The sequence below is a fragment of the Scyliorhinus canicula genome, chromosome 17, assembly GCF_902713615.1.
Source record: "Scyliorhinus canicula chromosome 17, sScyCan1.1, whole genome shotgun sequence".
NCBI classification, from domain to species: domain Eukaryota; kingdom Metazoa; phylum Chordata; class Chondrichthyes; order Carcharhiniformes; family Scyliorhinidae; genus Scyliorhinus; species Scyliorhinus canicula.
This window is the reverse complement of record NC_052162.1, coordinates 123,929,821-124,001,308: the sequence shown is the minus strand read 5'-3', so window position 1 is coordinate 124,001,308 and position 71,488 is coordinate 123,929,821. Positions and strand designations below refer to the sequence as shown.

General features: G+C 45.8%; 4 protein-coding genes and 1 long non-coding RNA gene across 8 annotated transcripts; 4 read left to right on the top strand and 1 right to left on the bottom strand.

The window, feature by feature from the left end:
* The first annotated feature begins 9,169 nt into the window (after positions 1-9,169).
* Positions 9,170-15,101, top strand: LOC119952441 (gastrula zinc finger protein XlCGF7.1-like). Its single transcript, XM_038776197.1, has 2 exons — positions 9,170-9,281; positions 12,793-15,101. The coding sequence occupies exon 2, from the start codon at positions 13,148-13,150 to the stop codon at positions 13,820-13,822; it is 675 nt and encodes a 224-aa protein (XP_038632125.1). The 5' UTR covers positions 9,170-9,281; positions 12,793-13,147; the 3' UTR covers positions 13,823-15,101.
* An 11,168-nt stretch (positions 15,102-26,269) lies between these two features.
* LOC119951591 (U6 snRNA-associated Sm-like protein LSm4) lies at positions 26,270-26,905 on the top strand. Its single transcript, XM_038774776.1, has 2 exons — positions 26,270-26,519; positions 26,711-26,905. The coding sequence occupies exons 1-2, from the start codon at positions 26,286-26,288 to the stop codon at positions 26,903-26,905; spliced, it is 429 nt and encodes a 142-aa protein (XP_038630704.1). The 5' UTR covers positions 26,270-26,285.
* Positions 26,906-32,003: 5,098 nt separating this feature from the next.
* On the bottom strand, positions 32,004-50,165 carry LOC119952032 (zinc finger protein 436-like). Of its 4 annotated transcripts, XM_038775506.1 has the most exons (3): positions 49,236-49,245; positions 35,586-35,614; positions 32,004-34,619 (listed from the first exon to the last, which is right to left on the bottom strand). In XM_038775506.1, exon 3 carries the CDS (start codon positions 34,332-34,334, stop codon positions 33,465-33,467), a length of 870 nt encoding a protein of 289 aa, XP_038631434.1. In that variant the 5' UTR covers positions 34,335-34,619; positions 35,586-35,614; positions 49,236-49,245; the 3' UTR covers positions 32,004-33,464. The 4 variants fall into 4 exon arrangements, with proteins under 4 accessions (XP_038631434.1, XP_038631436.1, XP_038631433.1 ...); XM_038775508.1 differs by lacking the exons at positions 35,586-35,614; positions 49,236-49,245 and adding an exon at positions 50,130-50,165; XM_038775505.1 differs by lacking the exon at positions 49,236-49,245 and having other exon boundaries at positions 35,586-35,793.
* On the top strand, positions 35,801-39,584 carry LOC119952031 (gastrula zinc finger protein XlCGF26.1-like). The gene is made up of 2 exons (XM_038775504.1): positions 35,801-35,929; positions 36,833-39,584. The coding sequence occupies exon 2, from the start codon at positions 37,168-37,170 to the stop codon at positions 38,572-38,574; it is 1,407 nt and encodes a 468-aa protein (XP_038631432.1). The 5' UTR covers positions 35,801-35,929; positions 36,833-37,167; the 3' UTR covers positions 38,575-39,584.
* A 352-nt stretch (positions 50,166-50,517) lies between the features above and the next one.
* LOC119952397 lies at positions 50,518-60,684 on the top strand. Its single transcript, XR_005457846.1, has 3 exons — positions 50,518-51,299; positions 52,916-53,050; positions 60,050-60,684. It is a non-coding gene; the product is annotated as an uncharacterized LOC119952397 (long non-coding RNA).
* The last annotated feature ends 10,804 nt before the right edge of the window (positions 60,685-71,488 follow it).

The following is a 71,488-nucleotide window of genomic DNA, read 5'->3' as shown; positions in this document are numbered from 1 at the left end:
AAATAAACTTGCAGGGCTATGGGAATAGAACAGGTACATTGGGACTTATTGGATTGTTCTACAAAGACCCAGCAAGTATTTGATGGGCTGAAGAACTTCTTGCTGTGCGATTATGACTCTATAACTTGGTGAAAGTTAACCAATCTGTTCTCGAAGGTGAGTTACTCATTTTAATTTATTAATGAGGCTGCAGACTCATATTCTGGCTCCATTTAAAATTTAAACTTGGCCAAATAAGTTTCTCGGGCCTTGAAAAGCCACCAGCTAAAAGTAGGCGAGGACTGCTTTGCCCTTCCAGTACTCCTCATGGGCCTTGAGGAGCCGGAGTGCTTTCTCCCAAACCCCCAGATAACCTGTTTCTCTCACCTTGTGACTGGGCTCCTGCCGCAACAGAACCTCCTTAGCAGGAAGCTCCCATGGTATGACCACCCCTACCTACATGATCACTGACCCTCCTTTCTCAATCACTGACCCCTTTTTGATGATCACCGCCACACATCCCCACCACCTTCCCATCTCTGTCTCCAATCTGTCTTTAACCCTCTGCAATCACCCCAACTCCCAACGTTATGCCCCAGACACCCCCATCAAACCCTCACAATCTCTACCCCAGCAGTACAAACCCTACCTGCTCCTGGAACACAATGTCTGCTGAAAGCATCCCTGTCCAACAGGGTTCGATTCCCGCTTGGGTCACTGTCTGTGCAGAGTCTGCATGTTCTCCCCGAGTCTGTGTCGGTTTCCTACGGACGCTCCCGTTTCCTCCCACAAGTCCCGGAAGGTAGGGAAGTTAAAGTGGTGGTTGCGATGGACGCGGAAAAAGCCTTCGACCGGGTCGAGTGGGATTACTTATGGGAGGTGCTGGAGCGGTTCGGGTTTGGAAGGGGCTTTGTTGTCTGGGTTAGGTTGCTGTACCAGAATATTTCAGGCTACACCGGGGGACGAGACCAGGATGTCCCCTCTCCCCACTACTGTTTGCGCTGGCGATAGAGCCGCTGGCAATTTCTCTGAGGGCCTCAAGGGGCTGGAAGGGGTTGGTCCCGGGGGGGGGGGGGGGGGGGGGGGGGGGGGTGTGGAGCACTGAGTCTCGCTGTATTCGGATGATCTCCTGATCTATGTCTCAGACCCAATGGAGGGGATGTGGGAAATTATGCGAATCTTAGGGGAACGTGGTCGGTTTTCGGGGTACAAGCTTAATACGGGGAAGAGCGAGTTGTTTGTAGTTCAAGCGAGAGGTCAGGAGAGGCGACTGCGGGAACTGCCGTTTAGAGTGGTAGGGGACATATTTAGGTACTTGGGTATTCAGGTGGCGAGGGATTGGGACAGGCTACACAAATTGAACCTGGCCCAGTTGGTGGACCAGATGAAGGAGGATTTCCGGAGATGGGAAACGCTCCCGTTGTCTCTGGTGGGTAGGGTGGTCGGTAAAAATGATGGTCCTCCCGAGGTTCCTTTTCGTTTTCCAGTGCCTCCCCATCTTCATCCCGCGATCCTTTTCTAAGCGGATCAATAAGATTATCGTGGGCATTGTGTGGGAGGGCAAGCCCCCGCGGGTGAAGAGGGCAATGCTCGAGCGGAGTCGGGAGGATGGTGGGCTGGCGCTGCCGAATTTCAGCAATTACTACTGGACGGTTAATACAGCCATGGTTAGGAGGTGGCTGGTGTGGGATGAGCCGGCGTGGGTGCGCATGGAGGCAGCTTCATGTAATGGCACAAGTTTAGGGGCATTGGTGACGTCGCCCCTGCCGTCCCCCCCGGCGCGGTACTCCACCAGTCCAGTGGTGGTGGCGGTCCTGAGAGTCTGGGGGAAGTGGAGGATACATGTGGAAGCAGAGGAGGCATCGATGTGGTCCCCAATCTGCAACAACCATCGGTTTGCCCCGGGGAGGATGGACGGGGGTTCCGAATTTGGCGGAGAGCGGGGATTGACAGGATGGGGGACTTGTTCTTGGAAGGCAGCTTCCCGAGTAAGAGGGCGCTGGAGGAGAAGTTAGCATTGGCTGGGGGAAATGAATTCTGATATTTACAGGTACGGGACGTTTTGCGGAAGCAGATACCAACCTTCCCACTCTGCTGAGGGGAATTCAGGATAGGGTGGTCTCTAGAGGATGGATAGGGGAGGGAAGCGTCTTGGACATATATAGAGAGCTTATGGGTTCAGAGAAGATGCAAACCGAGGAGCTGAAGCAAAAGTGGGAGGAGGAGCTGGAGGGAGAGACAGAGGAGGGCCTCTGGATAGACGTGTTAGGAAGGGTCAATACTACTGCAACATGTGCCAGGCTCAGCCTTATCCAATTGAAGGTTGTTCACTGGGCTCACATGACAGTGGCCCGGATGGGTGGTGGACAGGTGAAATGCGTGGGTGGGGGCGGGCAGCGAATCATGTCCATATGTTCTAGGCATGTCTAAACTGAGGGGATTTTGGCAGGAGTTTGCCGACGCCATGTCCACAGTATTAAATATGAGGGTGGCAATGAGTACGGAGGTGGCGATTTTTGGGTTGTCGCAGGATCCGGGAATCCAGGAGGAGAGAGAGGCGGATGTTCTGGCCTTTTCTTCCCTGGTAGCCCAGAGGCGGATATTGTTGGCGTAGAGGGACTCAAAGCCCCCGAAATCGGAGACCTGGCTTTCGGACATGGCTGGCTTCCTCTGCCTGGAGAAAATTAAGTTCGCCATGAGAGGGTCTCTGCTGGGGTTCGCCCGGAGGTGGCAACCATTCATCGACTTCCTCGCAGAGAACTAATCGTCAGCAGAAAGGGAAGGAGGGAGGGGGTTAGGTTCGCGTACGTTAGGGGGGTAAGTAATAGCAAGACCTGTGGGAGAGGAAGGTGGAATTTGCACTATGTTTATATTTTTCTTGTTATGTATATTGTTGATTTTGTTGTTGAAATGCCAAAGAAATATCTCAATAAAACGTTTATTTAAAAAAAAGTTTTTTTTAAACTTTGTTTTGGATGTGAGTTGTCAAGTCTTTGACATCTTCTGGATTATGCACAAAAGCTTGCTGAAAGGGTTAATGTTCCTGCAGAAACAAAAATGGGTGCATAGTGGATGGATAACTTGTAATGATGCCATTTGCATCTCTAATCATTTTTTATATATGTCACTCAAATGGACTGGGAATAAAAGTTGGATTGCTGCCAAATTCCCATTATCAAGTGTCTTAGAACAATGTGTTCACTCCATGGATTTGCTTTTAATCAGAGTTACTTTCCTCAAAAACAGCTTCCACATTGTCTGAAGTTTTAATTTTCAAGCTAATTTTAAACATTTATTTTAAAATATCAAACACAACAACCCATTGAATATATGACTGAACCAATCTTGTGCTGAATGAACTTGGTTTTCTAAAGATAAATTTGTTGATTCTGCTAAAGGAAGCACAGCTAACAATATTTGTTAATTTCTTAAAATTAATAAAGCAACATTCAAAATAATGACAGTTTTCTCAAGTTAACAGTTCTTGGCAACTTTTAGCGATACGTGACTTGAGGCGTATCCCTGTAGCCAGGAGGCAGGCCTTCATCGTTGGAGACCGGTTTGTAATCGTGAAATCTGAAACTTGCAAAATGGCCGTCTTCAACACGAGAAAGGAATTTCATATCTCTTCTGGACAGATTTGTCAGTAACGGAGGAGGAGAGGCCATTTCGGACTGAGGTCTGGGTAGGATCAAGTTTAAAGCTGCAGACAGTTCTGATTTTAAACCAGTGACAAAATGGGTTTTTGATAGATCTTTTAAATGGTTTAAAACCCAGCCTGTTGTCTTTATCACTTCAACTTCAAGCTGTTTGGTGCTTATTGGGTTAAGTTGTATTACACTTTGTTTGCCATGAGACTCATTGCTAAACCGAACAGGCTTTTCTTATTTAAAAATCTCACAGTCTATTAAAGCTGCCATGAGCGGCTTTTGGATCGGATCCAGCAGCGTTTCATGGTCGGTCTCAGAGTAAGAAAACGGTTTGTTCTGGGGTAAAAGTGTCCTTGACAGATAGTTCATTTTGCCAGACTCCCCCTGTGGAACTTCGATCAGTGTATTAATTGTTTTCATGTCAGTAGCAGCTTGCAATAATGTAGGATTTGGTTTAGATATCACTGGTATATCTTGTGCCTCAGTTAAAATCATTTCAGCTCTCCCCGTTGGTGGCGCTGTTTGCTTTGGAGAGTTCAGCTGATTTATTAAAGACAGATTTGATATCTCATGAGCTGTTAATTTGTCTGATAGTAATTTGTTATGACATTTCATGGTGTCTATGTCACTTTCCAAAATACATTTTTCCTCAAGTAACTGGCAATTTTGACTTTTCAGACCATCATTTTCTGATATTAACTGTTGAAGTTTAGATTCTGAGTCAGTATCTTTCTTTTGGAGTTCATCAATTTGAAATGGTTGTTGTTGAACTTTAAAGGTTTCATTTTCCAATAATGTTTTAATCTGATCACATTGTTCAAGTTTAGATTTTGCATCTCGTAATTCTTCAACAACTGTTGCTAGTTGATCTTTAGTGATTTTAAGGTCATGATCGAATTTAGTTTTTGCAATTGTCTCTTGATGTTTTTGGAGCTGTGCCATTGCTGCAAAAGACCATTTCATACGTTTCCCTCTATTTAAGCGTGTAGTTCCCCCCCCCCCCCCCCCCCCCCCCCCGCCTTCTTGATATTATCAAGGGACCACTGTCCTTTGGGGATATCATATTTTGATTCAATCTTTCTTGCAACTTCAGACAATCAAAATGATCTACAAATCAAAGATCTAAGATCCCCCAATATATCGTCAATAGAGACATCCGGTACAGCACAACCTCCCTTGGACGTTGTGGGAAGTAGTTCTGTACCATTTGAAGGTCCTGAATCTATTTTAGGAGTCATGTCCACCATATACTCAGCCTTACACCCAATGTTTTGGTCGCCAACTATGTTTGTGTATCTGTGTACACGAGCGTGACTATTCTTTCAGTCCCGTTTTATTTTAGTTTCAACGACCAGCACCCGATTGAATTAACACAGTCTGTAAAAAGGTCCTTTCTAGGGGTCAACGCACTGCTTGATGCGGCTTTCAGTCTTTTAATGGGTGAAAAAGATATTTCTTACCACAGTCTAGCCGTTTTTCTTTGGGTCTTCCTTCCTTCTCGTCTTTCTTCAGCCTTCTGATTTCTTCCTGGCTGGCTCCTCCCCTTTTGCCGAACTACGCCAGTTGTAGAGATCTACCATGCGGATTTAGTGGCACTTGCGACACTAAAACCCAGTAGAAATTTGAGTTAAAACTTCTCGTGTGCAAACAAGAATCGTTTATTGCCTCTTTGTTTACAATTGAGAATCACTTAAATCTTATTCTCTAATAAGTCCGGCAAGCAAAAAGGACTTAAAGAGAAGCAACTGATACAAAATTTAACTTTCAAATAATACAGAAATGGCTTCTTGCTTACGGCAAAACAGCTTGCATTTACTTCAAGAGTTAGAGTGGAAAATTGAAAGTATAGAGACAGCGAATAGTTTAGATCAAAGTATAGATGATTCATGAATAAAGATGGCCGTATGGACCCTCACAGTTATACAAAATCATATCAGTCTTTAGCCATCTATCTACACCCTTATGTAATCCCAATTGGTTTAGGTTAGAATCAAATGAGTTTGATTTGACGGTTAGCTGTCAATCTTCAATGTGCAACATTAGCTTTAAATGTTTCATATCTGAATACTTGTGTATGTTATGGAATGCGATTCTGTGCTATTATCACAACCAGTATAAACTAGACTTCTGCTGACTTCGCTATTTTCCACATTGTGGACATTAGTGCCTTAATGTTGCTATGGTGCCTGCCCTGTCCTTGGCATGATATCTGGTATGGCTTGTGTTTTAATGTCACACTGTCTTGCAAATGTATTTGTTAGAACAATGGAGCTCAGTAAAAGTGCTGTTTTAATCTATAATGGAATTACGCTGTGTCATGCTCTTTTGTTTCTGTTCTGTTGAAGCTATATGTTCTGAGATGACCTGAGGTTGCAAGTGTTGAAATCCTTAATTTAAAATGGGTATTTAAAACTGGGGTTTAATATTTACACTAAATAGCTATCTTTTATCTATGAGGTGTATTAGAATATAGTTGGTTTCTAGAGAAGCCACGTTAAACTCTCACATGTGACGAGATCTTTATTTCAGAAATTAATACTGTATAAACGTGAATGCTTCGACGCTGCTGAGTGAGCATTGTAAAATGTACTAGATGCTGTGGTACGAAGAGGCACGAGTTCAGCTCCTTTTCCACCAACACACGTTTAATGGTTCAAACTCACTCTGCACAGAACTCTACAGATCATCACAAGCTCCAGAGTCCACCTGAAGCCCCTTTACATATCAGTGTCAATCATTGAACACTTAACATAAATGAGACAATCATTGAACACTTAACATAAATGAGACAACTAATTGCAATGTCTATTAACCCATTACTTAACAAGCATTAATTGTTGAAACAAATAAATTCTTCAATAATTTTGACAAGAAAGAGAACATTAAATTGTGTTAATGTCTGGCTCAACAAGGCTGTTTTTTGAATCCAATCAAGATGAGTAAGAAATAAAGCTATTGTCTTTCACAAACTGTCTTTTTGAACCAGTTTACCGTGGATAAAACAGATTACTGTTTTATTTAGCCACCAATCAGTAACAGATGATTGATCCTTAATTCAGTTACAATGAATGAATCAATAATGAATCAGTAGTTCTTGTAAAAGACTGATTTTTATTTGCTGTAAAAATGTAAAAGCAGGGCAGCAGAATGGCACAGTGGTTAGCACTGCTGCCTCATGGTGCCGAGGTCCCAGGTTCGATCCCAGCTCTGGGTCACTGTCCGTGTGCAGTTTGCAAATTCTCCCCGTGTTCGCGTAGGTTTCGCTCCCACAACCCAAAGATGTGCAGGGTAGGTGGATTGGCCACGCTAAATTGCCCCTTTATTGGAAAAAAATGAATTGGGTACTCTAAATTACTTAAAAAGCTTAATTGCTGTATATGTAAACAATGTTTTGTGCTGCATGGTGGTGTAGTGGTTAGCGCTGCTGCCTCACGGCGTCGAGAACCCGGGTTAAATCCCGGCCCAGGGTCACTGTCCATGTGGAATTTACACATTCTACCCGTGCCTGCGTGGGTCACACCCCCATAGTCCAAAAATATTGTGCAGGATAGGTGGATTGGCCACGCAAAATTGCCCTTAATTGGAGAAAACTAGTTGGGTAGTCTAAATTTATACATTTTTTAAAAAGGGCTGTGTAATGAAGATAAATGTACTGGCAAGAGAGACCTTCAAGGTCAGATTAAACTCATCATTTGATGTTGTAAAATAAGGGATTCTTTTGAAGCAGATGAAAGGATAGTATGAAACAGTTCTATTGTATTCCTGCCTAAGTTAATGAGAGAAGGTGGTGTCAGTAATTGGGGATCTAATTCAATTAATCTGGTGACCAAATTGATCAATTGTCATGTTATGAGGTAATGGTCACTTTGGGGATAAAAGTAGAGGTTCTGAAGGTCTTCCTTGCTGGCCAAGTACTGAAGACTCCTGAGGCCGAGTTCCAAGGAAATTATTGTCAAGGAAGGAGCCAGACTCCCGAGGCTGAATTCCACAAGAATTACTGTCAAAGTTGGAGCCAGAGAGGGTTACGCTTCCACAGACTGATCACCCGCATGAAGTTGGAAAAGTCAATGCCTTAAAGTTCAGTAAACCTTTTTCTTTTCATAAACCTATTTTTGAATTTACTATCCAGAGAATTCTGCCTTTGTCTTAATTGATTCAAGTGCTGTCCAACCTAAAATGAATTTATTAAATGGTAAGTTGGGGGTAGCTGAAATCAATTACATTCTCAATTACAAGATCAGTATCTTCAATTGAAAACCTTGCATTTCTGTCACACCTTTCACGACCACAAGGCGTCCCACGGTGCTTCACAGCCAATTAAGTACTTTTGAAGTGTCATCACTTTTGTAATGTAGGAAATGCGGCAATCAGTTTACACACAGCAATGTGATAATGATCAGATGATCTGTTTTTAGTGATGTTGACTGAGGGATAAATATAGACCAGGACACTGGGGTAACTCCCCGGCTCTTCTTCAGAATAATGGCTGTGGGATCTTTAACATCCACTTGATAGGGACAGACAGGGCCTCAGTTTAACATCTTATTTGAAAGAAGGCTGTTCTGACAGTGCAGCACTCCCTCAGTGCTGCGAGGAGGACTGGGACTTGAACCCATAATCTTCTGATCCATAGGTGCGAGAACTGCCCACTGAGCCACGGCTGACACTATAAACAATACAAAGTTGGAAAGTGAAAGTTACCCTTTAAAACCCCCACCCTTTGCCTCCAGTGCCTAAATTTAATAATAAAAGCCCCAGTATAAATAACATGGATTTGACTGACAAATGTTGAGGTGTTGGTTTCGAATCACAAGTTTTGACTTCCCATTTGAGCCTCGGGCACCTTTCTGTGTCTCTATTGCTCATGTCAATGACAGTCAGCGACGGAGCTGAGGGCTGAATTTAATGAGAATAACCCTCCAGTTAGCAAACTTCCATGAATATGACACAATTTATGTAAAGGGCTAAATCCAGATTTCGAGAAGACAGATTTTTAATTGGTAATGGGTTGAAGGACAATGGAGAACTGGCAGTACGGTGGAATTAAATCCAGGATAAGTACAGCCATGACAGAATGGCAGAGCACACTCGATGGGTCAAATGGCCTAATTCTGCTCCTATATCTTATGACCTTCTGAAAGGGGGAGACATTGATTTGCTCCCAGATGTTGCCCAGAGGAGGAAGTTTTAGTCTGAAACTCATTGTCCAACCTCCACATTGTGACATCACAAAGGAGCTCGTCCTCTAAATCAGCCAATAGGAATAAATCCGTTCCGCGGTGACGTCACTACATTTGAGCGCGAGTTCACGGGAGACCCGCCCCCACCCTTTGATCCCTCTCCCCCAGCAACCGTCATGACGGTTTCCAGGCAACCGGCTGACATCTCCGGCCAGAGCGAGAAGCCCCACCCCCCAACCCAGGACTGCGAATGTCTCAGGGAAAGCGGAATCTGCGCATGTGCAGGGTGAGCTCAATCCCGCGGTGCCCAATGGGAAGATTGGAGGACCGGAAGGACTCTGCTCCTCCGCCAATCAGAGCTCCCCCATTGTCTCAATGCGGAAGTTGGACATGGAGGTTTGTGCTGAGCAAAGCTGTTGCTCCCCCAACCGTGAATGAGCTTGAGCTGCACAGACTCCTGTCTTCAACATCTGTGAGTAAAACACTTTCTTTTCTCCCCCTTTCCATTTATTTTCTCATTCTGACCTTCAATTGGTGACGCAGCTACTGAAGGGAAAGGAAGTGATCCAGAGAGGATGCAGACTCTGGAAAGCTCGGCTCAGGTGTCTCTCTAAAGACATTGAAAGCCTTTGCTCCCTCAGCTTGACACATTTATTTGTCTGGCTAAAAGGATGGTCTCTTTCCTAATGTTCACAATTAAAGGGCTGGTTTCCCCAGGAGATGACTGACATTTAAGGGGACAGTAAACAGGGCAAATCCAACTCAGGCAATTACTTCTCTGTTGGTCTACTGTCCATCATCAGCAAAGTGATGGAAGCAGTCATCAAAGTTGCTATTAAGTGGCACTTATTCTGCAATAACCTGTTCCTGGAACCTCATTTGGGTTCCGCCAGGGTCACTCAGCCCCTGACCTCATTACAGCCTTAGTTCAAACTTGGACGAAAGAGCTGAATGCCAGCAGTGAGGTGAGAGTGACTGCCCTTGACATCAAGGCAGCATTTGACCGAGTATGGCATTAAGGAGCCCCAGCTAAACTGGAGTCAATGGGAATTGGGGGATAACTCTCCACTGGTTGGAGTCATACCTGGCACGAAGGAAGATGGTTGTGCTGATTGGAGGTCAATCATCTCAGCTCCAGGACATCACTGCAGGAGTTTCTCAGGGCAGTATCCTAGTCCCAACCATCTTCAACTGTTTCATCAATGATCTCCCTTCCATCATAAGGTGAGAAGTGGTGATGTTTGCGGATGACTGCACAATGTTCAGCACCATTCTCGACTCCTCAGATAATGAAGCAGTCCATGTCCAAATTCGGTAAGACCTTGACAATGTCCAGGCTTGGCCTAATAAGTGGCAAGTTACATTTGTGGTACACTATTGCCAGGCAATGACCATCTCCTACAAGAGAGGATCTAACCAGCACCCCTTGACATTCAGTGGCACTGCCATCGCTGAATCCCCCACAACCAACATCCTGGGGGTTACCATTGATCAGAAACTGAACTGGACTAGCCATGTTAATACTGTAGCTACCAGGGCAGGTCAAATTCTGGGAATCCTACAGCGAGTAACACACCACCTGATGCCCCAAAGCTTGTCCACCAGACATCGACAAGCACAAGTCAGGAATGTATGGAATACGCTCCACTTTGCTGGATAAGTGCAGCTCCAACAACACTTAAGAAGCTTGACACTATCCAGGGCAAAGCAGCCTGATTGATTGCACCGCCTTCCACAAACATTCAAACCTTCCACCACTGACAAATAGTAGCAGTTGTGTATACCATCTACCAGATACACTGCAGTAACTCATAAAGGTTCCTCAGACAGCACCTTCCATACCCACAACCACTGCCATCTAGAAGGACAAGAGCAGCAGATACCTGGGAACCTCACCACCTGGAGGTTCGCTTCCAAGTTACACACCACCCTGACTTGGAAATATATTGCTGTTCCTTCACTGTCCCTGGGGCAACATCCTGGAATACCCTCCCTAACAGCACAGGGGATGTAGGGCAGCATGGTGGGGCAGTGGTTAGCGCTGCTGCCTCACGGCACCGAGGTCCCAGGCTCAATCCCGGCTCTGGGTCACTGTCCGTGTGTAGTTTGCACATTCTCCCTGAGTTTGCATGGGTTTCGCCTCCACACCCCAAAGAGGGCAGCATGGTGGTTAGCATAAATGCTTCACAGCTCCAGGGTCCCAGGTTCGATTCCCGGCTGGGTCACTGTCTGTGCGGAGTCTGCACATCCTCCCCGTGTGTGCGTGGGTTTCCTCCGGGTGCTCCGGTTTCCTCCCACAGTCCAAAGATGTGCGGGTTAGGTGGATTGCCCATGCTAAATTGCCCATAGTGTCCTAAAATGTAAGGTTGGGGGGGGGGGGGGGGTTGTTGGGTTACGGGTATAGGGTGGATACGTGGGTTTGAGTAGGGTGATCATGGCTCGGCACAACATCGAGGGCTGAAGGGCCTGTTCTGTGCTGTACTGTTCTATGTTCTATGTTCTATATGCAGGGTAGGTGGATTTGCCACATTAAATTGCCCCTTAATTAGAAACAATTAATTGGGTACTTTAAATTTATAAAAAACAAATAAAAAAACAGCACAGGGGATGTATCTACACCTCAAGGACTGCAGTGTTTCAAGAAGGCAACTCACCACTACTTCGGAAGGGTAACTGGGGATGGGCAATAAATGCTGGCCTAACCAGTATTGTCCACATCCTGTAAATTAATTTTTAAAAATTTAATATCGGACAGAGATATGTTTAGTGTTGTTATATGGTATGTATTATATATATTATTGATGGTTCTGTAATAAAATACCTGTATTATTAGTTCTAGTTCTGTAATATAGTACTGTACCTACATTATATATTTCCAGTCATACAGTCATTGCAGCACTGACAGATTCAATTTGGGAACTCAAGTCAATGATTTTTCGTTGGAAAGACGGAGGTTGAGAGGGGACCTGATTGAGGTCTACAAAATTATGAGAGGTATGGACAGGGTGGACAGCAACAAGCTTTTCCCAAGAGTGGGGGTGTCAGTTACAAGGGGTCATGATTTCAAGGTGAGAGGGGGAAAGTTTAAGGGAGATGTGCGTGGAAAGTTTTTTACGCAGAGGGTGGTGGGTGCCTGGAACGCTTTACCAGCGGAGGTGGTAGAGGCGGGCACGATAGCATCATTTAAGAAGCATCTAGACAGGTATATGAATGGGTGTGAACAGAGGGAAGTAGACCTTGGAAAATAGGAGACAGGTTTAGATAAAGGATCTGGATCGGCGCAGGCTGGGAGGGCCGAAGGGCCTGTTCCTATGCTGTAATTTTCTTTGTTCTTTGTAATGCTGACTCTCTGAACAGCAATCCAGTCAGTCCCATTCCCCCTCGATATACCTGTTCCCCTGCAAGTTTATTTTCTTCAAGTGACCATCCTATTTTATTTTAAATTATTGATCATCTTGACTTCCACAACCCTTGTGGGCAGTGAGTTCCCTGTCATGTCCACTCTATGACTAAATAAAATTCTTCCTCAGATTTCCCCATCTCTAATCAGTAAATGTCCTTATATGGAGATTCTCTCCTCTTGTTCAGGTTTTAGTGAGTTTAGACTTGTTGATCAGCACCTTCAAGAAAATTGGGAGGGAAAGTAAATAAATACAGTCTGTATATTATACACATTTTTCATCCAGTAATATCAACATATATCTTTCTGGCAGCTTGCATGAAGGTTTTCAGGTCTCTGTATCCAGGACAGGAAGCAGTGAGCTTGGATCTGTCAATCAGCCTGAATTAGCACCTTCAGGAGAATTGGGAGGGTGAATATTAGATACAGCAGAGTGAGAATGGAGGGAGAGTGTGTGGGATTGAGATTTAGAGCATTTCAGGGAAAGAGAGAGAGGAAAGAATGTTCGATAGAAACTAGAGTTCTCTGTTCTGTGTTTCTATCCTGTACTAACTATGATTACTATTGTAAAATCTGTTTGCAGGAAGTGCGAACGAGAGGAGTTCGAGGCCGATATCTCAAACTAAATATCACGTCAAGAACTGACTGAGTCACTCAATTCTTGGGATCATCGGCCTTTGAATCTAGAAGAAGAAAGTTTGTCTATTCTGTCTGCTTCAAGAGATTTTTAACATCAGTGTGTCTGGAAAAAGCACCGAGACACACACACCCGTGTGAGACTGTTACAGAGCACTGACTGTGGAAAGAGCTTTAACCAGTGACACAGCCTGAAAAAAATACTACACCATTCACAGCAGAGAGAGACCGTACACGGTTCTGTGTGTGGACGAAGCTTCAATTGATCATCCAACGTGGTGAGACGCAGGATCTCCTGGACCATGGAGAAACCATGGAAATGTGAGGACTGTGGGATGGGATTCACAGCCCCATGCCAGCTGGAAAGTCATCAACGTAGTCACACTGGAGAGAGGCCTTTCACCTGCTCTCAGTGTGAAAAGGGATTCACTGACATTGGCAGCCTGCGGAGACACGAACGAGTTCACACTGGGGAGAGGCCGTTCACCTGCACTGTGTGTGGGAAGGGATTCACTCGGTTACCCAACCTGCAGAGACACCAGACAGTTCACACCAGGGAGAAGCCGTTCACCTGCACTGTGTGTGATAAAGGATTCACTCAGTTATCCACCCTAAAGAGACACCAGAGCGCTCACGCTGGGGAGAGGCCATTCATCTGCTCTGTGTGTGATAAGGGATTCACTCAGTTATCCAATCTGCAGACGCACCAGCGACTTCACACCGGGGAGAGGCCTTTCATCTGCTTTGTGTGTGATAAGAGATTCACTCAGTTATCCAGCCTGCTGAGTCACAATGTCACTCACACCAATGAGAGACCCTTTAAATGCTCTGACTGTGGGAATGGGTTTAAAAGCTCTCAGGTACTGATGATCCATCAGCGCATTCACACTGAGGAGAGACCGTTCAGCTGCTCTCACTGCACAAAGAGGTTTCGATCCTCAGCCAAACTGATGAAACACGAGCGAGGTCACACCTAACAATGAAGCAGAATACCCGGCGGCCTTGTTCATCGTGGCCGGGGACTTTAACCAGGCCAGCCTCGAGTGTCCAGTCAAAATTCCACCACCACATCTCCTGTCCCAACACGGGCCCCAACACCCTTGACCACTGCTACACAAACATCAAAGGCACCTCTCAATCCATCCCCCAACCGCACTTCGGAAAATCAGACCACAAGATGGAGCTCCTTCTCCTGGCATACAAGCAGAAACTTAAGCGGAGAATCCGGTTAAGAAGGTTGTGCAACGCTGGTCCGAGGCAACAGAAGAGCTCCTAAGCGACTGCTTGGAGTCAGTGGACTGGTCCATATTCAAGAACTCAGCAGCCAACCTAAACGGGTTTGCCAGCACCATCACAGACTTAATCAGCAAGTGTGTAGAAGATTGTGTGTCAAAGAAAGTAATATCTATGTTACCCAACCAGAAACCATGGTTTAATCGTGAGATTCACTCCGTACTGAAGGCCACGTCTGAGGCATTCAAGACAGGCGACCCTGACCTATGCAGGAAATCTAGGTACGACCTCCACAAAGCCAACAGGGACGTCAATAAACAATACCAGACTAAGCTAGAGTCACAGACTAATGACATGGACTCTCGTCGGTTGTGGCAAGGCTTCAACAACATAATGAGCTGCAAAGCCTAGAAGAATCTTTGGCAACAGGGCACCCCTCCCCGACAAATTCAATGCATTCTATGTTCACTTCAACAGGAAACCAACAAACCTTTGTCAACTGCCCCAGCAACCTTGGACACACTCATACCAACCGGAACAGCCTCCAAAGTCAGATCGGCCTTCTTGAAAGTGAACCCTCGGTAAGCGGCAGGTCCTGACGGGATCCCTGGTTGTGCACCCAGATACTGTGTGGACCAACTGACGGATGTGTTTCCGGACATCCTCAACCTCTCCCTACTCCATTCCGAGATTCCCACCTGCTTCAAGAAGACCACCATTCATACCGGTGCCAAAGGAAAACCAGGCAACGTGCCTCAATGACTACCATCCGGTGGCCTTGGCATCGATCATTATGATGTGCTCGAGAGGTTGGCCATGAGACACTTCAACTCCCATAATCCCAGCCAAGCTCATATCAAAACTCCAAAACTGAGAACTTGGCTTCTCCCCCTGCAACTGGATCATCAACTTCCTGACCCACAGACAGCAATCAGTAAGGATGAACAACAATGCCTCCTCCTCTGTGATAGTCCTCAATACCAGGGCCCCACAAGGCTGTGTACTTAGCTCCCTATACTCCCTGTACACACACGACTGTGTGGCAAAATGTGGCTCCACCTCCATGTTTGCCGATGACACGACTGCAGTGGGTCAGATCTCAAACAACGATGAGTCAGAGTACAGGAAGGAGATAAAGAACCTAGTGGCATGGTGTAATGGCAACAATCTCTCCCTCAATGTCAGCAAAACTAAGGAGCTGGTCATTTACTTCAGGAAGCAAAATATCTTACACACCCCTGTCTGCATCAATGGTGCCGAGGGGGAGATGGTTGACAGCTTCAAATTGCTAGCTGTGCAAATCACCAACAATCAGTCCCAATCCGCCAACGTCAACACTACGACCAAGAAAGCACAACAGTGCTTATACTTCCTCAGGAAACATTAGCATGTCTACATTGAATCTTACCAATTATTACAGATGCACCATAGAAAGCATCCTATCTGGCTGCAGCACAGCTTGGTATGGCAACTGCTTGGCACAAGACTTTAAGAAACTACAGAGAGTCGTGAACACAACCCAGTCCATCACCCAAACCTGCCTCCCATCCATTGACTCTGTCATGGCTGATATGTTCCCAGTGCCCCATTCTATCCCTGCAGCCCTGCAATTTAGTTCCCTCAAATGCCGATCCAATTTCCATTTGAAATCCTCCATTGTCTTCTTTTCCATACAACACCTCCCCCTCACAGATGGCGAGTTCCAGGTCATTATCATTCGCCGCATCAAAATATTCCCCCACCCCATCGCCCCTTCAATTCGATTTTCAAATTTGCTGATGACACCACCGTAGTGGGTCGTATCTCAAACAATGACGAGACAGAGTACAGAAATGAGATAGAGAATCTGGTGAACTGGTGCGACGACAATAATCTCTCCCTCAATGTCAACAAAATGAAGGAGATTGTCATCGAATTCAGGAAGCGTAGTGGAGAACATGCCCCTGTCTACATCAATGGGAATGAAGTAGAACGGGTCGGGAACTTCAAGTTTTTAGGTGTGCAGATCACCAACAACCTGTCCTGGTCCCCCCCATGCCGACACTATAGTTAAGAAAGCCGACCAACGACTCTACTTTCTCAGAAGACTAAGGAAATCTGGCATGTCAGCTACGACCCTCACCAACTTCTATAGATGCGCCAATGAAAGCATTCTTTCTGGTTGTATCAGCTTGGGATGGAGCCTGCTCTGCCCAAGACAGCAAGAAACTACAAAAGGTCGTGAATGTAGCCCAGTCCATCACGCAAACCAGCCTCCCATCCATTGACCCTGCCTACAATTTCTGCTGTCTCGGAAAGGCAGCCAGCATAATTAAGGACCCCACGCACCCAGGACATACTCCCTTCCACCTCCTTCCGTCAGGAAAAATATACAAAAGTTTGAGGTTACATACCAACAGACTCACGAACAGCTTCTTCCCGACTGCCGTCAGACATTTGAATGGACCTACCTCGTATATTAAGTTGATCTTTTCTCTACACCCTAGCTAATACTGTAACATTATATTCTGCAGTCTCTCCTTCCCTATGAACGGTATGCGTTATCTGTATAGCATGCAATATACAGTACTTTTCACTGTGTACCAATACATGTGACAATAATAAATCAAATCAAATAAACCTGTCATAATCTTGTCCACCTCTCTCAAATCTCCCCTCGACCTCCTTTGCTCCAAGGTGAACAATCCCAGCCTGACCTGAACAAACAAACAGAATATGTTAATACCTGGGATTGGACGGGAATGTTTAATTTCTGTTTGAAAGATACTGGGAATATTGTCCTGGAAAATAAATGATTGGAATGGTTACCTTGGGTGTGGTTGAATGGAATATATCAATCTGGTATCCACCTACGTTCTAGTGAAAGTATGGAATGTGTGGATGGGATGAATAAGTTGATCACTTTCTCTTGGAAATATTAACATGCTTTTAAAAAAAGTTTAGAGTACCCAATTATTTTTTTTCCAATAAAGGGACCCTGCACATCTTTGGGTTGTGGGGGTGAGACCCACGCAGACACGGGGTATGTGCAAACTCCTCACAGACAGTGACCTGGGGCCAGGATTGAACCCGGGTCTTCGGTGCCGTGAGATAGCAGTGCTAACCACTGTGCCACCCAGATATATTTACACACTGGCCCATGAACTTTGTTTTAAAGAAACCCACATTTGAAAGCCAGGCCACGAAATGAAATCTGGCATGTCAGCTACGACCCTCACCAACTTCTATAGATGCGCCAATGAAAGCATTCTTTCTGGTTGTATCACAGCTTGGGATGGAGCCTGCTCTGCCCAAGACAGCAAGAAACTACAAAAGGTCGTGAATGTAGCCCAGTCCATCACGCAAACCAGCCTCCCATCCATTGACTCTGCCTACAATTTCTGCTGTCTCGGAAAGGCAGCCAGCATAAATAAGGACCCCACGCACCCGGGGCATACTCCCTTCCACCTCCTTCCGTCAGCACCATAACAGGGCAGATCAGAAAGACAGACACTCACTTTGACCTTTTCATCAAAGCATCTGAGAGTTAAGAATATGTGACATGATTTTGGGATCCCGGTGTGGGTGTGCAGATGTGATTTGTTACATGTGAAAAATAACAAGCCTAAATTCAAAGTGCAATGGACTGAAATGAAATGAAATGAAAATCACTTATTGTCACGAGTAGGCTTCAAATGAAGTTACTGTGAAAAGCCCCTAGACGCCACATTCCGGTGCCTGTTATGGGAATCGAACCGTGCTGGCTTACCTTGGTCTGCTTTCAAAGCCAGCGATTTAGCCCTGTGAGCTAAACAGCCCCTAGCCCCTGAAGACCGGGTCCCAAACACACACAGCTACTGGAGACACAGCAGGAGATGAAATGGTTAATGTGGCCAGGGGATTGAGACACCATTGTGACATCATCAAGACATTGACACACACTCCAGAGAGAAACTGACTTTAAAACAATCCGGATAGAATTAAACACACTGGACACGGGCAAAGTGGGAGTGAAATTAAAGTGATAATGGGACAAGGAAAGGCTTGGGAGAAATAATACTGAGTAAGAACTGTCCACAAAGAGAGAGCTGGAGAATCTTTAACATCCATGCTTAATCTGTTCCTTGAAGCATCTTTCTTAATGTACCAGGAACCTGGAACTCACGGTGTTCCATCAGGAGAAGAAAAAATGGAGATGTTACCCCAGGCGGAGCCATTGGTAATTGGTCCATGTGTAAAGAATCTTTTCTAAATCCTTGTCTGATCCATGTGTCCCTTTTTATTACTGTCTTGCTGGCTGCTGCACCATTGCAGATTCTGGGTTTGAATAACAGACTGAAAACAATGGGCAACGGATGTCACGTGGTGATGGAAGCCCTTTTGACCCCAACAGGAAGAACCGCCACTACGCATGGTTTCCTCTCCGCGGCCGCCCCGCGCCCGGTGGATAGAGCGGTTTCCCCGGCGAGGGGGAGTATGGGAGATTGAGCCGCCATTAACCATCTCCAAACCAGTCTCCAAACCCCTGGGACTGGGATCAAAGTGGGAGTGGGGGCAGTGACCCCATTCCGGACACAAAGTACATGTCATTGGGTTTGATTGGGTTTGATTCTGACGTCTCCCGTAGAAAACAGTTTGTTAACTTCAGACACCTGGGTGGACATATTGGGGAGGGCAACAGCTGAGTGTCAAGCTGAACCCGAGAGTCAGCAACTTCAGGGGAGGAGAATTGGGAGAAAAGCAGAAGGAGGATAGTGGGATGAATTAGTGTTACAATCAATAGGGAGGGAGTGTGCGGAGGCAGAGACAGAACGAAGAAGTGTTTTCTGTCACATGATCATGAGCTTGGACAATTTTATCAAATCATTTGTGAAACCTGGATTTACAATGTCCCTGTAAAACACCTTGGGATGTTTAATTACATTAAATGTGCTGTATAAATGCAAATCAATCTGTTACTGAAGGCTGTCACTTGGGCTCCTCCACTACCCAGAACACCAAGTCCCTGATCATGGACAGTCTGATTAACCAGATTATTCACACAGATCCGACCAGCCCACCCAATCTCAGTGAATCTGCTGTAACTTTATCCCTGTGCTGAGCTCAAGTGTGAACAAAGCATTTTTGTCTTCAGATTTTTCGTGTGAGAGGTTAAACCTATCAGATGATGAATAGGCCAACCACTGCTCTTATCAAAATACAAGGCTTCGGGGCTAATGGAGGTCTGTAAATTATGAAAAGTTTTGATACACATGAAGAATGTTTTCACTTGTAATAATAAGACAAAAACTTGAAGTTATGAATGTGAGATAATCTAATCAGGAATTCAGCAGAAACATCTTTCCCAGAGAGTGGTGGGAATGTGGAACTCGCTACCACAGGGATTAGTGGAGGTGAATAACATTGATATATTTATGGGGAAGCTAGATGAACACATGAGGGAGAAATTAACAAACGGATACACTGATCGAGTCAGATGGGAGCATGAGAGGAGGCTCAAGTGAAGTATAAACACTGGCATGGATTGGTTTTGCTGTTTCTGTGCTGTGTATGAAATGAAAATCGCTTATTGTCACGAGTAGGCTTCAATGAAGTTACTGTGAAAAGCCCCTAGTCGCCACATTCCGGCACCTGTTCGGGGAGGCTGGTACGGGAATCGAACCGTACTGCTGGCCTGCTTGGTCTGCTTTAAAAGCCAGTGATTTAGCCCAGTGAGCTAAACCAGCCCAATGTAATTTAGCCTGGTATTGCCTTTAACTCTCACACAGTCGTTTCTGGGTTAAAGAGAAACAGTTTCACTCTCAGAAAAACATTTCAGCTCATTGTTTCCAGCTATTGTCCAATCAATGCCTCTTGTCAGCCAGGTGTCCGTGTGAAGATATTCAACTACAAAGATTGCATGTCATTTGTACATATATAGCTATGAAGAGCAGCTCTTTCTTTTCAAATGGACTGGATTATTTAAATTTATTAGGTTGTAATCAATTCTTTGAAATGCTTAATTATCAGTCTTATTCAAATCGGAGAGTTTGTTTTGTACAAGACAAAGTAGGCACATGATCAGCACCCCATTCACCATCTCCACCATTGTTACCCAGTGGCAGCAGTGTGTCGCATCTCCAAGCAGCACAGTAACACAGTGGTTAGCACTTTTGCTTCACATTGCCAGAGACTGAGGATTGATTCCCGGCTTGGGTCACTGTCTGTGAGGAGTCTGCACATTCTCCCTGTGTCTGCGTGGGTTTCCTCCGGGTGCTCCAGTTTCCTCTTACAAGTCCTGAAAGATGTGTTGTCAGGTAAATTGGACATTCTGAATTCTCCCTCAGTGTACCTGAACAGGCACCGGTGTGTGGCAACAAGGGGATTTTCACAGTAAATTCTCTGCAGTGTTAATGTGAGCCTACATGTATCATTAATAAAGATTATTGTTGGGAAGAAGGTCTGCATCGACTTTTCAAGCATCCTTTGACGGCAGCATCCATTTTCCAACGTTAGAGGTTGCTGTGGCTGTTGGATAGATTCACTGTGGAGCTCCAGTGAACGAGTCTGCCCAGGGTCTATTTCTAAAACCTCATCACAACATATTGCCTAGATAGCCACTAACTGACAGAATTCTTGTTACATTTCAGGATACTCTCCTCCTTCGGGGGTGCAGGGGGGCAGGGGGGTCAGTTTTCGGGGAGGACCTGCCTCCTGCACGGTTCACCTGTGTGTTCATTTGGCTGTGGTTCCCCTCCCCCAGTCTCACCTCGCCAGCTTCCGTCCCTCATCAACCCAACCCTGTGCAAAGAGCAGCAAGGACAGGAGCACGGAGTCGAGGTGTAGATGAGCCAGGAGCTGAATGAGTGGCAGAGGAGATCCCCTTACTAAACTTCCCGTAAATGTGTTTTAATGGGGACTGGGACCAGTTCTAATGTTTGTCGGTCTGTCTTTCTCAAAGATTTTAATGTGTTTATATAAAGATTCAGCATCTCAGATACAGATCAAACCCATTGAATGTCCCCATTTTATTGACCTGATCCAGGTTCGACTTGTTTATTAACTAAACACCTTATTATCTTCCAGGTCTTAATAATAAACAGCGGATGTGCCAGATTAAACTGGATTTCCTTTGGTTCCTCCCACCTTTCCCAGATAGCAAAAGGAAATTGGATGGGAACTTGAAGGCAATAAATTCACAGGGGTACGGGGATTGAAGGAGCGAAAGGGACTGAATGGATGATTTACACAGGGTTAGCATGGACCCGATGGGTAGAATGGCCTCCTCCACTGCCCTAATGCCTCTCTGTCTATTGTTACCATCTCTGTAGAGATTGATAACTTATTAAATGAAAGGAATCTCCAATGGAAAGAAAACCAATGGACAAAATTTCACATTTTCAAACTTTCACTGTGACAAACCAACTAAAATCGACGCAAACCTGAATTAACAGGGACTGGATATTTCACAGAACAAGAGAAATTTCACTTTAATAGTCAGTACAACAAAGATACATCCCACATTGTTCTGAGCCCTCACATTACTTCCTATAGAAATGTTGCACCATGGACAATCTCACAGTCTTCCCAATCTCCCTCTGCAATGTCGGATCCCTCACTTCCCACCCAATGGACTTGGCCTTCGAGTCACTTCCACCAACAGCCGAATTCTAGCCAAGGTCTGTGAATATTGTGAACACCAACAAAGTGCACGTCTGTAAATGCTCTCTTTCAAATTTTGTCCCCAGAGACTCAATTTTTGTACCTCTTTAAACTGTGTGGTTGGATTTCACATAACTGAAATAGAAGCAAGTGGTGTTTTCCGATCCACAACCCCTGCTCTCCTAGCCTTCAGCTAGCTGTCCTTTCCAACTGTGTAACACACGATGTAACACAGTCCCTGCTGTATTCTCAGTGCACTGCTTCAACACCCAGACCTGTTGGAAGCTCCACGCTCTGTTTTGAACTGCAGGTTCCCTTATTTACTGTGTCTGTCCTTTACCCCCAGCAACCGAACCTGCTTCAGTGGGACGGTAGTGTAACTGAATATACGATTATCTGGCTATTCAGTCTTGGCTTCTTCAGCTTTACGTTCCCAGAGCAACCTCAGGTCACATGGTCATTTCTTGGAACTGAAGACCTCAGAACCAGGAAATCAATTCCTCTCCTTCAGAAGAATCTCCAGTTCACTTTGGGTGTTAAAGGGTGTGGTGAATGTAATATAGATGTATATATGTAATTCACACTGTCTTTGTAAGCACAGTACGCTACCCTACCACTAGGGGGAGCAGCGCTGGGAGCACTCAGGAACTGGTACTGAGCTCCACCCTTGGCTCCGCCCACGACTCCTCCCCCTAGTGCCGCTGTATAAATACCCGTGTCCAGAGTCAGCCGAGTTCACTACGAGTTCATCGACAGGTAACAGGCTGGCTCTGAAGTAAGTCGATTAAAGCCTAGATTCACATCGGAAACACGTGTTTGCACAAAAAAGTATTTTCCCAAAATAATAATAAAACAATACTAATAATAATTATTAATCGTACTATTAAATTATTAAAGGTATTTTCCCAAAGTACCTGGGTCATCACATGCCCTCCCATCCCCAAGGAATAAAACTTCTGAAGTAAGCATGTTTTCAGAATACTTTCATGCTACAACATATTTGAACATTATAAACACTGTAACAATGTCTTTATTATTCACTGTTCAGATAATGGTTTCTCTTTTTCCCATTTTACAATGAAACATATCACATTGGCAATACTATAAGCTTAACCCTGAACAAAACTAACCCAATGTGACAATGAGGTTTGAAAGTTCAGCTTGCTCGAGAGTCCCAGTGCTCTTGTCAACAAGAGTCCATTTTACTATTGGTAGATTCACTTTCTTTGAACCTTCCCAAGAGATCTCCTTGCCCACCTCACACAGTCTTCCCAGTTTTCCTTTGTTAAGAGGTTGTGCTTCCTGTTGCTGTATAAAATTCCGATTGGATTGTGGACAGTCTGGACCCTGGGATAGGATTTGTGACGGCTTCAAAGGTTTTCCATATCTGAGGTCAGGTTAACTTGGTCAGGAACCACACTGCCAATTGCTGGCGATCCATCTGGATTTTGAGAGCTGCCTGTGAGGAATTGGACTTTGAGAGGAAATTCCATCATGTTGCTTTTTTCCTCCAAGTTGAGCAATTTGTGTGGACGGTGGGATCTGTGTGGACAGTGGGATACAGTTGGAAGGGAGTGACCCTGAGAGTTCTCAACATTGACTCGACCCCAAGAGGTCTCGTGACATCGGGTAAAACATGGGCAAGGAAACCTCCTGCTGATTATCACCTACCGCCCCATCCCGCTGGTGAATCAATATTCCTTAATGCTGAACATCACTTTGAGTCAAGGACACAGAATGTATTCTGGGTGGGGGATTCCAATGTCCATCACTGGCTCAGTAGATTCACTACTCAGTGAGCTGGCTGAGTACTAAAGGACAGACTGCTCGACTTGGCCTCCAGCAGGTGGTGAGGGAAGTAACAAGAGGGAAAAACCTCCTGAACTTCATCCTCACCAACCTGCCTATCACAACTAGATCCATCTGTGAGAGTATTGGGAGGAGTGATCACCACACAGTTCTTGAGAAAACTATGATCTTCACATGGAGAATAATGCCCCCCCCCCCCCCCTCCCCACATCGTGTTGTATGGCATTACCACTGTGCTACATGGGATAGATTTTAAACAGATTTAGCAACTCTAAACTGGGCATTCATGAGTCGCTCTGGACCATCAGCAGCAGAATTGAAGTAAATCACAACCTCCTGGCCTGGTATATCCCTCACTCTAACATTAAGATCAAGCCAGGGGATCAACCCAGTTCAATGAAGAGTGCAGGAGAGAATGCTAGGAACAGCACCAGCCAAACCTGAATATGAGGTGTCAACCTGGTGAAGCTACAACACAGGACTACTTACCTGCAAACAGCAAAAGCAACCTGTTATAGAAAGGGCAAAGAGATCCCACAACCAAGGGGTCAGATCTAAGCTCTGCAGTCCTGTCACACCCACTGGGAATAGGGATGGACAATTAAACAACTAACAGGAGGAGGCAGCTGCACAAATACCTCCATCCTCAATGATGAGGGAGCCCAGCACTTCAATATAAAAGACAAAGCTGAAGCATTCACAATAATCTTCAGCCAGAGGTGCCGCGTTGATGATCCATCTCGACCTCCTCCTGAGGTCCCAAACATCTCAGACGGCAATCTTCAGTCAATTTGATTCACTCAGAAACTGAACTGAAACAGCCATATCAACACTGTGGCTACAAGAATAGATCAGAGGCTGAGAATTCTGTAGAGAGGAACTAACCTCCTCAATCCCCAAAGCCTGTACACCATCTGCAAAGCACAGGTCAGGGATGTGATGGATTATTCTCACTTGTCTGGATGAGTGCGGCATCATCAACATTCAGGAAGCTCGACACCATCCAGTACAAAGCAGACCACTTGAGTGGGACCCAATCCAACACCTTCAACACTCACTCCCTCCACCACAATCACACAGAGGCAGCAGTGTGTGTACCACCGACAAGATTCACTGCAGGAATTCACCATGGCTGTATCACCAGCAACTTCCAAACCCACAGCCTCTGCCACCTAGAGAAGGACAAGAGCTACAGACACACGGGAACACCATCATCCGCAAATTCCCCTCTGAGCCACACATCATCCTGACTTGGAAGCAAATCGCCGTTTTTCACTGTTGCTCGGTGAAAATCCTCGAGCATTATTAAGGAAGTAATATCAGGATATTGGGAAAGTCAAAACACAATCCATCATAGTCGGCATAGTTTTATTTTATTTTTTTAATCAATGTTTTTATTCTCCATTTTCACATTTTCCTTCAAAATTTACCCCCCATTCACAGACAGTAAATGGTATCAAATACAAAATCAATCCCCTTAACAATAACACCAATCCCATCCTCCTACCACCCAAACAACGGCCCACCTGTCAATATATGCATCCAATAAAACAAACCCTCCCACAGTGGAAACAAAAAAGAAAAAAGGAGTCCAGGGCTGCCCATGGCCACCATAGAGTCCACCCCCCCCCCCCCCCCCCCCCCCACACACACACACACACACACACACACTCAATGCCGTCCAACCTCTGAAAGAGTACCGTACGTGATACCCAAGAGTTGTAAACTCCCCCCCCCACCCCACTCCCCCCCCCCCTCTCCCCCCCCCCCCCCCCCACTCCTCCCCAACTCCTCCCGTCCACTGCCTTTTGTAAAACTCCTTCCCCCAACCTCAGTTCCTTCCCCCCAACTTTCCACCCCGACTAGACCACTCGGACCCTGTTCTGCCAGGCTCTGATGGCCGCAGCCCCATCACCCACCTCACTCCCGTTCGCTGGCCGGCTTAGACCGGCCAGTGTGGAGGCCCCCGCCTGGGTCCCTTTCCCCCTTGCCCGGCCCTAGGAAAACCCAGAAATCCCCTTTTAGCGCACAAACCCCGCATATTTACCTACACCCCAAAGAGCCCTCACTTCGAGTGCAAGTCCCATCACTTCCCTTGTCCAAATATATACATCGGCTCCTTTATCCCATACACCCGCACGCAGTGAAACAAACGAACAAGAACAAAGAAAATACAGTCATGAAGTTATGTCGGCACATAATCATTTCTCAATTTCTCAGTTCTGCCACAGTCCTTCTGCCTTCGCAAACTCCTCCGCTGCCTCCACCGTTCCAAAATAAAATGCCTTGAGCTTGTACGTCACCCTCAGCTTCGCTGGATATACAATGCCGCACTGCACCTTGCTAATGTACAGTGCCCTCTTCACCCGGTTGAAAGCAGCCCGCCTCCTTTCCAGCTCCACCGTAAAGTCCTGGTATATATGTATACCAGCTCCAGCCCACTGCACCACCCGCTTCTGCTTGGCCCAGCACAGGACCTTCTCCTTCACACTGTACCTACGGAAGCACAGAGTCACTACCCTTGGCTGCTGACTCGTCTTTGGTACAGGCCTCCACGACCGATGAGCCCGATCCAGTTCATATCGGGAGGGATCCTCCCCCTCCCCCAATAGTTTCGCCAGCATCGCAGCAAATTACTCAGTCGGCCTCGGCCCTTTAACTCCTTCGGGCAGCCCCACAATCCACAAATTCTGTCGCCTGGATCTGTTTTGCAGGTCTTCCATTTTTCCTCGCAGATCCTTATGAATCTCCATCACCGGGTTCCGCGGCAGCGACAAAATGCTTCCCCTTTCTTTACTGAAGACGGCGCAAAATCATCCGATGCTTGTGGAGTTGAAGAATGGAGAAACCTACAATGGTCACCTGGTCAGCTGTGACAACTGGATGAATATTAACCTGCGAGAGGTCATTTGTACATCCAGGGATGGGGACAAGTTCTGGAAGATGCCGGAATGTTACATTCGTGGCAGCACCATTAAATATCTGCGCATCGCTGATGAAATCATTGATATGGTTGATAGGGGCTGGTTTAGCTCACTAGGCTAAATCGCTGGCTTTTAAAGCAGACCAAGCAGGCCAGCAGCACGGTTCGATTCCCATACAAGCCTCCCCGGACAGGCGCCGGAATGTGGCGACTAGGGGCTTTTCACAGTAACTTCATTGAAGCCTACTCGTGACAATAAAGCAATTTTCATTTTCATATGGTGAAAGAAGAGGTGGTGTCAAAGGGCAGAGGTCATGGCCTCCAGCAACAGAAGCAGCAGCAACAACAGAAAGGGCGAGGAGCTGGTGGGGGTGCTGGCAGAGGTGTGTTTGGTGGGCGGGGCCATGGAGTGGCCGGAGCAAACCAAGGACACGAGAAGAAGCTGGGAAAGTTATCGGGAGTAAAGAAACTGTGAAAAGAATAGTGTGTGTGTGTGTTTGTTTGTGTGAGTGAGTCAGATGCTGAAAATCTTTCTTTTGTGTAAAGGAGTCACATTTGGGTTTAGTTACAGAGATTGTCATTTATAAATAAATATTGTCAGAAGAAAAAAAAATGAATCTCCATCACCTTCCACATCTCCTTCCCCATCGACGTAAGTTGATCACCATGGTGCAATAATGTCTCCGCAACTTTCGCCTCCCCTTGCTCCCGCACCTCCGCCAGTGCACTCCCCACCACCGTCGTCACTGGGGAAATCGCCTCCTCCACCAGCACACTCAAAACCTCCCTCATCTCCTTCCTCATTGTCTACATGTATTTTGTAAACTGCCTTTCGAATTACACTGCCATTACCTTTGTTATTTCTTCAGCCGTAAGCAATGTGGCCTCCCCTGATGCTCCAGCCTCCATTTTCCTTGGTGACCCCGTGGTGACCTTTCTACAACCCGACGAATATTCAGCTGTTTTCACAGCTGCTTTCTTACTGGACCTCGACATATCCCCTCCCTGTGCTTTCTCCTGGCCTTCACGGCCTTCGCTGCCCCTAGGACCGGGCGTCAATCCCAGACAATGCCATTCCCGAATGGGAGCCCTCCAACGCGCGGCTGCCTCCCGCCCGCCGTCACCGGAAGTCAGCCGTCACAGCTCCTTCAATGGCCTTGGTGAGATCTTGTCACAGTTGTTCCTTCTGCTGCTAGAATTCAGCTTTCAGAAAGGCCCTCAAGTTAGCTTGAGGCCTTTAAGTTCACCCTTCCCCCGCCTGCATGCTGGAAGAGGCTTTGTCTCTGCTGCAGCTTCAGCCAAATCTTTCACTGTTTCTGCGGGTCTGGTAACCAAGAAACATACCATTCCTGGGGGAAAGTACTTCTCCAACATTCACCTACACCTTTTCATCAAAACTCTACCCCATATTGATTAAAAAACACCTCTTTTCTGTAACCTTGGGCAGGAGCTGCCTTGTGGGCAGCACGGTAGCATGGTGGTTAGCATAAATGCTTCACAGCTCCAGGGTCCCAGGTTCGATTCCCGGCTGGGTCACTGTCTGTGTGGAGTCTGGGTTACGGGTATAGGGTGGATACGTGGGTTTGAGTAGGGTGATCATTGCTCGGCACAACATCGAGGGCCGAAGGGCCTGTTCTGTGCTGTACTGTTCTATGTTCTATGTGTGTGACCACTTACTCCATGGTGCACACAGGAAGCCCTGTCGGCATAGTTTTATAAAAGGTAATTCATGTTTGACTAATTTGGTAGAGGTCTCCGAAGATGTAAGAAGCCAAGTGTAGAATGGGGATCCTGTAGATGTGGTAACAAACTGGATAAAAACTGGAAATGTTAGTTTCCCTGCTGTTTGACATTTCACATCTTTTGTTCTCTCTGGGGACTGCCATTAGCACTCTTTCCCCTTGGTTTCTGTGGCCACCACCCGGTTTCTCCGGATTCCTGTGGCTATGACTCATCTTTCATTCTCACTCCACAGTATAAATATTTCCCACTTTCTCTGTCTGTTAGCTTTGACAAAGAGTCATTGGACTCGAAACGTTAGCTCTTTTCTTTTTTTTAAAATAAATGTTTTTTATTGGGTTTTTGAACAAAGTATATTTACTGTTATGTACACAGGATAAGAAACATATATATATATAAACACACGTATATAGAAGAGAAGGGCACACCCAAACATACCAAAGAAAAGAAAAAAATAAATAATAAAAAAAAGTACAATAACAAATAAAATAGAATAACTGGTAGGGTATTGTGCACCAGCTCAACAGGAGCAACTCTGTACACCTGGCATATCTCCATACAGATGCTGCCAGACCTGCTGAGATTTTCCAGCATTTTCTCTTCTGTAGATGTAGTATCTCTGGACTTCCGAATGACATTTGATAAGGTGCCGTAAAGAAGGTTAATGAACAAGGTTCGATCACACAGGATTCGGGGTAATTTATTCGCTTGGATAGAAGATTGACTGACGGACAGAAGACAGAAAATCGGGATGAATGTGTCTTTTTCTGGATGGCAAGATGTAACTATTGGAGAGCCACGGAGTTCAGTCCTTGGGCCCCAGCTATTTACAATCTATATTAATGACTTGGATACAGGGATAGATGGTTCTATAGCCAAATTTACAAATTACGCTAAAATAGGTGGGACAGTAAGTTACAATGAGGAAATAAGAACCTTACAAATGGATATAGATAGGTCAGGTAAGTGGGTGAAAATGTGGCAGATGGCGTTTAATGTGGATAAGTGTGAGGTCATCCATTTTGGTCGGAAAAATGGAAACACAACTTATTATCTAAATGGAGAGACTTTGGGGTGCTCCTGTGCAGAGGGATCTGGGTGTCCTTGTGCATCAGTCACAGAAACCTAGTATGTAGGTACAGCAGGTAGTATAGAAAGCCAATGGAATGTTGGCATTTATAGCTAAAGGCACCGAGCATAAAGGTAAAGAAGTGTTGTAACTATACAAGGCATTGGTGAGACCGCACCCTGAGGACAGTGGACAGTTTTGGTACCCTTATTTGAATAAAGATGTGGTGGCATTGGAGACAGCTCAGAGAATGTTCCTAGGAACATAGAAATTAGGAGTAAGCAATTCAGCCCCTCGAGCCTGCTCCGCCATTCAATCATATCATGGCCGATCTCTTCCTGGTCTCAAATCCACTTCCCTACCTGTTCCCCATATCCCTTTAACCTGTTTTTAAAATCTGAAATATATCTATCTGCTTCTTGAAACCATTTATTGATTCAGTTCCCACTGCACTATGGGGCAGCGGGTTCCACAAATTCACCATCCTCTGCGAGAAGTAGTTCCTCCTCATCTCAGTTCCAAATCTACCGACTCTCAACCTATATCTGTGACCTCTCGTTCTAGATTGCCCCACAAGGGGGAACATTTGGTCTATGTTTACTTTATCAATCCCTTTTAGTATTTTATACACCTGGATCAGATCCCCTCTCATCCTTCTAACCTCCAGCGAGTATAAGCCCAAACTGTTTAATCTCTCCTCATACGTCACCCCTTTCATCCGCGGAATCAATCTGGTGAACCACCTCTGAACTGCCTCCAATGCCACCACATCCATTCACTAGATTGACGCCAGAGATGAAGAGTTTGTCTTATGAAGTGAGATTGAGCAGTTTAGGCCGATACTCTCTAGAGTTTAGAAGAATGAGGGGAGACCAAATTGTGGTATACAAGATACTAAAGGGTTTGGATAAAGTAGACGTGGAGCTGATGCTTCCTCTGGTGGGACATTCTAGAACGCGAGGTCACAGTCTCAGGATAAGGAGCAGCAAATTTCAAACAGAGATGAGGAGAAACTACTTCTCCCAAAGGGTCGTGAATCTGTTTAATTCGCTATTCCAGACTGCAGAGAATGCTGGGACAGTGAGTAAATTTAAGGAGGAGTTAGACAGATTTTTAATCAGTAATGTGTTGAAGGGTTGTGGAGAACGGGCAGGATGGTGGAGTTGAGGCCATGAAGAGATCAGTCATGATCGTGTTGAACGGTAGAACATGCTCGAGAGACTAAATTGCCTACTCCTGCTCCGAGTTCTTATGTTCTTAGAAAGAATTATTCTGTCTAATTCCACCATCCAGCTCTTGGTCTGTAGCCCTGTTGGTAACAGCACCTCATGCACAAATCTGGTGTTCGCGATTAATAAAGGGATCAGGGAAAAGGCAGGAGAATAGGGATGAGGAACAGATCAGCCAGGATCGAATGGCGGAGCAGACTCAATGAGCTGAATAGCCTAATTCTCCTCATATCTCCTATTGTCTAACTCCCTGTCTAACAGCACTGTGGGTGCACCTACAACACACATGCTCAAGGCTGCGGCTCACACCACCTCCCCAAGATCCATTTGGGATGGGCAATAAATACTGGTCTAGTCAGCAATGCCCACATCCCGTAATGAACAAATAAAAAAAAGAGAAGACTGAAGGGTGACCTCATGGAAATCTTTAAGATTATGAAGGGGTTCAATAATCCAACAGGGATTTGATGAGTAACCTCTTTACCCAGCGAGTGGTGGGAATGTGGAACTCACTCCCACAGCGAGTGGTTAAGGTGAACAGCATGAATACATTGAAGGGAAAAGTGGAGACATACATGAGGGAGAAAGGGATAGAAGGAGATGCTGATGGGGGGGGAGATGAAGAGGGGTGGGTGGAGCCTCATGTGGAGCATAAATACTGACAGAGACCAATTGAGCCGACTGGCCTGGCCCTGTGCTGTAGACTCAATGGAACAGGGACAAATGTATTTATTTGAGATCTACCTGTCGTGGGGGAAAAATACTATTTACTAACCAGGATAAAATAAATGTCCTTCATCAGCCTCTGTGGATCATTTCAGTGGAAATGTGCTCTCCCAGGCTCAAAGAGCATCAGCCCACTGGAAGCAAAGTCGTGAGACCGGCCGGTCCAGCAGAAAGAAACCCTCCGACCCTCCCACTTAACCAATTGTCAGAATTAACATGGTTTGATTTGATTATGATTTATTGTCACGTGCTCCGAGGTACAGTGAAAAGTCTTGATGTGTATGCAGTCCAGACAGATAATTCTATACATGAAAAAACATAGGACATACAATATATACACAATTTAAATACGTAGACATCGGATGAAGCATACGGAGTGTTGTGCTACTCAGGGGAGAAGAGGCGTGGAGAGATCAGTTCAGTCAATAAGAGGGTCATTCAGGGGTCTGGTAACAGCGAGGAAGAAGCTGTTTTTGAATCTGTTAGTATGTGTTTTCAGACTTTTGTATTGCCTGTCCGATAGAAGAGAGAATAACCCGGGTGGGACGGGTCTTTGATTATGCTGCCTGCTTTACCAAGGCAGTGGGAGGTGTAGACAGAGTCAATGGATGGGAGGCAGATTCATGTGATGGACTGGGTTGTGTTCACGACTCTGTAATTTCTAATGGTCGTGGGCCGAGCAGTTGCCATACCAGGATGTGATGCAGTCAGATAGGATGCAATGGTCCTTCTAGAAAAATTGGTAAGAGTCAATGTGGACATGCTGAATTTCCTTAGTTTCCTGAGGAATTATAGGTGCTGTTGTGCTTTCTTGGCCGTAGTGTCGACATTGGTGGACCAGGACAGCTTGTTGGTGATATCACACCTAGGAATTTGAAGCTGTCAACCATCTCCACCTCAGCACCATTAATGCAGACAGGGGTGTGTACGATATTTTGTTTCCTGAAGTAAATGACAAGCTACTTAGTTTTGTTGACATTGAGGGAGAGATTGATGTCGTCACACCATGCTACTAGGTTCTTTATCGCCCTTCTGGACTCTGACTCGTCGTTGTTTGAGATCCGACCCACTACAGTCATGTCATCAGCAAACTCATAGATGGAGGTGGAGCCACATTTTGTTACACAGTCATGTGTGTATGGGGAATATAGTAGGGGGCTAAGTACGCAGCCTCGTGGGGCTCCGGAAATTGAGGACTATCATGGAGGAGACGTTGTTGTTTATCCTTACTGATTGCAGTCTATGTGTCAGGAAGTCAATGATCCAGTTGCAGAGGGAGGAGCCAAGTCCTAGGTTTTGGAGCTTTGACATGAGCTTGGCTGGGATTATGGTTTTGAAGGCAGAGCTGTAGTCAGTGAATAGGAGTCTGATGTAGGAGTCCATGTCATTAGACTGTGATTATAGTTTAGTCTGGTATTGTCTCTTGGCATCCCTGTTGGGTTTGAAGATAAAGTTATACCGAGATTTCCTGTATAGGTCAGGGTTGCCTGTCTTGAACGCTTCAGACGTGGCCTTCAGTAGAGAGTGAATCTCCTGGTTAAACCATGGATTCTGGTTGGGTAACGGACATACTACCTTCTTTGACACACAATCTTCTACACACTTGCTGATGAAGTCTGTGATGGTGCTGGCAAACTCATTTAGGTTGGCTGCTGAGTTGTTGAATATGGACCAGTTCACTGACTCCAAGCAGTCGCGTAGGAGCTCTTCTGTAGCCTCAGACCAGCATTGCACAACCTTCTTAACTGGATTCTCTATTTAAGTTTCTGCTTATATGCCGGGAGAAGGAGCGCCATCTTGTGGTCCGATTTTCCAAAGTGTGGTCTGGGGATGGATCATCAGGCACCCTTGATATTTGTGTAGCAGTGGTCAAGGATGTTGGGGCCCCTGTTGGGACACGAGATCTGTTGGTGGAATTTTGGCAGTAAACTCTTGAGGTTGGCCTGGTTAAAGTCCCCGGCCACAATGAACAAGGCCTCCGGGTATTCTGCTTCATTGTTATTTATAGCGGTTACAATTCATCAAGCGTCTTCTTCACTTCCGCCTGGGGTGGGATGTAGACTGCTCTGATGATGGCAGAAGTGAACTCCGTGGAAGGTAGAATGAACGGTACTTCACAGTCGGGTATTCCAGGTCCAGGGAGCAGTTCGCCAGGGTCGCCATGTCCGAGCACCAGGAGGAGTTGACGAGGAAGCAATTCCCTCCACCCACTCCAGGTTCAGTCCTGGATGTGATTAACAGCAGGAATAACAGCAGAATCTAACCCGTCATCACTTGTGAACCCTTTGGTGTCTCAGCATGTTGGATGACTGAGTGAATCCCTTCCCGCAGTGAGAGCAGGTGAATGGCTTCTTTCCAGTGTGGACTCGAAGATGTGTCAACAGGGCGGATGAATCACGGAATCTCTTCCCACAATCAGTGCAAGTGAATCGACTCTCCCCGGTGTGAACCCGCTGGTGTCTCCGTAATGTGGATGATGTTTGAAACCTCTTTGTGCAGTGAGAGCAGCTGAACGGTCTCTCCTCAGTGTGAATGCGCTGATGTTCCATCAATACCTGAGAGCTTTTAAACCCACTCCCACAGTCAGAGCATTTAAAGGGTCTCTCGTTGGTGTGAGTGATGTTGTGTTTCAGCAAGTGGGATGACCGAGCGAATCTTTTTCCACAATCGGAGCAAGCGAATGGCCTCTCCCCGGTGTGAACCCGCTGGTGTTTCATCAGGTCGGATGACGTTCTAAACCTCTTCATGCAGTGAGAGCAGCTGAATGGCTTCTCCTCAGTGTGAATGCGCTGGTGGATCATCAGTACCTGAGAGCTTTTGAAACTACTTCCACAGTCAGAGCATTTAAAGGGTCTCTCATTGGTGTGAGTGACATTGTGGCTAAGCAGGTTGGGTAACTGACTGAATCCCTTCCCACACACAGTGCAGGTAAATAGCCTTTCCCCAGTATGAATTTGCTGGTGTGTCTGCAGGTGGGCTAACCGAGTGAATCCTTTCCCACATTCAGAGCAGAGGAATGGCCTCACTCCAGTGTGACTGCATTGATGCCTTTCCAGTTCGTACGGGGCTGTGAATCCCTTTCCACAGTCCCCACATTTCCATGGTTTGTCCATGGTCTGGGTGATCTTCTGTCTCTCCATGTTTGACAATCAGTTGAAGCCTTGTCCATACACAGAACATGTGTACACCTGCTGTGAATAGCATAGTATTTTTTCAGGCTGTGTAACAGGTTAAAGTTCTTTCCACGGTCAGTGGATTGGAAGTGATGTTTAAAATCTCTTGCAGCATACAAAATAAGCAAACATTTTTTGTTCCAGATTCAATGGCCGATGATATTCATTTCCTAAGAATTAAGTGACTCAGTCAGTTCTTGACTTGATGTTTAGTTTGAGATATCGGCCTCAAGCTCCTTCCGATCGAACATCCTGCAAAAGAAATTTACAAAAGTCATCACTGTCAGTGCAGGATAGAAATTCAGAACAGATAATTCTATCAAACATTCTTTCCTCTCTCTTTCCCCCAAATACTCTAAATCTCCATCCCACACACTCTCCCTGTATTCTCACTCTGCTGTATCTAATATTCACCATCCTAAATCTCCTGACGGTGCTTATTCAGGCTGATTGACAGATCCATGCTCACTGCTTCCTGTCCTGGACACGGAAACCTGAAAATCTTCATGCAGACTGCCAGACATATGTTTATATTACTGGACAAAAATGTATGTAATATACAGACTGTATTCACTTCCTTTCCCTCCCAATTCTCATGAAGTTACTGATTGATGCTGATCAACAAATCTAAACTCTCTACAACCTGTACAAGGGTAAAGTCTCTCCATCTAAGTACATTTACTGATTAGGCATGGGGAGATTCTGTGGGAGAATTTTATTCAGTCATGGAGTGGTCATCAGCGGGTACTCGCTGCCCACATGGGTAGTGGAAGTCAAGATGACCAATAATTGAAAATGAAATTGAAGAAAATAGACTTTCAGGGGAACAGGGATATAGAGGGGGAATAGGACTGACTGTACAGACAGTCAGCATTGACTTGAGTTCCCAAATGGAATCTGTCAGTGTTGCAATGAGGGGAAATATGTAATGTAGGTACAGTACTATATTACAAAACTAGAAATTATAATACATGTATTTTGTTACAGAACCATCAATAATATCTATAATACATACCATATAACAACACTAGACATATCTCTGACCGAGCAAAGGATGTTAATATCTTTAAGGGAGAGAGAGAGACCTGGGCTAACCTTTCCAGAGTCTGCACCCTCCCTGGATTCACTTATTTTCCCTTCAGTTGCTGCAAGTCACCAATTGAAGGTCAGAATGAGACAATGAATGGAAAAAGGGAGAAAAGAAAGTGTTTTACTCACAGATGTTGGAGACGGGAGGAAGGTTCAGTCTGTGTGCAGCTCAAGCTCACTCAGGGTTGAGGGAACAACAGCTTTGCTCGGCACAAACCTCCATGTCCAGCTTCTGCATTGAGACAATGGGGGAGCTCTGATTGGCGGAGGAGCAGAGTCCTTCCGGTCCTCCAATCTTCTCATTGGGCAACACCTCAGCAGTAAGGTCAACGGGGCGTGAGCTCCCCTGCACATGCGCAGCTTTCCTCTCCTTGGACATGCGCAATTCCGGGCCGAGGAGGGAGAGAGACTGAGCGGCTTCTCGCTCTGGCCGGAACCGTCAGCCGGTTGCCTGGAAACCTTGTCTAGAGGAGGTGCGGGGGGAATCGGGTGGGGGTGAGCGGATGGGTGCCGGGGACGAGAACTCGGAGACGTCACCGCGGAGTAGAGTGATTGCTATTGGCTGAATCAGGCAGGGCTCCATAGTGACGTTACCCAATTAGCTCTAGATTGAAACTTTCTCCTCTGTACAACATCGAATCCGAGAATTTACAGTGCAGAAGGGGGCCATTCAGCCCATCGAGTCTGCACCGGCCCTTGGAAGGAGCACTCCACTTCAGCCCACACCTCCACCCTATCCCCGTAACCCAGTAATCCCACCAAATATTTTTGGACATCAAGGGCAATTTAGAATGGCCAGTCCACTTAACCTGCATATCTTTAGACTGTGGGAGGAAACCAGAGCACCCGGAGAAAGCCCATGCAACACTGGAACAATGTGCAAATTCCACAGAGACTCGCCAAGCCCGGAATCAAACCAGGGATCCTGCCGCTGGGAAGCAACAGTGCTAACCACTGTGCTACCGTGCCACCCCTTCTGGGAGGAAATCAATGTTTTCCCCTTTCTATTACTTTTCTCATTCTGGAGGGTCATTGGTGACTTGCAGCAATCCTGCCTGTATATTACACACATTTTTAGTCCAGTAATATAGACATACGTCTGTCTGGCAGCCTGCATGAAGATTTTCAGGTCTCTGTGTTGCGGACCAGAAGCAGTGAGCATGGATCTGTCAATCAGCCTGAATCAGCACCCTCAGGAGAACTGGGAGGGTGAATATTAGATACAGCAGAGTGAGAATGGAGGGAGAGTGTGTGGGATGGAGATTTAGAGCTTTTGGGAAAAGAGAGTAACAGTTGTTGAATACAAACTTGAATTGTCTGTTCTTAATTTCCAACCTGTGCTGACAGTGATGTCTTTTTGTAATATCCTTTTACAGGATATCAGAAGGCGAGGATTTACAGACAGAAATCTCAAACCCAAATTCACATCCAAATCTGACTGCGTTACTCAGGCACTAGGGTGCAGAATATTCTTGTTTTTTTTAACCTAGAAGGACAAGTGTTCTGTCTGCTTCAGAAGGCTTCAACCATCAGTGTGACTGGAAAAGCACCGAGATACACACACACCCGAGTGAGAGTGTTCCACTGACTGTGAAAAGAGCTCTAACCAGTTACACAGCCTGAAAAAACATTGCACCATTCACAGCGGGGAGAGACCGTACACGTGTAAGACGTCAGCTGATTGATCTGGAGACAAAAGGGCACCCGCACCATGGAGAAACGGTGGACTTGTGGGGACTGTGGGAAGGGATTTAGGTACTCATCGCAGTTGAAAACTCATCTACGCAGTCACGCTGGGAAGAGGCCATTCAGCTGCTTGAAGTGCAGAAAGGGATTCAGTGATTCGTCCAGCCTGCGGCGACACCAGCGAGTTCACACTGGGGAGAAACCATTCACCTGCACTGAGTGTGGGAAAGGATTTACTCAGTTACATAGTCTGCAGACACACCAGCGATTTCACACAGGGGAGAGGCCGTTCCCCTGCTCTCAGTGTGGGAAGGAATTCGGTCAGCTAGCCCACCTGCTGTCACATAAGCGAATTCACACAGGTGAGAAGCCATTCAGATGCTCTGTATGTGGGAAGAGTTTCATTCAGTCATCCAACCTGCAGGCACACCAGCGGGTTCACACCGGAGAGAGGCCATTCATCTGCTCTGTGTGTGGGAATGGATTCACTCACTTAGCTACCCTCCAGACACACCAGCGAATTCACACCGGAGAGAGGCCATTCGTGTGTTCTGTCTGTGGGAGGGGATTCGCACACTTACCCGCCCTGCATAGACACTGTCGAATTCACACGGGGGAGAGGCCTTTCATCTGCTCTGTGTGTGGGAAGGGATTCATTCAATCATCCAGCCTGGTGAGACACAATGTCACTCACACCAATGAGAGACCCTTTAAATGCTCTGACTGTGGGATGGATTTCAAAAGCTCTAAGGTACTAATGGTTCACCAGCACATTCACACTGAGGAGAGACCATTCAGCTGCTCTCACTGCACAAAGAGGTTTAGAAGGTCATCCACACTGCGGAGACACCAGCGAGTTCACACTGGGGAGAGACCATTCACCTGCACCGACTGTGGGAAGGGATTCGGTTATTCATCGACCCTGCTGAGACACAAATTCACTCACACCAATGAGAGACCCTTTAAATGCTCTGACTGTGGGAGTGGCTTCAAAGGTTCTGAGGATCTGTTGTCCCATCAGCGCATTCACACTGAGGAGAGACCGTTCAGCTGCTCTCACTGCGCAAAGAGGTTTAAAATGTCATCCACATTGCGGAGACACCAGCGGGTTCACACTGGGGAGAGACCATTCACCTGTACCGTCTGTGGGAAAGGATTCGGTGACTTATCGACCCTGCTGAGCCACAATGTCACTCACACCAATGAGAGACCCTTTAAATGCTCTGACTGTGGGATGGATTTCAAAAGCTCGAAGGTACTGATGATCCACCAGCGCATTCACACTGAGGAGAGACCGTTCAGCTGCTCTCACTGCACAAAGAGGTTTAAAACGTCATCCACACTGAGGAGACACCAGAGAGTTCATACCGGGGAGAGCCAGTCACCTGTTTCGTGTGTGGGAAGGGATTCACTCGGTCATTCCATCTGCTGAGGCACCAGCGAGTTCACAAGTGATGACAGGGGTTGTGATGTCTGCTGTTATTGCTGTTGGTAATCACATCCAGAACTGAACCATGTTCATTCTGAGAGTGGGTGAAGTGGGTGGTCGGAGGGTTTCTTTCTGCTGGACTGGCCGGACCCACATTTTTGTGACCAGTGGGTTGATGCTCTTTGACACTGGGAGTGTTTGGAGACAAAAATACCTTTTTTGTTTGGGTGAACATTAGTATAGTTTTAGGTAGGCTTCATTTAATGTTTCTATGCCTGGAAGGCAGCTGCAGTTAGATTTTAAAGGTTATCTTTGAGGGACGGGGGGAGAGGGGGGTGGTTAGCTTCAATCCCAGCTGAGATACTATTGTGTTTAGAGAGCTTTTTCATCTGTCACGCAAGGTGGATATTAGGAAATTAGGTTCAGAAATGAGACCCCAATGTAGCAGGCAATTTAGGGGTGGAACAGACTGAGGGGAAAAAAACCTGCCTGCACAGAGTCAGAGGGATGGACCCACACCTGGCCAAGCTACATTGTTGCAGTCAGACTTAAACTCGTTCGTGGGATGCCCCAGATCCATTGTTCTTTGGAACATTCCAGTCTGACCAGCAATTGGCCCATTACAGAGTCTGATGGCCTCTTTGTCCATCAATGGGAGGTTTGTTGCATACCAATAGCATAACTCTGTTCTTTTGTATAAATGGGAGTGGGCCATCAAATCAGCCAAAATAACAGTAATAAGTTCAAGTGTGGAAACACCAGAAAACCTGTGTTTGAGGGGTTGGGTGGAGTTAGAGAGAGAGAGAGAAGGAATGGTGTTTTAAACAGCTACAGGTAGAAGTTTGGGAAAAAGACGGAGAGAGGTTTTTCACAGTAACTTAATTGCAGTGTTGATGTAAGCCTACTTGTGACACTAATAAAGATTATTATTATTATTCTGAAAGTTGCCACCTTTGGTAAAGGGTCATGAATGAATGATCATAACAGAATAAAAATTGTTTTTTTAAATGCAAGTATCGCCTTTGCCCGTTTGTGCAAGTTGAACAAGAGCAAGAACTTTTAATAGGAAGCATTAAGTTTATGAAACTACATGTAATCTTTTAAAGTTAAGATTGAAGTTTAAAAGTTTAAATATAATTTTCATTTTGTTTTTGTTTTAATAAGGTTAGTTTCTAAAATAACCAAGCCCCATTTATTTTATTATCACTTGCGCACTGTTTTAAAACTTAAAAAGGTTCTGGTTCTGGTCCAACATTTTAGCCACTGGTGAGAACTGACCCGGCGTCCAAAACAAATTGGGGCTCGTGGCTGGGATAGTCTTATGTATAATTCCTTGCTTGGCTTGGGGTTATTGAACTTAAGGCAGGAAGGATGCAATCACAATGTTGGGGTTGTACTATCGGCCTCCCAACAACCAGCGGGATACAGAGGAACAGATATGTAGTCAGATTCTGGAAAGATGTGAAAGTAACAGGGTTGTTGTTGAGGGTGATTTTATTTCCCCCATTTTGACTTGGACTCCCAGGGATTTGGATGCAGAGCGATTTGTAAGGTCTGTCCAGGAGGGTTTTTTGAAACAGTATGTTGATAGTCCAATCAAGCAGGGAACCTTACTGGATCTGGTATTGAGGAATGAGCCCGGCCAGGTGATAAAAAATATCAGTCGGGGAACATATTGGGAACAGTAATCATAATTACATAAGTTTTCGAATACTCATGGATAAGAACAAGAGTGGTCCTCGAGTGAGGGCGCAGAATTGGGGGAAAACCAACTATAACAGAACTCGGCCAGAGTTGGAGAATGTGGATTGGGAGCGGCTGTTTGAGGGTAAATCTGCATTTGATATATGGGAGTCTTTTAAAGACCAGTTGATCAGAGTGCAGGACAGGCATGACCCTGCGAAAATGAAGGACAGGAATGGCAGGATTAGGGAATCATGGATGACCGGGGAAACTGTGAGACTAGTCATGAAGAAAAAGGGAAGCATACATAAGGTCTAGGCCAGGGTTTTTCAAACTCAGGTGCACGTCCCACGGGTGGGAGTCGGGAGGGTCGCAAAGTGATTGGTTGCAGCGTTCCAAAAGGGGAAAGAAGTCCCCAATAACCGCGCCTGGCTTTTAAGAATGCCGCCGCTGGCAGTCCTCATCTGGTTGCGGCGTTTGAAGGGCGGTGCGAGGCTGGGCTGTGTGCTGGTGACCGCGTGTGGGTGATGGGTGGGAACTGGGACTGACGGACGTCCATGTAGGCGCATGATGCTGACAGTGGTGGCCCCAGCTCGGAGCTCCACTCTGCACGCTGCTCAGCTTGTCCCCCGCCACCGATCAGCAGTATGTGACCTGCTGCTCTGTGGTCAAGCTGTTCAACAGCCGACACAATGTCTGCTTGCACTCCCACAATGTGAAGTCCTGATCCGGCAGTGGTCAGCAGTCTGTGACTGGGGTGGATGCAGTTACTGGACAGTGGTAGCGAAGCCAGGCTAGGTTTGTTGGGAAGGAATACCAATCAAACCAGATCAGTCAGTATGGCTGACACATTGGAATCAAACCTGGGACCCTGGCGCTATGAAGCAACAGTGCTAATTAGGTATCTGGTATAACGACTTCCTCTAATGACCCCAATATTCCCCACTCTGTATAATTAGTGTTGACATTGTTACGACACCCTGGGTGAGAGCACGGTCAATTCCAGCCCCACAGACCCCGGAGTCCCAACATAAGTGAATTGACCAATAGTTTGTGTATTTTCCTGAGATCTTTGACCCTTGACTGCTCCAATCAATGACTTACAGGCACAAGATCTTAAGTAAAACATGAAAAATGGTTTATTTATAAGAAGAGATGAACATGTTATGGTAATAATAGAACAACAGTCTGCTAATCTAATTATTCCCCTAACACTGTCCCACCCTCCACCCACACATGGCAGACACACAGTGGGGGTAGGGAAGGCTTCAAAAAACGGGCATTAAACTGGGGATGAGAGATGAGTATCTTTGCTGAGGTGGTGGTCTTTGTAGGTAGCAATCTCGGAATGCAAGGTGTTGAAAACCACCGATTGGTTTGGATCTTTTATAATCTGCCTTCAATGAGACCTCACGGTTTGCAGGAATTCCTCTGGAGAGTCGCCTTCACCAGATTGACTCTCAGTATCACTGAAATAATATTAGAAATCTCTACCTGAGAGTTTAGATACATAGATACATAGAAGATAGGAGCAGGAGGAGGCCTTTTGGCCCTTCAAACCTGCTCTGCCATTCATCACGATTATGGCTGATCATCCAACTCAATATCCTAATCCTGCTTTCTCCCCGTAGCCTTTGATTCCATTCTCCCCAAGTGCTATATCCAGCCGCCTCTTGAATATATTTAAAGTTTTAGCATCAACTATTTCCTGTGGTAATGAATATCACAGGCTCACCACTCTTTGTGTGAAGAAATGTCTCCTTATCTCTGTCCGAAATGGTTTACCTTGAATCCTCAGGCTGTGACCCCTGGTTCTGGACACACCCATCATTGGTAACATCTTCCCTGCATCTACCCTGTCTAGTCCTGTTAGAATTTTATAAGTCTCTATGAGATACCCAGTCATTCTTCTGAACTCCAGCGAGAACAATCCCAACCTAGTCAATCTCTCCTCATATGACAGTCCCGCCATCCCTGGAATCAGTCGGGTAAACCTTCGCTGCACTCCCTCAAGAGCAAAAACATCCTTCCTCAGTGAAGGAGAGCAAAACTGCACACAATACTCCAAGTGTGGCATCACCAAGGCCCTGTACAATTGCAGCAACACATCCCTGCTTCTATACTCGAAACCTCTTAAAAGTTGCTGTTTGGTCTATAAGAAGGTGAATTTTGAATCAGCTTTGAACAAGGTTCTACTTGGACTTACTTGCAGCTGGAGCTTGTTAATTAGTTAATTGCATTAGGCCAGTTTTTAGAAGCTAGAGTCACAGTATAAATAGGGGCTAGATACAGTGCAGACTTTGTTTGCACTGAGTGCTGAGCTTGTGGCATTTGAGTGCTACAGTGAGAGTTTGGTGACTGAGGGAGTATAAGGGTTATTTAAAGTCTAGTATTTCTTTTATTTAGTTAATTAACTTAAAAGTTGCTGTTTGGTCTATAAGAAGGTGAATTTTGAATCAGCTTTAAACAAGGTTCTACTTGGACTTACTTGCAGCTGGAGCTTGTTAATTAGTTAATTGCATTAGGCCAGTTTTTAGAAGCTAGAGTCACAGTATAAATAGGGGCTAGATACAGTGCAGACTTTGTTTGCACTGAGTGCTGAGCTTGTGGCATTTGAGTGCTACAGTGAGAGTTTGGTGACTGAGGGAGTATAAGGGTTATTTAAAGTCTAGTATTTCTTTTATTTAGTTAATTAACTTAAAAGTTGCTGTTTGGTCTATAAGAAGGTGAATTTTGAATCAGCTTTAAACAAGGTTCTACTTGGACTTACTTGCAGCTGGAGCTTGTTAATTAGTTAATTGCATTAGGCCAGTTTTTAGAAGCTAGAGTCACAGTATAAATAGGGGCTAGATACAGTGCAGACTTTGTTTGCACTGAGTGCTGAGCTTGTGGCATTTGAGTGCTACAGTGAGAGTTTGGTGACTGAGGGAGTATAAGGGTTATTTAAAGTCTAGTATTTCTTTTATTTAGTTAATTAACTTAAAAGTTGCTGTTTGGTCTATAAGAAGGTGAATTTTGAATCAGCTTTAAACAAGGTTCTACTTGGACTTACTTGCAGCTGGAGCTTGTTAATTAGTTAATTGCATTAGGCCAGTTTTTAGAAGCTAGAGTCACAGTATAAATAGGGGCTAGATACAGTGCAGACTTTGTTTGCACTGAGTGCTGAGCTTGTGGCATTTGAGTGCTACAGTGAGAGTTTGGTGACTGAGGGAGTATAAGGGTTATTTAAAGTCTAGTATTTCTTTTATTTAGTTAATTAACTTAAAAGTTGCTGTTTGGTCTATAAGAAGGTGAATTTTGAATCAGCTTTAAACAAGGTTCTACTTGGACTTACTTGCAGCTGGAGCTTGTTAATTAGTTAATTGCATTAGGCCAGTTTTTAGAAGCTAGAGTCACAGTATAAATAGGGGCTAGATACAGTGCAGACTTTGTTTGCACTGAGTGCTGAGCTTGTGGCATTTGAGTGCTACAGTGAGAGTTTGGTGACTGAGGGAGTTAGGTGAGGAGGGAGTAAGGTGCTCCTTACATTTCATTTCCTATATTTATCAAAGAGCGTGAAGGGAACCAGGAGTTTAGAGTACAGCTGACTGGGAGCAGAGTCGGAGGGCGGAGGTCCAGTTGGTCCACAGGGCAGCTAATTCTGTAAAGTAAGAGGGGATGGAGGCTAGGGCAGTTGCATGCTCCTCCTGTAGGATGTGGGTGGTGAGGGATACCACTGGTGTCCCCGCTGACTATACCTGCGGGAAGTGCACCCAACTCCAGCTCCTCAGAGACCGTGTTAAGGTACTGGAGCTGGATGAACTTCGGATCATCCGGGAGGCAGAGGGGGTCATAGAGAAGAGTTACAGGGAGGTAGCCACACCAAAGGTACTGGACAAGAGTAGCTGGGTTACAGTCAGGGGAAAGAAAATTAACAGGCAGACAGTGCAGGGATCCCTCGTGGCCATTCCCCTTCAAAACAAGTATACCGTTTTGGATGCTGTTGGGGGGGATGACCTACCGGGGGAAGGCCCCAGCGGCCAGGTCTCTGGCACTGAGTCTGGCTCTGGGGCTCAGAAGGGAAGGGGGGAGCATAGAAAAGCAATAGTAATAGGAGATTCAATGGTTAGGGGAATAGATAGGAGATTCTGTGGTCGCGAGCGAGACTCCCGAAAGGTATGTTGCCTCCCGGGTGCCAGGGTCAGGGATGTCTCTGATCGTGTCTTCAGGATCCTGAAGGGGGAGGGTGAGCAGCCAGAAGTCGTGGTGCACATTGGTACCAACGATGTAGGTAGGAAAAAGGGTGTGGAGGTAATAAACAAGTTTAGGGAGTTAGGCTGGAAGTTAAGGGCCAGGACAGACAGAGTTGTCATCTCTGGTTTGTTGCCGGTGCCACGTGATAGCGAGGCTAGGAATATGGAGAGAGTGCAGTTGAACACGTGGCTGCAGGAATGGTGTAGGAGGGAGGGCTTCAGGTATTTGGATAATTGGAGCGCATTCTGGGGAAGGTGGGACCTGTACAAGCAGGACGGGTTGCATCTGAACCAGAGGGGCACCAATATCCTGGGGGGGAGGTTTTCTAGTACTCTTCGGGAGGGTTTAAACTAATTTGGCAGGGGAATGGGAACCGGATCTGTAGTCCAGCAACTAAGGTAGACGATAGTCAGGACGCCAAAGCACGTAGTGATGCAGTGGGGAAGGTAACAATGACAAAGGAGAGTACTTGCAGGCAAGGAGATGGGATGAAGTGTGTATACTTTAATGCAAGAAGCATCAGGAATAAGGTGGGTGAACTTCAGGCATGGATCGGTACTTGGGACTACGATGTGGTGGCCATCACGGAAACTTGGATAGAAGAGGGCCAGAAATGGTTGTTGGAGGTCCCTGGTTATAGATGTTTCAACAAGATTAGGGAGGATGGTAAAAGAGGTGGGGGGGGGGGTGGCATTGTTAATTAGAGATAGTATAACAGCTGCAGAAAGGCAGTTCGAGGGGGGATCTGCCTACTGAGGTAATATGGGTTGAAGTTAGAAATAGGAAAGGAGCAGTCACCTTGTTGGGAGTGTTCTATAGGCCCCCCAATAGCAGCAGAGATGTGGAGGAACAGATTGGGAAACAGATTCTGGAAAGGTGCAGAAGTCACAGGGTAGTAGTCATGGGCGACTTCAACTTCCCAAACATTGAGTGGAAACTCTTTAGATCAAATAGTTTGGATGGGGTAGTGTTTGTGCAGTGTGTCCAGGAAGCTTTTCTAACACAATATGTAGATTGTCCGACCAGAGGGGAGGCCATATTGGATTTAGTACTTGGTAATGAACCAGGGCAGGTGATAGATTTGTTAGTGGGGGAGCATTTTGGAGGTAGTGACCACAATTCTGTGACTTTCACTTTAGTAATGGAGAGGGATAGGTGCGAGCAACAGGGCAAGGTTTATAATTGGGGGAAGGGTAAATACAATGCTGTCAGACAAGAATTGAAGTGCAGAAGTTGGGAACATAGGCTGTCAGGGAAGGACACAAGTGAAATGTGGAACTTGTTCAAGGATCAGGTACTGCGTGTCTTTGATATGTATGTCCCTGTCAGGCAGGGAAGAGATGGTCGAGTGAGGGAACCATGGTTGACAAGAGAGGTTGAATGTCTTGTTAAGAGGAAGAAGGAGACTTATGTAAGGCTGAAGAAACAAGGTTCAGACAGGGCGCTGGAGGGATACAAGATAGCCAGGAGGGAACTGAAGAAAGGGATTAGGAGAGCTAAGAGAGGGCATGAAAAATCTTTGGCGGGTAGGATCAAGGAAAACCCCAAGGCCTTTTACACATACGTGAGAAATATGAGAATGACTAGAGTGAGAGTAGGTCCGATTAAGGACAGTAGCGGGAGATTGTGTATTGAGTCTGAAGAGATAGGAGAGGTCTTGAACAAGTATTTTTCTTCAGTATTTACAAATGAGAGGGGCCATATTGTTGGAGAGGACAGCGTGAAGCAGACTGATAAGCTTGAGGAGATACTTGTCAGGAAGGAAGATGTGTTGCGCGTTTTGAAAAACTTGAGGATAGACAAGTCCCCCGGGCCTGACGGGATATATCCAAGGATTCTATGGGAAGCAAGAAATGAAATTGCAGAGCCGTTGGCAATGATCTTTTCGTCCTCGCTGTCAACAGGGGTGGTACCAGAGGATTGGAGAGTGGCGAATGTCGTGCCCCTGTTCAAAAAAGGGAATAGGGATAACCCTGGGAATTACAGGCCAGTTAGTCTTACTTGGGTGGTAGGCAAAGTAATGGAAAGGGTACTGAGGGATAGGATTTCTGAGCATCTGGAAAGGCATTGCTTGATTAGGGATAGTCAGCACGGATTTGTGAGGGGTAGGTCTTGCCTTACAAGTCTTATTGAATTCTTTGAGGAGGTGACCAAGCATGTGGATGAAGGTAAAGCAGTGGATGTAGTGTACATGGATTTTAGTAAGGCATTTGATAAGGTTCCCCATGGTAGGCTTATGCAGAAAGTAAGGAGGCATGGGATAGTGGGAAATTTGGCCAGTTGGATAACAAACTGGCTAACCGATAGAAGACAGAGAGTTGTGGTGGATGGCAAATATTCAGCCTGGAGCCCAGTTATCAGTGGCGTACCGCAGGGATCAGTTCTGGGTCCTCTGCTGTTTGTGATTTTCATTAACGACTTGGATGAGGGAGTTGAAGGGTGGGTCAGTAAATTTGCAGATGATACGAAGATTGGTGGAGTTGTGGATAGTGAGGAGGGCTGTTGTCGGCTTCAAAGAGACATAGATAGAATGCAGAGCTGGGCTGAGAAGTGGCAGATGGAGTTTAACCCTGACAAGTGTGAGGTTGTCCATTTTGGAAGGACAAATCTGAATGCGGAATACAGGGTTAATGGTAGGGTTCTTGGCAATGTGGAGGAGCAGAGAGATCTTGGGGTCTATGTTCATTGTTCTTTGAAAGTTGCCACTCAAGTGGATAGAGCTGTGAAGAAGGCCTATGGTGTGCTAGCGTTCATTAGCAGAGGGATTGAATTTAAGAGCCGTGAGGTGATGATGCAGCTGTACAAAACCTTGGTCAGGCCACATTTGGAGTACTGTGTGCAGTTCTGGTCACCTCATTTTAGGAAGGATGTGGAAGCTTTGGAAAAGGTGCAGAGGAGATTTACCAGGATGTTGCCTGGAATGGAGAGTAGGTCATACGAGGAAAGATTGAGGGTGCTGGGCCTTTTCTCATTGGAACGGAGAAGGATGAGGGGCGACTTGATAGAGGTTTATAAGATGATCAGGGGAATAGATAGAGTAGACAGTCAGAGACTTTTTCCCCGGGTGGAACACACCATTACAAGGGGACATAAATTTAAGATAAATGGTGGAAGATATAGAGGGGATGTCAGAGGTAGGTTCTTTACCCAGAGAGTAGTGGGGGCATGGAATGCACTGCCTGTGGTAGTAGTTGAGTCGGAAAATTTATGGACCTTCAAGCGGCTATTGGATAGGTACTTGGATTAGGGTAGAATAAGGGAGTGTAGGTTAACTTCTTAAGGGCAGCACGGTAGCATTGTGGATAGCACAATTGCTTCACAGCTCCAGGGTCCCAAGTTCGATTTCGACTTGGGTCACTGTCTGTGTGGAGTCTGCACATCCTCCCCGTGACTGCGTGGGTTTCCTCCGGGTACTCCGGTTTCCTCTCACAGTCCAAAGATGTGCAGGTTGGGTGGATTGGCCATGACAAATTGTCCAAAATTCTATGATTAACCTAGGACAAAAGTTCGGCGCAACATCGTGGGCCGAAGGGCCTGTTCTGTGCTGTATTTCTCTATACTCTATACTCTTGCAATGAAGGCCAACATACCATTAGCCTTCTTTACCGCCTGCTGCATCTGCATGCTTGCCGTCAGTGAATGGTGCACAAGGGCACCCAGGTCTCGCTGCACACTCCCTCTCCCAATTTACAACCATTCAGGTAGTAATCTGCCTTCCTGTTTTTGGTTCCAAAATGAATAACCTCATACTTATCCAAATTATACTGCATCTGCCATTGGTTTGCCCACTCACCCAACCTGTCCAGATCTTGCTGTAGGATCCCTGCATCCTTGTCACAATTCACCCTCCCTTACAGCAGGTTCTCCATCCACTCTGCCTTTCAACTGCTTGTCTGGTCTTTGTGCAGGGTTTCTAGCTGTGGTATGAAGAGAGAGAGAAGGGTCTGGTCTTCAGGACCTTTCAGGATTCTCAGGACAGAAATATCAGACTGGGCTTTTCCCAGCCTTTCAAACAGAGGATTAAGCTTTCACAGGCTTGGCTGGAGAGACTGTTTGCAGCATTTCAATAAGAAGTTACTTTCACAGGCTTGGCTGGAGAGACTGCTTGCAGCATTTCGATAAGAAGTTACTTTCACAGGCTTGGCTGGAGAATGTTTTAATCACCAGCCTTAGCTGATAGGAGAGAGTCCAGACCTGATCACTCCAGGGTTTTAACAGAACTGAATTAAAATGGAGCCTGGGCTTCTTCATCGCAGAAACCTCAGAAGTGCTCTACCAATCAAAATTGTAAACTGAATGAGCCCCGGAATTTCAGAAGCATTGGTTAGCTGCTAACCAAGTCCATCAAAATGACATCACCGGACTATGCCACATAGCACACTGCACTAAGGGGAGTTCTCTTGGGCAAGTTCAAATAGCAATTAGACCGGGGAGATTTCAGTTTAAAATCAAAGCCTGCAGTTTCATCGCAGCCAACAAGACAGAAATTTAAAAGGAAAATGAGGGGCAAGTATGGATTCAAAAGAGGTTCCTTACAACATGGTTATAATGGGTATCACTAAAACAGTACCCATTAACATATTGTTATTCATAATACATTCAACATCAATACTATATGCATGTGTTAATCCCCTGAGCTGGCATCCAGTCAACCTACGCTTGGCATTTCGTGATGGATTAAATAGATGTTCATTTGTAACCCACAGTGGGACTATTCCCTCACTATTTTGCCTGAGATTTTCTCACACCTGTTCAAGCGTCCACGATCCATAGGTGCTACGGATATCATTCTTATTTGCATCATCCAAAATATCTTTTCCCTATCCCAATTAATTTATTAATGGAGATTGCATGATTTCCTAATAGAGGGGCCAAGTTTTAAATTACCCGGGTCATGTCTTGGTCTGTACCCAGTTGAGTTCAAGGAATCCGCTCTGACAGTCCGATGGAGTGTTTTAATACTATCTTTAAAACAGATCTCAAACATCTTCCAGACTTTTTCCTTGTTTTCCGTAAACATGTTTTATTTTCCAAAGGTAGTCCGCTAAATTAAGTGTTTGACTTCCTCTTCAATTTTAAAATGGTCTCAGCAATGGTTTTGAGCTGTTGTCTTTAATTCTGTCAAATCCACTTCCTAAACAAACCACAGGGGTCCAGTGTGTTTGAGGTGGAATGGATTCATGTCTCAGCCTAAATGAAAGAGTTAACTCTCTCTCGTTCAAATTGCTTCTTGTTCCTCTAGTAAGTATCCCTTTTAATGAGTTAGTAGCCCTACCTCTGATTTCCCCGATTGACACCTATCAAGGCAACATTTAAACAATTCAAGGTTAGGTTTGCCAAAACCAATAATAAAACAAAGACATAAACATTCACATGAAGGAAACAAAATAAACATTTTCACAGCTGTAAATTTCAAAGAGTTGGTTCTCTTGTCGCTCGAGGATCTCAAAGACTATGCCACATAGTCTGCCACATACACTGCAAACTCACAATCCCTCACTACAAATTTAGATACACACCGTTATCACTTTTCATAATTCCCTAGAAATATGGGACACATATTAAACAGGCAAGGAGTAAAACTGAGATGACATACGAGACCAGACGATAGGAAGTTAACAGGTCACACAAACAGCACTTACAGACCAGGAATCATTCATACAGGAAAGGATTTGTGCTCATTTTCTCTCTATTCTTTGTTGTCCTTTCCTAATTATCTTAACCTCACCGGTGACTGGGTGGGATTTAGATTGTGGGAAACAGATTGTTACATTTTGTTCAAAAATGAAGAAATTACAAAAATGCTTGTCCTTATCTTGGGGGGGGGGGGGGGGGGGGGGGGGGGGGGGGGGGGGGAGTGACAAACATGATATATTTCTTACACTGATTACAAATTGCCCTGAATTACACTTAAAATTTCCACATTTAACTGGTCTTGTTGAATTCCCACAAATCCACAATTAAACCTTATTTAAATTAAGATTGACATCTACAGAATCACAGACACACTGTTTTGTGAGAGATTTAAAACAAATCTGCTGTCCGCTGAAATGGTTAATTTTCCGACAGAACCTAAAGGGACAAGGAGACTTGGTACGCAATGTGTGTCCCCTTTCGCAATTTACAACATCTTTTGTTCAATTTGCTTCAATTTCATTTCTGTTGTCTATCCTTTTCCCCTTCAATTTCCAATATTTGCTACTTAACCAAAGTTACAAGCGATATTTTGTGAAATGAGTTGTTAACTGACTCTCAACATGTTTTATCACCCAAATGTACTGGGGAGTTAAAATTGGATTGCTGCCAAACTCGTCTTATCTTTGTTTTGGAACAGACTGACTTAAACGTGGGCTGCTTACTTTCAAGGTTTGAAAGTAAGCAGGATCTCTTGAATCCTAGCAGTTTGAATTTTTTTTAAATCAGAGTTTCACATTAGATGAAGTTTAGTTTCCTATCCAAATAATTTGTAAACATTTTTTTAGAACTAAACACAATTAAAAGAACTCTTATTAGCATCTCAAATGGAACAGTAAATTCATTTGTTACATTTTTAACTATAACTGTTGCTAACTCACCAGTACAAGGGAGGGGAGGATATGTGACTGAATGTTTAGGGCAGCCTCCCCCTTGGTAATCGCAGGAGGAGCTGTACTTGTCCTTATCAACTTGCTTTGAATGACCTTGGCTTAAAGTTTGCAAAAATGCTTTTTCACAGACGGAGTTTTCCTGTGAGACACAAGCCTGTATTTCATTTCCAGCTGTCCAGCTGAATTGTTTCATTTTATCGCTCAGTTTTCTGTGTCTTCAGGCAGGTAAAGTGACACCGTTGACATTCCTCAGCAAATTTGTGTTCCTTCAGGATTTGTCTTACTCTGTGGGTTTACTAAATGTCTCTCCTTTTCCTTCAATTCCCAATATCTATTGGTTCTGGCCACAGGGAGATGAGGCTCAGTATCCTCGGCCCAAGGGCGGTTGGTGATTGTGTTTTATCCACTGGGGCGGCCCCACCCTATCTGCCCAACTGTGTTGCTGCAAACTGCAGCCACCGGCTGGGCTGGATTGTCTCATTCCTTTGTCTAATTATTCACTAAATATAGGCTGCTCATAATTATTACCCCTTTTGTTCTCTATCCTTCTTCTGACCCATCCGCCAACTTTCCTGTTCCCCAGCCGTAAGGTGTGGGTCCCAACCATCTTTCTGCATTAACTGAGATTGATGTTCCACTATGAACCCTGTGATGGAGCTCACGGCTCCTCAATCAGAACCCGGAACATTCCCTTTTTGTTTTCGGCATTATTTATTTATTTATTTTCTGACACGATGGAGGGAGAAATATAACAAATAGACAAAGGGAAAGAAAATGCAGTGAACTATGTGGCTTCAACTAGACACTGGAGTGAGCATTGGCCCACTTGCAAGGCTTCACCAACGTCCATCAAACCTGTGCAGCCTCAACCAGACGCTCGAGTGAGCGTTGGCCCACCTCCGCGGCTTCAAATCCGTCAGTCACGTGAGTGTGGCTTCAACCAAAATGGTCGGCCTGCGTTCATTCCCTGGTGCACAGTTTCAGACAGAATGAGCGTCAGTCACGCCTGTGCAACTTCGTCGACATCGGTCACAGCGAGACATAGTGTTAGAGCGAGGAGGGCCAGGCACATTGAGGATCAGTGAGGGCACTGGGTGTGGGGCGGGGGGGACCACACCACCAGGAGGGGGGTAGTGCACAGCACAATAAATACCTCTCTGCACAAACATTATGCTGCCTCTGTCACTTTCTTCTGCAATGCGGGCTGACCCCCTGGTCCCTTTGCCCATCTCTCCAGGGGAACCCCCCCCCCACCACCTGACATGGCACCCACCCATCCTCTGGCTGTTATGTTGTACAAAATAAGTAATGGCATGATGGGAAAACTGGTCAATTACTTGGTACAATGTAAGAAAAGCTGACTTCGCATTACGAAAAGCCTGAATAAGATCAGAGAAGGTCAAGCTGTTCCAAAATGCCTGAGCTCCGCAAATTCTGATGAGGCTAACTCGTCATAACCCAAGGCAGTCTAAATATGACAAGATAAGGTCAGGAGGGAACAAGTCTCCTTCAACCTTTTAATATTCCATCAAAGGACAAAATAATGGTATGAGTGATCAGACAGAGTCCTGAAAGGGCAGCAAGGTGACACCTGTTTTATGATATTGCTTATGTTTGTACTTCTGATCGAATTCCTGACTAAGCTGCAGTCACATAATCCTGATTCTGACAATGTATAAATACTGAGCTAATTTTCTGTGAAAGCATGGACTTGAGTAGGAATCAGCAGTGGTAGTAACTGCTCCCCGACCTCAACTTTCAGCCATTATTGCATGCAGTCTTTCGTAAATAAAGTCTGGTTATTTTTCCATAACGAGCGTTGTTGAATCTTTCTACCACAGTCCAGAAGCGTGAAAAATATTGACTTCTACATTTGGCGCTGCGAAGCAAAAACCAATACTCTGAGTGAATTCCGTGGGGGACTGAAGAAGTGATCGAGCCACGACCCGGAGGGAAGAGACGGACGCCGGCACAAGGTAAGATTCACCTTGGTCTCTCTCTCTCTCTCGGATCTGTGCTGCGTCCCCTCGACCCTGACGGAGGAAACTAACAGGTGACGGTTCTCGAATCTAAATTTAACTGTGAATAGAGCGTTTAGGGTCAGGGACCCGATTGTGGTTAACCTCAGGTCAGGGGCCTCTTGATCTCGTTTTCAATCAGGATCAGGTTTATACAGGTTTAAGTTTGGGTCAGGGACCCTGTGATTAAGTTTGGGTCAGGGACCCTGTGATTAAGTTTGGGTCAGGGACCCTGTGATTAAGTTTGGGTCAGGGACCCTGTGATTAAGTTTGGGTCAGGGACCCTGTGATTAAGTTTGGGCCAGGGACCCTGTGATTAAGTTTGGGTCAGGGACCCTGTGATTAAGTTTGGGTCAGGGACCCTGTGATTAAGTTTGGGTCAGGGACCCTGTGATTAAGTTTGGGTCAGGGACCCTGTGATTAAGTTGGGGTCTGGGACCCTGTGATTAAGTTGGGGTCTGGGACCCTGTGATTAAGTTGGGGTCTGGGACCCTGTGATTAAGTTTGGGTCAGGGACCCTGTGATTAAGTTGGGGTCAGGGACCCTGTGATTTAATTCTGGTACTGGGAACTGTTTTCACATTTTTTGCCGGGGGCACAGTATACTGACGTTATGGGACAAACTTTAGACAAGACTGGGGGCAATTCTCCTCTGTTCTTTATGTGTTCAGAAACCCCTTCTCAAGAACATAATTTTCGTAGATTATCAGCTGCTTTACACAATAAATTAGATAACGGTATCTGGCCACTAGGTGACATATGGAACTTGGAACTTTGACAACTGCATTGCTGCAGAAAAAGCGATTTGGGAAATAAAACGCGGCCTTCAAATGGAAAGCTTTAATTTCAGAATGGAAAAAACAGTGCACTAAACGCCACGAGCAATCACTCTTGATGAGTGGGAGGGATAACGCCCGCAGAAAAGGGATTAATGAGTGTGTGAATGGTAAAGTAAAAAATTGGGAAACTTTAAAATGGGAATGTGAGATTTGGGATAGAAAACATCAAAACACTAAACAGCAATTCGGCAATAAGAGACCTCCTCTCACTAGGCAAGTAGGGCCAGCCCATCGGGTTAAACGAAAGGAGGATCCTCCCAGTTGCTCTGGCGTGCCGATGTTTCCCTCCTTTGACTTCTACACTGAGGCTCTGTCCCATCCCCTGGGTGTGCGGATACTGCGTGTAAGCTCTTGCTTCCCGCAGTGTTCAGGCACAGTGTCCAGGCATCAAGGTTTGATTGCAATACTCGGCAATGACTCCCACATGCTTCAAGGCCTGCCCACCCACGGGAATCCACTTGGAATCTGTGAAGGGCTCACTTTAAGGGCTCACAATTGCCAATTCTCTATCAGCAATAGCCTTCAGCCACACAGACCGAGGCGTCAGCAGTCGGTGGGGGTTACGGGTGGTCATTGGGGCAGACGGGCAGGGACAAGGGTTGACCCCGGAACTGGAACACATGTTCCAGGGGTTGGCATGGTGGTGCCCAAGTGGTTGCCACCCCCAGAGCCTCCCCCACCCCACCCCATGGCGACCCACCCCTGCTGAAGGTCTCCCACCCCCCAACGAGTACTGGGGCAGGGGTTTGCTGACTATATGTCAGAAGTATTAAAGGCGAAGGTGGTACCAAGTCCAGAGGTGGCAATAGAACATAGAACAGTACAGCACAGAACAGGCCCTTCGGCCCTCAATGTTGTGCCGAGCCATGATCACCCTACTCAAACCCACGTATCCACCCTATACCCGTAACCCAACAACCCCCCCCCCTTAACCTTACTTTTATTAGGACACTACGGGCAATTTAGCATGGCCAATCCACCTAACCCGCACATCTTTGGACTGTGGGAGGAAACCGGAGCACCCGGAGGAAACCCACGCACACAGGGGGAGGACGTGCAGACTCCACACAGACAGTGACCCAGCCGGGAATCGAACCTGGGACCCTGGAGCTGTGAAGCATTTATGCTAACCACCATGCTACCCTGCTGCCCATCTTTGATGTGTCAGAAGATCTGGGAGCCCAGGGCATGGGAGAGGCCGATGTTCTGGCCTTTGCCTCTCTGGTGACCCAGAGATGGATCCTACTGGGATGGAGGGACTCGGAACTCCCGAAGTTGGGGTTATGGGTTAGTGACATGACGGGGTTTCTCAGACTTGAGAAAATCAAGTTCACCTTGAGGGGATCGTTACAGGGGTTTGCCGCTCCTTGACTTCTTCAAGAAAAATTAAGCTGTGGCAGGGGTGGGGGGCATGGGGTTTTGAGTAAGGTTACGAACACCAGTGGAAAGGGAGGGCTGGGGAAGGAGGTCCTGTTTGTGTAAGCCATGTTGGCTGGGGTTTGTTACTGGATGGGTGTGTTGTTTTGTTCCTTTTGATACCTGATGGTTAAAATTACAATTATAAATACCTGAATAAAATATTTTCTATAAAGAAACTATGGTTCTTCTTTCTACTGATTTCAGCTCCGACAAGGGGTCACAGCATCTCCAGCCCTCAGCTCAGTTACTGGGCTGTCACTGACATGAGAAACAGAAAGACAGCAAGTTGCCTGAGGCTTAAATGGGAAGCTGAAACGTGTGGCTCTAAACCAACTGTGCAAGATCTCTGTCAAGATCAATAATTTAAAAAAATAAATTGTAAACCCAGTGAACAAATTAAAGTCATAAGACAAAAACGTCAAGTTTTATGACTTTTCCTGCAACATACAAACAACATAGAACTGTACAGCACAGAACAGGCCCTTCGGCCCTCGATGTTGTGCCGAGCAATGATCACCCTACTCAAACCCATGTATCCACCCTATACCCGTAACCCAACAACCCCCCACTCCTTAACCTTACTTTTTAGGACACGACGGGCAATTTAGCATGGCCAATCCACCTAACCCACACATCCTTGGACTGTGGGAGGAAACCAGAGCACCCGGCGGAAACCCACGCACACACGGGGAGGACGTGCAGACTCCACACAGACAGTGACCCAGCCGGGAACCGAACCTGGGACCCTGGAGCTGTGAAGCATTTATGCTAACCACCATGCTACCGTGCTGCCCGTCTGCCTAAACACAATTTTTATAGGGAATGTATCCCTTAAACTATAAATAGAACGTTTCCCTTTTACTTTGAGCACAATCAAAAATCACACTCCATGGTAACATCGCTGAATTTGTCACTCAATTCTCCTGGAGAAATCTCAGGACGGTGGGTTAAGGCCAGGATGAGATCAGCCATGATCGAATGGCAGAGCAGACTCAATGGTCCAAATGGCCTAACTTTGCTCCTATATCTGATGACCTTCTGAAAGGGGGAGACATTGATTTGCTCCCAGATGTTGCCCAGAGGAGGAAGTTTTAGCCTGAAACTCATTCTCCAACCTCCACATTGTGACATCACAAAGGAGCTCGTCCTCTAAATCAACCAATAGGAATAAAGCCACTCCGCAGTGACGTCATTACGTTGAAGCCCAGCGCGTGGACACGTGGACCCCGCCCCCACCCTTTGTTTCCCCTCCCCAAACACATCCTCGAGACGGTTTCGAGGCAACCGGCTGGCTGCTCCATCGATCAATGATTCCCTCTCCTCTGACCCGGGACTGCGCATATCTGAGGGACATATTCCCATATTCTCAATGCGGAAGCAGGCCATGGGGGTTCTTGCCGAGCAAAACTGTTGTTCCCCCCAACCCTGAGTGAGCTTGAGCGGCACACAGACTGAAACCAACATCTGTGAGTAAAACACTTTCTTTTCTCCCCCTTTCCATTTCTTTTCTCATTCTCACCTTCAATTGGTGACTTGCAGCAACTGAAGAGAAAGGAAGTGAATCCAGGGAGGGTGCAGACTTTGGAAAGCTTCGCCCAGGTCTCTCTTAAGGACATTGACACAGAATCATAACATTTACAGTACAGAAGTAGGCCATTCGGCCCATCGAGTTTGCACCGATTCTTGGAAAGAGCACCCTGCCCAGGCTTATATCTCCACCCTATCCCTATAACCCAGTAACCCCACCCAACACTAAGGGCAATTTTTGCATGTCCAATCCACCTAACCTGCACACCTTTGGACTGTGGGAGGAAACCAGAGCACCCGGCGAAAACCCAAACGCATATGAGGAGAACGTGCAGACTCTGCACAGACAGTGACCCAAGCTGGGAATCGAACCTGGGACCCTGGAGCTGTGAAGCAATTGTTCTCACCACTATGCTACCATGGTGCCCATTACATCCTTTGCTCCCTCAACTTGACACATTTATTTGTCTGGCTAAAAGGATGGTCTCTTTCCTAATGTTCACAAAGGGCTGCTTTCCCCAGGAGATGGCTGACATTTAAGGGGACAGTAAACAGGACATATTTAACCCAGCCAATTACTTCCCTATCAGTCTATTTCCATCAACAGCAGAAGTGGTGGAAGGAGTCATCAACAGTGCAATCAAACAGCACTTTACTGAGCAATAACCTGTTCGCAGACGCTGAGTTTGGGTTCCACCAGGGTCACTCAGCCCCGGACCTTATTACGGCCTTGGTTCAAACATGGACGAAAGAGCTGAATGCCAGAGGTGAGTTGAGAGTGACTGTCCTTGACATAAAGGCAGCATTCAAATGAGTCTGGCATCAAGGAGCCCGAGCTAAACTGGAGTCAATGGGAATCAGGGGATAACTCTCCACTGGTTGGAGTCAGACCTGGCACAAAGGAAGATGGTTGTGGCGATGGAAGTCAATCATCTCAGCTCCAGGACATCACTGCAGGAGTTCCTCAGGGCAGATTCCTCGACCCAACCATCTTCTGCTGCTTCATTAATAACCTCCCTTCTATCAAAAGGTGAGAAGTGGTGATGTTTATGGATGACTGCACAATGTTCAGCACCATTCTCAACTCCTCAGATAATGAAGCAGTCCATGTCCAAATGCAGCAAGACCTGGACAATATCCAGACTTGGCCTAATAAGTGGCAAGTTACATTTGCGTGACACAACTGCCAGCCAATGACCATCTCTTACAAGAGAGGCTGTAACCAGCGCACCTTGAAATTCAGTGGCATTTCCATAGCTGAATCCCCCACAACCAACATCCTGGGGGTTACCATTGACCAGAAACTGAACTGGACAAGCCATATTAATACGGTGGCTGGGTCAAAGACTAGGAATCCTATGGCGAGTAACACACCTCCTGACCTCCCCAAGCCTATCCATCATCTACAAGGCACAAGTCAGGAGTGGAGTGGAATATTCTCTGCTTTCCTGGATGAGTGCAGCTCCAACAACACTCAAGAGGCTCAACACAATTCAGGACAAAGTAGTCTGCTTGATTGCTCCACCTTCCACAAACATTCAAACCTTCCACCACCGACGAACAGTGGCAGCCATGTGTACCATCTACAAGCTACACTGCAGTAACTCACCAAGGTTCCATAGACAGTACCTTCCAAACCCACGACCACTGCCATCTAAAAGGACAAGAGCAGCAGATACCTGGGAACCCCACCACCTGGAGGATCCCCTCCAAGTCACTTGCCACCCTGAATTGGAAAATCTTGCCGTTCCTCCACTGTCGCTGGACCAACATCCATGAACACCCTCCCTAATAGCACAGGGATGTACCTACACCTCAAGGACTGCAGTGGTTCACAACTACCTTCTGAAGGGCAACTAGGGATGGGCAATGAATGCTGGCCGAAGCAGCGAATCCAACATCCCGTAAATGAATTTGTAAAAAAATTAATATCGGGCAGAGATATGTCTAATGTTGTTGTATGGAATGTATTAGATATATTATTGATGGTTCTGGAATAAAATATATTTATTATTAGTTCTAGTTTTGTAATATAGCACTGTACCTACATTATATATTTCCAGTCATACAGTTATTGCAGCACTGACAGAATCCATTTGGGAACTCAAGTCAATGCTGACTCTGTACAGCAATCCAGTCAGTCCCATTTCCCCCTCAATATCCCTGTTCCCCTGAAAACCTATTTTCCGCAAGTGCCCATCCTATATTATTTTGAATTATTGATCATCTCGACTTCCACAACCCTTGTGGGCAGTGGGTTCCTGCTCATGACCATTCTGTGGAAGTGGATTACATTTATTATCTTGTTTTAACCTTGCTGTCTGTATGTAATATTAAGGTTCTGAAATATATCTGTGATCATCAAGTCAAATGAGAACAGAACTCTGTATTTGTTAGTGCAGAGACAGCAAAGATGAGTGTGTAAAACCTTGTCAACTGAGACAATGGACATTGGAATGTGAAAGAGCTGACTCAGGAGCACGAGAGGGAAGGAGATAAGGAAGTTGGACCTGATGGACGGATAGGATAAGAAAACCGTTAGCCGCAGCAGTATTAGTGAACCGTGTAATGATTATGTCATAGTCACCAGCCTACCTCGAGGATAATAATTCCATATAAGTACATGTTCTGGATCCTTGCCAAATCATTGGTGTATCTAGGAATTTAAGGGGACCACCTCTAAGCTGTGTTTGTATAAAGGGACAGTCCGTACTCTGGGACTTTGGCACTTCTCGAAGGTGGTTCCCCGACTACTTAGAGATTTGTCCCAGCCGTGAATAAACGAATATTCGTTACCAACGTGTTCGAGTGTTTTACTTCTGGACTGACGGACGGCTATGTGAAAGCGCAATTCACAATTCCATGACTAAATAAAATTCTTCCTCCGAATAACCCCATCTCTAATCAGTAAATATACTTAGATGGAGAGTCTCTACTCTTGTACAGGTTGCAATGAGTTTAGATTTGTTGAGCAGCAGCAATCTACACTTTCAGGAGAATTGGGAGGGTGAATATTAGATACAGCAGAGTGAGAATGGAGGGAGAGTGTGTGGGATGAAGATTTAGAGTATTTGAGGGAGAGAGAAAAAGAATGTTCGCTAGAAACTAGAATTGTTTGTTATGAATTTCTATCCTGTACTGACAATGATGATTTTTGTAAAATCTTCTTGCAGGAAGTTAAAATGAGAGGAGTTTGAAGCTGATATCTCAAACTGAACATCGCGTCAAGAACTGACTGAGTCACTCAATTCTTGGGAACTGAATATCATTGGCCTTTGAATATAGAAGGAGAGCTGTTTGTCTATTCTGTCTGCTTCAAGAGATTTTAAACATCAGTGTGTCTGGAAAAGCCACCGAGACACACACACACCCGTGTGAGACTGTTACAGAGCACTGACTGTGGAAAGAGCTTCAACCAGTTACACGGTCTGAAAAAATGCTACACCATTCACAGCAGGGAGAGACTGTATAGGTGTTCTGTGTGTGGACGAGGCTTCAACTGATCATCCAACGTGGTGAGACGCAAGATCTCCTGGACCATGGAGAAACCATGGAAATGTGAGGATTGTGGGAAGGGATTCACATCCCCGTGCGAGCTGGAAAGGCATCACCGTAGTCACACTGGAGAGAAGCCTTTCACCTGCTCTCAGTGTGAAAAGGGATTCACTGACATTGGCAATTTGCGGATTCACGAACGAGTTCACACTGGAGAGAGGCCATTCACCTGCTCGGACTGTGGGAAGGGATTCACTCGGTTATCCCACCTGCAGAGACACCAGAGAATTCACACCGGGGAGAGGCCATTCACCTGCACTGTGTGTGGGAAGGGATTCACTCGGATACCCCACCTGCAGAACCACCAGCGCGTTCACACTGGGGAGAGGCCATTCATCTGCACTTTGTGTGATAAGGGATTCAGTCAGTTATCCAACCTGCAGGCACACCAGCGAGTTCACACCAGGGAGAAGCCGTTCATCTGCACAGTGTGTGATAAGGGATTCACTCAGTTATCCAGCCTGCTGAAACACAATGTCACTCACACCAAGAGCAGGCTCTTTAAATGCTCTGACTGCAGGAGGAGTTTCAAAAGCTCTCAGTTACTGATGTCCCACCAGCGCATTCACTCTGAGGAGAGATCGTTCAGCTGCTCTCACTGCACAAAGAGCTTTAGAACCTCATCCAATCTGATGAAACACGAGCGAGGTCACACCGGGGAGAGCCCGTTCACCTCTCCAACTGGGAAAAGATTCACTCGGTCATCACTTGCTCAGCCACAATGTCACTCACAGCAATGAGAGACCCTTTAAATGCTCTGACTGTGGGAGCGATGATCCACCAGCGCATCCACACTGAGGAGAGACCATTCAGCTGCTCTCACTGCACAAAGAGATTTAGAACGTCATCCACACTGCGGAGACACCACTGAGTTTACACTGGGGAGAGTTGATTCACCTGCTCTGATTGTGGGAAGAGATTTAGTGATTCATCTGCCCTGTTGACACACCAGTGAGTTCACACCGGGGAGAGGCCATTCACCTGCTCTCACTGTGGGGAAGGATTCACTTAGTCGTCCAACATGCTGAGACACCAAAGGGTTCACAAGTGATGACGGGTTGGATTGTGTGGTTATTCCTGCTGTTAATCACATCCAGGACTGAACCTGGAGTGGGCGGAAGGATTTGCCTCCTCGTCAACTCCTCCTGGTGCTCGGTCATGCTGACCCTGGCAAACTACTGCTCCCCGGACCTGCAATACCCGACTGTGATGTACCGTCCATACTACCTTCCGCGGAGTTCACTTCTGCCATCATCACAGCGGTCTACATCCCACCCCAGGCGGAAGTGAAGAAGGCGCTTGATAAATTGTAACTGCTATAAATAACAATGAAGCAGAATACCCGGAGGCCATGTTCATCGTGGCCGGGGATTTTAACCAGGCCAACCTCGAGTGTACTGCCAAAATTCCACCACCACATCTCCTGTCCCAACAGGGGCCCCAACACCCTTGACCACTGCTACACAAACATCAAGGGCGCCTCTCGATCCATCCCCCAACCGCACTTCGGAAAATCGGACCACAAGACGGTGCTCCTTCTCCTGGCATACAAGCAGAAAGTTAAGCGGAGAATCTGGTGTAGACGGTTGTGCAAATGCTGGTCTTAGGCTACAGAAGAGCTCCTACGCGACTGCTTGGAGTCAGTGGACTGGTCCATATTCAAGAACTCAGCAGCCAACCTAAACGAGTTTGCCAGCACCATCACAGACTTCATCAGCAAGTGTGTAGAAGATTGTGTGTCAAAGAATGTAGTTTGTACGTTACCCAACCAGATACCATGGTTTAATCGGGAGATTCACTCCCGACTGAAGGTGTTCAAAGCAGGTAACCCTGACCTATACAAGAAATTTATATATTACCTCTGCAAAGCCATCAGATACTCCAAGAAACAATACCAAACTCAGCTAGAGTCGCAGACTAACGACAGGGACTCTCGTCGGTTGCAGCAGGGCTTAAACAACAGAATGGGTACAAAGTAAAGCCGAGTAGAATCTTCACCAACAGCACAGCTCTTCCCAACAAAGCCAATGCATTTGATGCTTGTTTCGAGCAGGAAACCAACAAACTGTTGGAGCAGCACGGTAGCATGATGGTTAGCATAAATGCTTCACAGCTCCAGGGTCCCAGGTTCGATTCCCGGCTGGGTCACTGTCTGTGCGGAGTCTGCACGTCCTCTCCGTGTGTGCGTGGGTTTCCTCCGGGTGCTCCGGTTTCCTCCCACAGTCCAAAGATGTGCGGGTTAGGTGGATTGGCTATGCTAAATTGCCCTTAGTGTCCTAAAAAATAAGGTTAATGGGGGGGATTGTTGGGTTACTGGTATAGGGTGGATACGTTGGCTTGAGTAGGATGATCATTGCTCGGCACAACATCGAGGGCCGAAGGGCCTGTTCTGTGCTGTACTGTTCTAACTGCCCCAGGAGCCTTGGACACACCCATACCATCGTCACAGCCTCCAAAGTCAGGTTGGCCTTCTTGAAAGTGAACCCTGGGAAAGTGATGGATCCTGACGAGATCCCTGGTCGTACACCCAGATCCTGCAAGGACCAACAGGCAGGTGTGTTCGTGGACATCCTCATCCTGTCCCTACTCCATTCCAAGGTTCCCACCTGCTTCCAGAAGACCACCATCATACCGGTGTCAAAGAAGAACCTGGCAACGTGCCTCAGTGACTACCGTCCGGTGGCCTTGACATCGATCATTATGAATTGCTTCGAGATGCTGGACACATCAACCCCATACTCCCAGCATTCCTTCATCCACTGCAATTCGCGTACCGCCACAACCGGTCCACAGCAGACACCATCTCCCTGGCCCTATACTCGCCCCTGGATCATCTCGACAAGGACTCCTACGTCCGACTCCTATTCATTGACTACAGTTCAACCTTCAACACCATAATCCCAGCCAAGCTCATATCAAAACTCCAAAATCCTGGGCTTGGCTCCTCCTTCTGCAACTGGATCCTCGACTTCCTGATCCACAGACCACAATCAGTAAGGATAAACAACAACACCTCCTTCATGATAGTCCTCAATATCGGGGCCCCACAAGGCTGCGTACTTAGCCCCCTATTACACTCATTATACACACACTTTGGCTCCCGCTCCATCTACAAATTTGCTGATGACACGATCGTAATAGGTTGGATATCAAACAACGATGAGTCAAGACTACAGGAGGGAAATTGAGAACCTAGTGGCATGGTGTAATGACAACAATTTCTCACTCAATGTCAGCAAAACTAAGGAGCTGGTCATTGACTTCAGGAATCGAAGTATCGTGCATACCCCTGTCTGCATGAATGGGGCCGAGGTGGAGATGGTTAGCAGCTTCAAATTCCGAGGTGTGCACATCACCAGCATTCTGTCCTGGTCTACCCACATCAACGCTACGACCAAGAAACATATACTTCCTCAGGAAACTAAGGAAATTCAGCATGTCCACATTGATTGCCACATGGGTGGCACGGTAGCACAGTGGTTAGCATTGTTGCTTCACAGCGCCAGGGTCGCAGGTTCGATTCCCGGCTTGGGTCACTATCTGTGCGGAGCATGCATGTTCTCCCCGTGTCTGCGTGGGTTTCCTCCGGGTGCTCCGGTTTCCTCCCACAAATCCCAAAAGACGTGCTTGTTAGGTGAATTGGACATTCTGAATTCTCCCTCAGTGAGCCCGAACAGGCACCAGAGTGTGGCGATGGGGGGATTTTCACAATAACTTCGTTGCAGTGTTAATGTAAGCCTACTTGTGACAATTATAAAGATTATTATCATTGACTTTTCCCAATTTTTACAGATGCACCATAGAAAACATCTTATCTGGCTGCATCACAGCTTGTGTTATGGGCCAGGGTTTGGAAAATTCCAAAGTATATCATGGAGATCACCTGACCTACAACTGTTTATTGATTTTGGTTACGATGAGCACAAGGGCCGGCCTTTCAGGTGTTATTCAACAGAGGTCTCAAGCACTTTTCATCAAAACAAGCTTTATTCTATGAATTTAGTTAACATTTTTATAAACACACACAGTAAACACTTTTATAAATTACAAATTACCCCACACAGCTACAGTAATCTATGTATAACCCTTAATAAATTCCCCCTTTAACTGTTCCAATTTAATAACAAGATCCCATAAACCAGTACCTCCTTTTCAAAGGTGTGGCCCAGCACACAGCACTCAAGACCTGGTTTGGATGCTCTTGTTTCCTTTCCAAAACAGCAGGTTTGAATTCCTTCCAGAAAGCAATTATTTCTTTTCAAGGTATCAAGCAGCCTGGAAACAGCTTTTAAATGAAGATCGAGAGACGGGCCAAAATACTCCTCTTTCTGAGTACAGCAGCCAAAAATGTGAAAACGAAAGCAAAAAAGTCAGAGCCACAAAACAGCCCCAAACCAAAGCGAAAGTAAAACCAACTCCCAGAGCCACAGCCCAGCTCCACCCACACAATGACATCACTGGAACCATGTGATAAGACAAAAACATTTCTTAAAGGGACACTTCCATGACACTTGGTCTGGCAGCTGCTCAGCCCAAGACTGTAAGAAACTACAGATAGTTGTGAACACAGCCCAGTCCCTCACACAAACCGGCCTCCCATTCGTTGACTCTGTCCACACCTCCCGCTGCTTTGGGAAAGCGGGCAGCAAAATAAAAGACCCTCCCACCGAGGTTATTCTCTTTTCCAATCTCTTCCATTGGGCAGGAGGTACAAAAGTCTGAGAACTCACAATAACAGATTCAAAACAGCTTCTTTCCTGCTGTTACCAGACTCCTGAATGACCCTCTTATGGACTGAACTGATCTCTCCATACATCGTCTCTACTGAGTAGCACTACACTCCGTATGCTTCATCCGATGTCTATGTATTTACATTGTGTATTTATCATATGTCCTATGTTTTTTCATGTATAAAATGATCTGTCTGCATTGTACGCAGAACAATACGTTTCACTGTACCTCGGTGCACGTGAATAAATTTAATCAAATCAAACGTTGTTCATTCTGACATTCGGTGAAGTGGGAGGGTCGGAGGGTTTCTTTCTGCTGGACTGGCCAGTCTCACCACTTTGCTTCCAGTGGGCTGATGCTCTTTGAGCCTGGGAGAGGACATTTCCACCGAAATGATCCACAAAGGCTGAAATACATTAATTTTATCCTGGATAGTGAAGTGTTTTTCTCCCTCTACAGGTGGATGTAAAAGAAACCAGATGGGTTTTTACCACTATCGACAATGCTTTCATGGTCATCAATTACTTTTAATTCCAGATTTTTAATTAATTTAAATTTCACCATCTGCTGAACCTGGATCCCTATTGCATTACCCTGGGTCTCTGGATTACTGGTCTGGCTATTGTTTCCCAGATGTGTTTTGTGAGAGATGAAGTCACTATAGCCAATAATTCTGAGCTGTTTTTGAGTTGTTTCCTTTCCGTCCTGTACTTTCCCACTAACTTGCAGACAAAGCAGCTGTAACTGTACTGTGTATAAATGTGTGTTATTGTAACTACTCCTTGAGATGCTTCGGTTCGCTGAAGCATTCCCTGCATGTTTGTAATAAAGATTCCCAAACTTTAACCAACTCTGGACTCCGAGTGACATTTGTCCCACAACAACCTGGTGTCGGGAACAGGATCCACTGATGGCTCTGATTAAAGGAAAGTCCCCGTGGACAGCAGATACTGGGATGACACAGGCAAGGCCGGATAGACGTTTTGATGTCTTCAAGCTGAGTTCTGTAATGAAACGTCCAATGGTCAAGGACATTTAACGGGAGAACAAAATATTAAAAGGTGGAGAAATGTGTGCTGAAATTTCCATCTTTGGGTGAGCTGAAGAATATAAAATGGATTGTTTTTAGTGATGCCTCACTTGCATGAACATGTCTCAGTGTCTGTACACTCAGTGATGTTTAAACATCTCAGCAGAAGAGCAGACAAACATTTCTCCTTCTAGATTTGAAGGTTGATGATATTCAGTTCCCATGAATTTAGTGATTGTCAGATCTTGACATGATGTATGGTGTGAAATTTCTCTCTGTAAATCCTCCCCTTCTAATATCCTGTAAAATGAGTTTACAAAAGCCATCACTGTTAGTGCAGGTTACACAAATGGAATGTGAAATTCGATCCTATTGTAAGATCTGGGTTTGGCTCCAATCTCAATTGTAATCCTCAAATCAATTACGCGTCAGAATAAGTTGTGAAAGTTACCTAAAAAAAACTGAAGCTCCTGCCTAGTTACAGACCATTCCGGATACAAGAATTTTGTCACAGAATTTATTAAGTTAATTGTAATAAGTACAAAATCACAATAATTAACAAAGGCAGTGGATCAGACCGTTCACTCTAGGTCACCAGCTCGCGACTTCTGGGTGACTGTGGCGATGTCTCTTGTTCTGTTGACTGAAGTCTATCCTCTTCCTTCATGTTGTGTTGTGCACCGAGCTCCAGAGAATTGTAGCTCATTAACCCTTTCTATTCAGGGTCGGTAGCAACCTGTAGTTCTGATTGGCCCAAGATCAGTCTCTGATTGGTTAAATGGGACACGATCAACGTCTGATTGCTCTCTGAAGGACGTTGGTCATCTTGTCGATGTAATTTCCCCTTAACTCCTGATTGGTTACCCTGGATCTCGGTCAGTTGTGGTAACATCATTTTCTTTGTGGCTGTTCCATGCTGTTTTATTAAGTTTCTAGCTTTTGCACTAAGACAACAAGGTAACACAGGTAATTTGTGTGTCTACGTACTTGTAATAAGAGGATATGTGGTGTCACTTCCTCATGATTGATGTTCGTCAGGCTCATCGTCCTAACTGATACAGCTCAGGTGTTATGTGTAACTTCTTAGTGATTGCTGATGCAAGTTACTTAAATACAAATACTAAAAGTATAAGAGATACACAAACTTAAACTAATACAGCAATTACTACAGAATACAAAAAAATAAATCCATAAAGGTGATTGGCGTTCTGAAGTTCATGTAGCAAGATATACATTACAAAATACCATTTTCTATTTATAAATTACATGTTTCTAAGAAATGAAAGTCACAAACTACATAACTACAACACCATTACAGAAACTAATAATAATAACAACAGTCGCTTATTGTCACAAGTAGGCTTCAATGGAGTTACTGTGAAAAGCCCCTCGTCGCCACATTTCAGAACACAGAACAGTACAGCACAGAACAGGCCCTTCGGCCCTCAATGTTGTGCCGAGCAATGATCACCCCACTCAAACCCACGTATCCACCCTATACCCGTAACCCAACAACCCCCCCTTAACCTTACTTTTTAGGACACTACGGGCAATTTTGCATGGCCAATCCACCTAACCTGCACATCTTTGGACTGTGGGAGGAAACCGGAGCACCCGGAGGAAACCCACGCACACACGGGGAGGTCGTGCAGACTCCACACAGACAGTGACCCAGCCGGGAATCGAACCTGGGACCCTGGAGCTGTGAAGCATTTATGCTAACCACCATGCTACCGTGCTGCCCCTTGCTACCGTGCTGCCCCTAATCGTCGCCTGTTTGGGGAGGCCGGTACGGGATTTGAACCCGCGCTGCTGGCATTGTTTTGCATTACAAGCCAGCTAATTAGCCCACTGTGCTAAACCAGCCCCCCATACCATTGGGAAAATCTGTGTATACTTTGAAGGAAAGTGACTATTTTGCTTTTAAGTTAAGTGAATACAATTTAAGACATTTCTCCAGCACTGACACACACAATTAAACTACAAGAAACATCACATACATCCCCTAATCCTTTCAGAAAATGTAACAGAGATTCTCATTCCGTATTAGTCCTGTGGCCTAAGACAATATGGCACAAGTCACTTGCCAAGGAGGAGTGCACCTGAGCTCGAGACTCACATAGTGCAATACCGTATTGAGTGAATTGATTCATACACTTTGGTTTCATTATATTCAGTTATCACAGAATCAATGACAAACAAGGACTTCCCTATGATCACTGTTACCTAGATGTTCCATCAAATGTTTATTGACAGGGTGGATATGGAAAGGATGTTTCCTCTGGTGGGAGAATCTAGAAATTAGAGTCACTTTAAAAGTAATAACTTGCCCATTTAAGCTAAAGGAGAACATTTTTTCTCAAAGGGTTGAGAGTCTCTTCCTCAAAGGGCAGTGGAAGCAGAGTGTTTGAATATTTTAAAGGTAGAATTGGATAGATTCTTGTTAAGCAAGGGGATGAAGGGTTATTGGGGGGGGTCAGTGGGAATAAGACCATGAGGAATAGGAACAGGAGTCGGCCGTTCGGCCCTTCGGGTCTGCCCCGCCATTCAATCCCGGGTGATCCGACATTCCTCATGTCCACTTTCCGGCCCTTACCCCATAGTGCTTTATTCTTTCACTGATCAAGAATCTATCTCCACCTTAAATATACTCACGGACGCTCTCCCCACAGTTCGAAAAACTCACAACACACAGAGAAGAAATTCCTCCTCATCTCAGTCTTAAATTGGTACCGGTTTATTCTGAGACGATGCCCTGTGGTCCGAGACCCTCCCATGAGGGGAAACATCCTCTCAGCATTTACCCTGTGAAGCTCCTTAAGAATCCTGTCTGTTTCAATGAGATCACCTCTCATTGTTCTAACTTCCAATGAGTAGAGTCCCAACCTGTTTAACCTTTGCTCCTAAGACAATCCCTCCATACCTGGGATCAACACAGTGAACCTTCTCTAAACCTCTTCCAATGAAATAATACCTTTCCTTAAATAAGGGGATCAAAACTGCTCTCAGTTCTCCAGATGTGGTGTCACCAGCACCTTGTACAGCTGCAGCAAGACTTCCTGACTCTTATACTCCAACCCCCTTGGAATCAGGGCCAACATTCCATTAGCTTCCTGATTACCTGCTGCACCTGTCTGCTAGCTTTCTGTGTTTCCTGCACAAGTTCCCCCAAGTCCCTTTGTGTTGCAGCTTTCTGCAGTTTTTCTCCATTTAAATAATACTGTTCTTTTGTTCTCTCTTCCAAAATGAACTTCACATTTCCCACATTATGCTCCATGTAGCAACCTTTTGTCCAGTTACTTAACCTATCAATGTCTCTTTGCAAACTGTTTGTATCCCCCTCACAACTTCCACCTATTTTTGTGTTGTCTTCAAATTTGGGCAGTAAGTTTGCTTCCTTCCTCCAAGTCATTAATATAAATTGTACACAGTTGCGGTCCCAGCACTGATTCCTGTGGAACCACACTGGTTACAGGTCACCAACCTGAAAGAGAACCCCTTCTCCCCACTCGCTGTTTCCTGCTCATTAGCCAATTCTCTATCCATGTCAATATACTACGTCCAACACCATGGGCTCTTATCTCATGACTTAACGTTTTGTGAGGACCTTGTCAAAGGCCTTCTGGGAGTTTAAATACAACACATCTACTGGTCCCCCTCTATCCACTCTGGTTGAGACTTCCTCTAAAAACTAGCTCTTTCATGAAACCATGCTGACTCTACTTGATCAGATTATAATTTGCTAAATATGCTATTACTGCCTTAATTGCCTCCCTCCCTTTTTGAATAGGGATGTTACATTGGCAGTTATCCAATCCTCCAGGATTTCTCCAGAAACCAAGGATTTTGGAAAGTTACAATCAATGCACCCACTGTCTCTGCAGCCATTTCTTTTAGGATCCTAGGAAGCAAACCACAAGGGCCAGTGGATTTATCTGCCTTTAGCCCCATTACTGTCAAATACTACTTCTCCAGTGATGGTATTTAATTCCTCCCCCCCTGTTCTTTAGTATCATTGGGATGTTGAAAGCTCTTGCAACCAGATTTATTTTCAAACGGGCCTGTGTGGAGTTGAGGTTACAATCAGTTCAGCCGTGAACTTATTGAATGGTGGAGCAGGCTCGAGGGGCCGAGTGGCCTACTCCTGCTCCTAATTCGTATATTATCACATCCTTTATAATAGATTGTAGAATTTTCCCTCCTACTGATGTCAGGCTAATGGGTCTGTGGTTACCCGTTTCCTCTCTCCCTCCTTAAATAGTGGGGTTACATTTATCACCTTCCAATCTGCAGGAACCATTCCAGAATCTATAGAATTTTGAAAGATGATCACCAATGTATCCACTATCTCTCCAGCCGCCTCTTTCAACACTCTGGGATGTAGAGCAGCAGCTTTTGGGGATTTATTAACTTTGAACCACATTAATTTCTCCAGTGCTACATTTTCACTAATACGAATCTCTTTCAGTCCCGCGTGCTCATTGGTCCCTTGGTTCTCTAGTGTTTTTGGGGCAATTTCTGTATCTTCCTCCATGAAGACAGACACACATTGTTTAGTTTCTCTGCCATTTCCTTATTCCCCATTATAAACTCTCCTGTCTCTGTCTGGAATGTACCCACATTGGTCTTTGCTGATCTTTCCCTTTTCACATTCCTGTAGGAGCTTTTCCTGTTGGTTTTTATGTTTCTCACCAGTTTGCTCTCGTATTCTATTTTCTCTTGATCAGTTTATTGATCCTTCTTTGCTGAATTCGAAAACAAATTGCCAATCCTTAAGCTTACACTTACTTTTGCCACTTCATGAGCCTCTTCCTTTGATCTAATGGATTTTTAATTTTCTTGTTCGCCACGGTTGCATCCCTTTTCCTGTTTCAGATTCCCTGAGGGAGAAAGAGAAGAGAGAACGAAATGCAGTCCTGTATGTAATTGAAGCAGAAACAATAACAGCAGAATCCATTACTGTGATCAATTGTGAACTTGTTGGTGTCTTTGCAGGGACGAGGAAACACAGAATCCCTTCTCACACTGAGAGCAGGTGAACGGCTTTTCCCCCAGTGTGAACTTGCTGGTGTGTCTGCAGGCTGGATAACTGAGTGAATCCCTTCCCACACTGAGAGCAGGTGAACGGCCTCTCCCCAGTGTGAACTCGCTGGTGTTTCTGCAGGCTGGATAACTGACTGAATCCCTTCTCACACTGAGAGCAAGTGAACGGCCTCTCCCCAGTGTGAACTCGCTGGTGTGTCTGCAGGCTGGATAACTGAGTGAATCCCTTCCCACACTGAGAGCAGGTGAACGG

Bases quoted from the DNA above. Each gene is read 5' to 3' on its own strand.
- LOC119952441 (XM_038776197.1), top strand. From the start codon at position 13,148: ATGGAGAAACCATGGAAATGTGAGGACTGTGGGATGGGATTCACAGCC.
- LOC119951591 (XM_038774776.1), top strand. From the start codon at position 26,286: ATGCTTCCCCTTTCTTTACTGAAGACGGCGCAAAATCATCCGATGCTT. The intron at 26,520-26,710 runs GTTGATAGGGGC...CATTTTCATATG, and splicing joins CTGATGAAATCATTGATATG to GTGAAAGAAGAGGTGGTGTC.
- LOC119952031 (XM_038775504.1), top strand. From the start codon at position 37,168: ATGGAGAAACGGTGGACTTGTGGGGACTGTGGGAAGGGATTTAGGTAC.
- LOC119952032 (XM_038775508.1), bottom strand. From the start codon at position 34,334: ATGGAGAGACAGAAGATCACCCAGACCATGGACAAACCATGGAAATGT.